The 72,089-nt window shown below is 34.2% G+C and overlaps 1 protein-coding gene and 2 pseudogenes across 1 annotated transcript; 1 reads left to right on the forward strand and 2 right to left on the reverse strand.

The window, feature by feature from the left end:
* Window positions 1-2,296: 2,296 nt before the first annotated feature.
* LOC141416937 (olfactory receptor 8H1-like) lies at window positions 2,297-12,604 on the reverse strand. The gene is made up of 3 exons (XM_074055287.1): window positions 12,553-12,604; window positions 10,365-10,513; window positions 2,297-3,238 (listed from the first exon to the last, which is right to left on the reverse strand). The coding sequence occupies exons 1-3, from the start codon at window positions 12,602-12,604 to the stop codon at window positions 2,297-2,299; spliced, it is 1,143 nt and encodes a 380-aa protein (XP_073911388.1).
* Window positions 12,605-25,125: 12,521 nt separating this feature from the next.
* Window positions 25,126-34,233, forward strand: LOC141416952 (olfactory receptor 5T17-like; annotated as a pseudogene).
* A 13,651-nt stretch (window positions 34,234-47,884) lies between these two features.
* LOC109703332 (olfactory receptor 8H1-like) lies at window positions 47,885-51,330 on the reverse strand (annotated as a pseudogene).
* Between the last annotated feature and the right edge of the window lie 20,759 nt (window positions 51,331-72,089).

Consider the following 72,089-nt stretch of genomic DNA (forward strand, 5'->3'; position numbering starts at 1 on the left):
GAACCACAGTATTACAATTTAAATTATTTGAGAAAGCATCTTATACAAAATAGAGCAAGCAGTGATGTAATATTGAAATTATGGGGCAAAACCCATAATTTCTCATACTGCTTTTAGAAGATACCCATTCAAAATACCGCAAAGATACTTATTTGCCTACAAGAAAAAAGAAGATAAAGTAATATTAATTTAATGAATTTAAGAATTTTTTCTACTTAAATGCTGTCTACAACATTACATATTCTAATGAGAATTTTTGCAACACAAACTGACACAATAAATTTTCTAAATTACAGAAATAAGTGAATGGAAGGTAAAGGTGATTGTTATAAAAATCACTAGAAATGTGGAAAGAAGTTATGAATCTGTGAAATGACATAGGCATTTACAATGTCAGAGGTGAATCCAAAAGGTCAAATATAAAATTTTGTTAAATTCTTATTTCTAATTACAATTAAGAACAAATAGTGATATAAACAAATATACATTGCAGACAACAAAAATACAAAAGCCAATAAAATCACAATACTTTCATATGTCATGAGTAATGAAAAAGACAAAATCTTGAAATAAGAAATTGGAGAAATATAACACAATTTAAATATTTAATATATTAGTTGACAGTTAATTTTTGCATAATTTCATTTAACTGTTGAAATAGAGAACTTGTGCTTTCAACATTAAGAAAGCATTTAGAAAAAAATCATGCTTAATTTTATGCAAACAATCTTAATATAAATTTCAAAAATAGTTGACTCATGAAACCATATTGGTTTAATATTGTTATTCAGTATTATAAAAGTTCAAACAACAAAAAACTACTTAGAAAATAAATATTTCTAATATATCCTTTATATCACAGACAAAATTAAAACTTCAATTCCAGATCATGTAGATAAAATTTAAAAATAAACAAATGTTAGAAACTGATTTGGCCAGAAAATATGGGATGCCAAAATATCTTAATTCATTGATAATTATTTATAAATAAAAATTCATCAATAAGAATGAAAATAGATGAGGTAAATATTTAATTCAAGAGTTCATTTTTCAAGAGTATTAGAAAGCCAAAGGGTGAAAGGCAATGAAGCAGCTAACTAGTGTTCTTTTTTTTTGTATTGCTGGAATTTGAACTCAGGGCCTCGGACTTCCTAGACAGCCGCTATATCAATTGAGTCACTCCAAGAGCTCATAGTGCTTGATATTCATGAAAATGTTTGGATTTCAAGCTTCTTAGGAAAACACATAAGAATTCACAGTGCTCAAAGATTTTTTGGTTGGTAAATTCAGTGTCTTTCAGGTCCAAAGCATTGCAAAGATAGGCTTGTGATTTAGTTTAAATACTGAGAGCAAATTCATTTCATAACATTCATGGACAAATAGATGACCAAAATCACAGTTTTTAACAGAATGAAAAAAGTCCACATAGGAAATGACAGAAATTTCATTTACAAAGGTCATGGACAGACATACATTCATGATTATTTACAGAGAATATGCACAAAACTATAAATAACTGTTACAGTGTTGCTCTTCATAAATTTTTGTATTTTCCAGATTGTCTCCAATATTAGAAAACACCATTATACTACAACTCATTTTTACTTCAATGGCTTAATTTACTCTCGGTACAAATAGTGAAACTGCTGACTGTTTTCCTTTATAGCTTTTTTGTGTTCATGAGTTAAGTGAACTGACCTGAATTTGTAAAACAACAGTGCATATTCTGTAAAAGGCATGTTCATTACAATACTGCAGGAACGTAAATCCTGCAGTGATAATGGCCAGCACTCAGGATTATTGCATTATATTCATTTTATCCATCTTCTGATCACATGAATGTGGAATTAGTACTTATGTTGTAGAAAAAACTAAGTTTTAAACCTTGAGTTACTTATAAATGCTTGTATATCTAAGAATGTATTTCTTACTTTAAAGAGAATGACTTCTGAACTGTATCATTTTCTAAAATGGATATGTATTTTTAATTTAAAAATGTAAAATTGGAATATATTAGGAATTTTATAGGTTATACTGCTAAGAATCAGGTCATATTTTCTTATTGTGAATGTGATTTTCCATTAAAAATCTCATACAATTAGCCAATAGATTTACACATACCTTATGACTGCAATCACAGCATGGAAACTTAAATACATCCTCCTGCATAAGTCCAAAACCATGTTTGAATAAATATATGTCAGCTCCACAGAAATATAATTAGGAAGCAAATCAATTGTTTTTTTACACCATGTCCAACAGAAAACAAAGAAAAAATGAGTTGAAATGCTTAATATTATTGTTTTCTTAATACCTTGGAGCCATCTCTCTTCTGCATGACTCTATTGAAAGCATTTTTCACTTCTTTATTTCTAAGACTATAAATAAGGGGATTCAGCATAAGGATCACAATGGTGTAAAAAACAGAAGCCACTTGATCCTTTCCCAAGGAGTAGGACTTAGTTGGTTTTAAGTATGTAAAGATCACAGTGCTATAAAAGATAATGACTCTCAGGAGATGGGATGCACACGTAGAGAAGGCTTTCTGCTTTCCTAGTGTGGAATCAATTTTCAAAATAGTACAGAAAATGGACACATAAGACAAAGATATTGTGATAAGTGACACCATTAAGGTAGAACCCACAAAAATGAATGCCATAATTTCAGTGTAAAACGTATCCTCACAGGACAGGGCTAAAATTGGGGATGTATCACAGAAAAAGTGATGTATTACAATGGAGTGGCAGAAATGTAATCTACTCATGCAAATCATGGTGACAGAGGAATCCATAAAACCAATCATATAGGTTTCAGTGAGGAGGGCAGAGCACAGCCTTGAGGACATAATAACTGGATACTGTAGTGGATTACAGATGGCTACATAGTGATCATAGGCCATGAATGAAAGAAGAAAACATTCAGCACCACCAAACAGGATAAAAAAGTACATCTGTGTGAAGCAGCCTGTGAATGAAATGCTCTTGTTGGAAGTCACTAAGTTACCTAAGGTTTTAGGCATGATGACATTTGAGTAACAGAGGTCAAGAAATGACGGGTGACGGAGAAAAAAATACATAGGAGTGTGAAGCTGGATATCAAGGTGAATTGTCAATACCATCCCTATGTTCCCCAGCATAGTGACCAGGTATATCAGGAGAAAGAGCACAGAGAGCACCAGCTGGATCTCTTCAGAGTCTGTCAGTCCCTTCAGGATGAAGCCATGCACACATGTTTTGTTCTACATATTCTTAGCGTGCTCTTCTAAACTGTCGAGGAATCAAAGTCAAAACTTAGCTTGATGATTTTAAAGGTTTTTTTGTTTATATAAATGGTCTTATAGCAATTTTTATGATTAATTCTATTTTTATAAAAGTTGATAATATAATCTTATTTTACTCAAAAACCAACTGCCAAATATAGTTGTAAGCACAAATTGACTTTAATTATTACATATTTGATACATTATAAGAACTTTTGTTAAAGGTGCAGTGGATCCCCACCTAGCACAACAATAAATCCATCAGTCAGTAAATAAATAAATATGACATAGCAAAAGGTTATATGCTTCATAATTAGAATAGACCTGATGATGGTGTTCCAAATGCATTCTTCCATTAACATATTTAATATACATGAAGTATTACACCATAGTTACTACTATTATTCATGTTTTCCACATGCCGTAAAGTATGCAGAAATTTCCTATAATTTGAGAATAGTGTAAATACATGTTGTTTGTAAGGTTTTATACTTTGATTCTGAGCAACATGGTCACAATAATGTTATCCTGCTGATGATTACTTCTTTAAACCTGAGCAAAATGCTAAAGACATAAACAACAATGGTAGAAAACAACTTTAATGTACCCGTGTATTATTTTATTACTTGCAATATAAGTTAATTATAATTACAAATTTCACTTACAAGGTACTTTAATAGGTAGGGTTCATCATGAATATAGACCACATGAGTCTTAATTTGGAATGCATGATATTTTTGTATCTTGACCAGTTAAAATCAAATATTTTCTACAGTTTTCATAGCATGAAAATTGCTTGTAGACTCTGATTCATCAGCTCTATGTTTCTGTTTCCACAATTGTTAATAATTTTGGGTAAGCACCAAATGATACTTGTTGCAATATTCTATAAAACTGCTGTTTTTTTTACCTTACCTAAAGCCTTTTCATTTTACAATTTTAACAAGAATACTTACTATGAGTCAAAGAGAGTGAAAACAAAAGTATTGTTCCATATCACATACCAAAAGAATTCATCAATTCATAATTTTTCTCCCTCATAGAATATGAAATACACTTAAGCAGTTGAAAAATTCTGTGCTGTAGCTTTTGTTTTCCTTTAAATAGAGTTTTTTTTTTTTTACATTTTTGTACATTCATTTTTTTATTCTGTGGAAAAGTAAATCATTCTCTAAATTTTGTTTAGGTCCACCAAAGGGAAAGTTTAGCAGGAAGTTATGTCTCAAAAGAATCCCAAGGAGCTACTGTGAATAAATCAGAGCAGTGTGTGCCTTTCTTCTCAGCTGGAAAAGTCCTGGGCACCTCATTTAATAGTCATGAGAATCCTGCAACAGTTTGTCAATCTCAGGGACCAATTTTCAAGCAAAGTTAGTTAGCATATTTTCAAGGACAAAGTTCAAGAACAAAATGAGAAAAGGATTTTCCTTTTCACATAGAACTTCCACAATGAAGGATATGATCACTTAAGCATCTGTTTTTGATGGCCTAATTTTTAACAAATTATTTTTGAAACCTCACACCTAAAGAATTATAAGTTTATGAAGTATAATATTGATGTGGTATACTTAACAAATAAGTAATTTTAAACTAGTTTGGGAAAGAAATTTTAGAGAAATAATTGCTTTAAGACTGACATTATAAAGAATTAAACTATAAATTTTTCAAATGAAAATTTTTACATTCAAAAGTGTGATTCTATGAGTAAAATGTGTTCATTAAAAAATGATGGACTTCCAAAAATTCAGTGAAAGCAAATATTGATAGCAGTTTCTGTCAATCATTTCACTTTGTGAACATATTTGTTTGGACATATACATAAAGATTGATAATTATTTTTATACTGCATATTCAATATCTCATGCTCATTTTGCAGCTTTAATTTTTAGAATACACTATACCCCCTGTTCAGTTAACATCTTGTAGGCATTACAAGTTCACTTGTGTGGTGTTGGCTGGTGTCCCATCATTCAGTACATAAAGTGAGAGTTCACTAAGTGATAAATTCATCTTTTGAGGCATCACAGCAAATGATGGATTTTTTTTTCTATTTTGGTAGTGTTACATGGTTCATTGCATAAAATATTTGTACAATATGGTTTACTCTTTTATTATATTTGATTTTTTATTAAAGAAAATGACAACAAAATGACAAAATCAACCTTGAGACTGGTAATCATTTTGTAATTAATTTAGTGACTAAAACCTCACTTCCTGTGAATATTAATAGTTCAAAATTTTCTTTAAAAGGCTAAAATGGTTTTACATATAATAATAAACCTAAAATATTTTAGTTTTATTTATTATTATTCTCTCAAGATAAGGAAGCAAAAACAAAATCTGAACAGGTACACACTGAGAATAATGAAAAGTTTTTCAGAGTTTTGCATTAAGTGATTGTAAGATATATTTTTCCACAGATACGTCTGCTCATACCCCAGAATTTCAGGAAAAAACTTCTTTAAGTGGATAAAGAGGCTACTTTTATATGAATTAGTTTGTTGGTGAACTTTTAGAAGAACAGTATTTTTTTCTCACAATTTTATCTGTTGCTGTGACAGTATAATCTATAGCTTATAAATTCAACATCAAACTATGAGACAAAATGTAATCTTGAGGTTTAGGACAAATGAGCAGTTACGTGTGATTATCTTGGTTATAAGACAAGGTGTGGTAAGTCACCTTGAACAAGGTTTTCCTCACATTGAAATCAACATTGATTAAATATACAGAAGTTTATGGCATCAAGACAATTCTCATATCAGCATTGTATCATCGCATAAATCAAAGAGTGATAAGGGATTTTTAAATGTTCTTCAATTTAAATGAAAGTGTAGTTTAATTCCTAGATCACCACATTGTAAACCATAATTATCTTTCTTTTCTCACTTTCTGTCTACTTCCATTTGCTCTTCCCTATGTTCCTATTTGCCCAGTTACTTTTACTATTATCTTACATTTTCTTCTACCTTTGTCTCACTAGATAAAGAAAAGTTTAATTTTTGAAAGTTTATTTCACTCATGTTGAATAGCATGTATTCACTGTAATAAAAAATGTGTTTCATTAATACATTTTCAAGCAAGTAGATAATGTACATTGATCATAGTCAACTCATCTCTCACTGGTTGTCTTCATTTTTCTAAATAATCCTTTTCAACTCAAGGTCCTTCTAGATTTTTCATATGAAAGAAAATGTGCAATATTTGTTTTTCTGAGTCTATCCTATTTTGTTAACCTGATGATCTAAGGGACCACCATTTCCTGTAAACCACATGATTCTATTCTTTGTAATTCTCCATTGTGTACGTATGCCATATTTCATTTACCCACTCTCGTCTAGATGGGCACCTAGGCTGATTCCATGACTTAGCTACTGTGAATAGTATTGATACAACATGGGTAAGCAGGTATAAATAGATGCTGACCTTGATTCCTTGAGGAATTTACCATCCAACATACACAATGTGGTCTTGTGGCTGCCTCTGCTCCTCCTACACGAGGAGCAGTTGAAGGGGAGAAAAACTGTTGGAGACCAGGCAGTGTAATGAACATCAGAAGTTCATGAATTTAGGGCCCAGTTACTTGGAAGACCAGGTTTCTGGTTATGGGATGTGATACTGAAGACAGTGTCCTGCCAGTATTCTTCTAAGAACCATGAATTCCTTGCACACGTTATGTTCCTACATTCAATAGTGTTACCTGCTATTTTTCAGAGTATAGAAATTTAAAATTATACCTTATTTTGCCCAGAAATTAACTATAAAACCACATATGGTTCATGATCAGTAGCTATACACAGCAACTCAATAAATACTGAGTGAGATGAGCACTCTGGGTCTGAGTGCTATCTCAGAATCCCAGCTTCCGCCTTGCTTTCAAATTTCACCTTGACTTTGAGTCCCTCTTTTTACAGTGCACACGATCCCTCTTCTCTCTAGGTCTGCCAACATGAGGCTTGAGCAGCATGGGCCACGAAGACATGGACCTAAAGAGATTTGGGGTAATCATAAGCAATCAAGTGTGCAAACTCCACCTGATAGGAGTTGTGACTATAGGTGTGAGGATAATGTAGTGTAGATATTAAAGGCTGGGTAACAATGGGGCAGATTTTGTCTAGTATTGATCATTATGTTTTCCCTTCCTCTGTAAGAACTTTCCTCTTTAAGTTCTGATCAAGTAAAAGAGGCTATTGATTGGGTTCTCAAATATTGTCCCTGGCTTCTGGAGGAGGGAATATTGCATGTTGAAGTTTGAGATCACGTTAGTAAAATAATACGAAATGAGCACCGACAGGGCCCTCTTATTCCACTGCAGATATATTTTATGTGGTCACTGGTAAAAACAGTGCTTGAGCCGTTTCAGGAAAATGAAAGTAAAAAGCAAACTGTGCCTCAGTGTGAGTGTCCTATGCCTAAAGCTGCAGCACCTACTCCTCCATAAGAATGGAAAGAATGGAAAGCCCCTTTAAAAAAACAAATACTGATACATATTTAGTGAAAAAACCTAAAACAGAAGAGTTGATTCTTGTCCAAAAGTCTTGAAATAAATATAATGACACATTTGATTTCACAGATCCAGATGATTTAATGCTATTTCTAATTATAGAACAAGCTGACAAACAGGGAGGAATTCAAAGAATTCATCAGATATTTGATTTAAGAACTCTTTGTGCCCTCAGAGATACTGTGAGGGAGAACTGGGGTTCAGGCTCTGCTTACATTAGCTATTTTGTATGCTTTAAATAATTTGTGGTTACCTCCTTCGGATTGGCATCAGACAGCCAAAGTGGCTTTATTGGGAGGTCTCTATTTGCAATGGAAAACACCTTTTGGAGATTTTGAGCAGAAAACTCCCAGGCTTATTGCTCAGAACAATGTGGCCATCACCTTTGAAATTTTAATGGGGACTTGTGCTTTCTCAACCTTGCAGGCACAATCGACACAACCCTCAGGCTTATGAGCAGCTCTTCCTATGTGCGTGTGTGCATGGCAAACTTTACCAAAACCTGGAGAGCCTAAAAATCTTTTCTAATATGCATTCAAGGACATTCTGAGGCTTATGCTGCTTTTTTAGATAGCTTGACTAAAGCTGTACGCTGACAGGTTGTTCAGCATAAGTGACTGATGTGCTCATTTAACAGCCTAAACCATTTTTCCTCCTCTCATCTGGAGTCACTCAAACTACAAATGGTTTTGCAGTCTCACCAATAATACTGCAGATCCTTAGATACCCCCTTGGGTTTGGATTCCTATGTCCTGCCAGGGCCAATCTTTGCCCCTTCTCAGCAGGAAGTAACTAAAGACTGAATCTCGATGCCACATCTCCCTAAAGGCATTTAGGGGCTCCAACCCACAGGGGTCCCCATGGGGTAATACCTTGGTGAGATCACAGCCTCTATGCATGACATGACAAAGAGAGCAGCAAATCCTCTCAGGGTAATCATCAGAAGAAAACACCTTCCATAGTGGGAAACCATAGAATTTACCTTTAGTAAGAACCATGGCTAGAAGAGAGTGACTAAGAGGATTGCCACCTGTATTTTAAGACTTAACTTGCTGCTTGCTGGCTCAAAAGACACACCAAGGATTTGGAAATAATGCCCCAATGCAAGGAGAAAACAACAGAGATAATCATGAAACCAAGTATGTGGGGCAATCCAAGTGCTCTTTTGCATCCTTTTTATACTTTTATTGTTGTCATTTTCAGTTGATGAATTATAATTGCATTCATTCATGTGGTTTATTGTGATGTTTGGATGTACCTATACACAGTAGTGTGATTAAGTCATGTTATTTCACATATTTATCACCTCAAAAAGACAAACCCCACTGGATTCCACTTATATAGAATATGAAAAAAACTAACTATAAGAAGAGAGTACAATGATGTTTACAAGAGTCCAGGGGTAGCAGAAATGGAGACGGAAGTTATAGGGAATGGTTGGTAAAAAGGAACAAAATTTCAAACCTAGAGTTCTCCAAGATTCACCCTTTAGCAGGGAAACCATAATCAAGATTAGTGTTCTATATAGGTCATAGTCACTATGATTACTTTTCATGTCTCCCTGCATTTTAAGTGGACAGTGAGAGAACCCTTGACTTTATTATGACTTTCATGATGTGCATGATAGGCCAGGTATGAACTCAAACATCTTCAGGAGGGAGCCATGCAGGATGTTCACACTGAGTGTGACCAGCAAACACATCACAGAAGAATGTCCAGCACTGGAGGAAGGAATACTCTTGGGCTACTCCACACAGTATTCTAGTTTTAAGGGGATCTGGAAACAGGCTGGCTTTCCAAAGAATTCTGTATAGAGAGAAGTTTAACTGAAAAGATCCAAAGCTGTTTGGTGACAAGAGGCTTTTTGAATCCCCTGTGGGGGAAGTGTCACGGACTATTTTTCCTGGGAAACTTCCACCTGCTCTGCTCTTTTCTGTATTTTCTCTTACACTTCTGGAGATGGTCCTTAATAAATTTCTATTTCTCACAAATCTTATAATAAAACAGTTTCTCTTGTAAGATGGTCATAAGTATTCTGCTGTCTCACACAGAATCAAAATTCATTTGAACAGAAAGTAGTGAAGTAGTACTGGGAGTTAATCAAAATGCATAAGGGAAAGTTGACTTTAGAGACTTACCAAGCAATACATGGTTAAAAGTACTTCAGAAGGGAAAAGACTCTGAGCTTCCTTCAGGGCAGAAATTAAAGACTGTGTGTGAACTTCAGACAGTGATGTTACCTGGCTACCATTTTCAGAAGGACCAAACAAAGTGTTAGGTGCTACCAAACCTGTCCTAATTCTGACCATAAATCTAATTATCCATACTCAAGTCTTGTGAACCAGATTGTGATGGGTGTCACTGAAGTGGCCTGGGTGTAGTTCCAGAGCAGACAAGTGAGAACTTGTCTATGTTACTGATTTCCTCTGCTAAACTGTGCAAGGAGTTTGCTCTTTCCATGGCAACATTTTCTCCTTTTTAGAGCAGAAGTATAAATTTAATATGAAAGATCAGTCTTAATTATTTAACTTAATGTTTAATGTGAAAATTTCACTCTGTCCATATACCACTGTTCCAAAATAGTTTTTTCATTTGCTCTTTTACATCTTTGTTTCTCAAGTTGTAGACAATGGGATTCAGCATGGGAATCACAATGGTGTTAAATGTTGACACTATCATGTCATGCTCCAAAGCATAGCTAGTGCTTGGTCTCAGATACATGAAGAGGATTGTCCCAGGACAAACTGGCAATCCTGTTAAGTGAGAACCACACATAGAGAAAACTTTTGCCGTCCTTCAGCTGAATGGATCCTCAGAATGGCCAACAGGATGAAGCCATAGGAGATGAGGACAGTTAGGATACGGACAATCTCAATGGAGCTCATGAAGATGAATAGTAAAATCTGATTTACATGAGTGTCAGAACAGGAAATAGCAAGGAGAGGAGGAATATCACAAAAGAAATGTGTGATTTCATCGGATTCACAGAAAAATGTGTTAAAAGTGGCCACTGTGTATACAATGGCATTCAGAGTCCCACCAACATAGGATAAGTGTCACACAGGCCCTGGGTGACATGCTCACTGAATAGAGAACAGGGTTGTAGATGCTACATAGGGGTGATAAACCATTGCAGCCAATAGAAAGCACTCTGTGGTCCCAAAAGTGACAGCAAGAAACATCTGTACTACACATCCAAGGAATGAAATGACTTTCTTCTTTGACATAAAATCAATTAGCATTTTGGGGGTAATAACTGCAGAAAAGCAAGCATCAGAGAATGATAGAAAACTCCGGAAACAGTACATAGGGTTGTGGAGCCTGGAGTCCCCAATGAACAATACAATCACTCCTACATTTCCCATGACAGTAAAAAGGTAAGTTGCTAGAAAAAGGAAGAAGAGAATAACTCATAGCTGAGTATTATCTCAGCTCATACCCTTGGGTATGACTATGGTAACTGCAGTGAAATTCATCATTTTGAAATTGTTAGGACAGACTTGAAGATATTCAGAAATTTACTTTTCATATAGCTAAGAAAATAATAAACAATGTATTTTATTTATCTCTTAGAAATATGTAATATTCAAGCAGTGGACTAGTAGACAATGACAAGATGGTAGGAAAGTACTGATGCCTCTCATGAGATATCTAATGGAAGAAACAGGTGTGCATTCACTGGTTGAACTCAGGCCATTATTTAATCCCTCAGGCCCGTTATTTCATTTTTCTCTGTATTCTGTTTACTTCCAAAGTAAATTATATTAAAACACAAAATGGATAGGTAATAAATTCCTTTGAAAATTCAGATATATGAGATAATATGTCAGTGGACAGATCACAGGATAGAAATGTCAGAATTCTAGATATTTCAGTAATGGTGTAAAATGATATGCTTTAATCTTCTCTCCTATAGAATAAAAATAATACCTATTTTACAAAATAAGTATAAATATTGAAGGGCAAGACAGGTTAATAAAGTTGAATGTTTAAAACAACATTTTACAAAAACTATGCTGCATTATTATAGAAAGCAGTAGCTTTCTGTACTATAATATTTTATGTGAAAATTTCTAAAATATTCATATCTCCATTAGGTCTAATTGGAAATATATTTGTAGAATTGATAATTATTTGAGGGATATATAAGATGGACCATGATAATAATATGACAGCATGTTTCCTCAGTATCTTTTTTTTTTGAATTCTTGGTATTCTATTATATTTTTTCAGCCAAATCATTGGTCATTTTCTTTTCTTCTTAAAATATGAATTCTTGTTAGTTTTTCAAGTTTTTTGCACTGCTTCAAATCTTTGTTGCAAATTGTTATATTGTTCTTAAAATATAGAGTATATAAGATTTTTCTTTCAAGTTTTTATGTTTGTGTATTGTTCATAGATCAATGAAATAACAAAGTAACTACATTAAGTCACAAATGTTTCATAACTAACACTAACTAAAGTTAAAATAACAAATAAAATCTTCATAACTGCATGAAAAATTAAACTTTAAGAGTAATAAAGTAGGAAGAGAAGCAAGATGGAATAAAGGAAATCTTTGCTCATTAGCTTTATGTTTAAGCAAAGAAGATATCAAATGGTAACCTATGTGTAAGTTCAGTTTCTACTATTGGTCTACACTACAGCACTACCTAGAGGATAGAGTTATTGCCTTCACATATTGATTAATCTTTTGTGTTCCACAAACCATAGGGAATGTGGATCGGTCTTGAGGGCACATGACATGCTGCCAAGGATAATTTGTACACTACTTCAATTCATCAGCACTCACCAAGCTCCTTATAAAAGACCAGCATTAATTCCTTCAGTGAGAGGACCAGCATTTGGATTTGCGACAGAGTCAGAACAGAAAGAGAAGGAAGTCACATTCCAATAGTCTTCTGGGGAACATGGAAAGAATTTTGTTGAAGAATTGTCAAAATCAAATATTTTCATAAATGTTTAGAAAGAATAAAGGCAGAGAAACACAAAAATTGCTCTCAAATAAGGTACCATATTTATGCCTTGAACTTTCTGCATTTTCTTTCTTCTTTGGTTTATTTTTATTAAATTTTTAAGTTATACCTTTGTGAAAGTCATTCTCTTTCTCAAGGGATGTCATTATCAATATTTTCAACAAGACAATAATTTTTGAAGTCCTGATATATTTGAAAGTTATTTTCTTAAATTAGATTTAAAAGTTTCAATAATACCTCATGAATCAAATACATAGCACCTCTTTTCACAGTATATTGCTTACACTATATCTTGTGTTTCTTTTCTTCTCTCTCTCTCTGTCTCTCATAGTACAGGGCTATTAGGATTTGAACTCAGGCCCTACACCTTGATCCACTCTATCAGCCGTTTTTCATAATGGGTTTTTTTTCAAAACAGGGATTCAGGAGTTATTTCCCAGGTTTGGCTTTGAACCTTGATCCTCCTCATCTCTGCCTCCTGAATAGCTAGGATTACATGTTTGAGTCACTGGTGCTCTGCTTGTTTCCTGCTCTTGGGATGGCTCTCTTTTCTGCTATTCATATGGTTCCATCCTTCAACTGTTAAAGCATGACGGTAATGATATATTGAATTGCCTATATCTAACAATATAAATGAACATTGTGTGTCTGATTAATTATGGAAGAGACCCCTAAACACAACTCAGTCACAAAGGCTAGTTAACTTTAGTATTTTTAATCTTAAATTCCTGCAAAATAAAACTGATCAAAATTAAGTAAAAGAATACACCACGACTTGGAGACAATATATATAATTATGTATTGTAGAAATGATACACTAAAGTCCATAGAAATATGGATTAAACATATATATAGTCCTTTCACCAAAAAGGAAACCTCTCAGAGGCAATGCTTATTATTAACTTCATTGAATATCTGAAAAAGGCAAGTGTAAAAAGATGTAAAATTCCCCTATACACTTAAGAAAAGTAAACACTCAAAATTCTGTAACTACAAAATGATGATGTGATGGTGAAGTACAGCCATTTTGAGAAAAAAATTTTGAATTTCTAATAAATTTATGCAAATACAAATTCTGGAAAAAACATGTAGTTAGTAAGGATGAGTCCAAAAGCATACCTATGAATGACAAGAAACATTAAAGAATAAGGCAGCACTGTATTACATTAATGAGTTAACATAATTACAAAATTAGAGTAGATTTTCTGAATGAGTAAATGGATAAATACCTAAGTAACAACTTGCATGTGAATTGCAAATTATAGATAGGCTTATCTCTCAGAAAAGAGATGGCTTGATGGGTCCTGACTAATGTTTAACAAGAAAAGAAAGGTGGATAAAGAGTTTCAATTATATATAGTTTGAATTTCTATGGTAAAAATGAATCAAATATGGGATGAGTACCAAAATCAGTTTTATTCCTGTATTATATTCTTTATGAAAACAAAAATTAAAAGAAAATAAACTTTGCTGAACATAATTGAAATGTATCTAATATTTCATGTGCTTAGCATTCAGAAGAAAAAGGTCAAGTTCAATATAATTCTTGCCATTAGTTCAATGATATTTCTGAGTCAAGGCAAGAAACAAATGACTTGGAATGTGAAAGTACATGAAACATCATGCAGTTTCATGATTAAAAACCATCTGTGATATTAGGCTTTCTCTTCAAAGAATTTTTCTCATTGAAATAACAATATATTTAAATGAACCAGCACCCAAAGACCTATAACAAAGTATGTCAATTATGTTTAAAGAAATACCCAAACAATGTATGCACATGTGAATAAATGAATTGAAAAAAAGAAAGAAAGACACAGCCTAGGGAAGTTGTTCATGTAATAGAGCACCTGCCTAGCAAACTCAAGTTCCTGAGTTCAAGTCCCAGTACCACCAAAAATAAAGAAAAAACTATATAAAAGAATTTAATATGTTCATTTGGGTTATAAATTTAGGGTGGGAACATAGTTTAATGTGTTTCATCAAACTTTTATTTAATTAGTACTCATTTGGTCACAAAATATATATTATAACCAAATCCTACAAAATATATGTGACAAGAATTCTGAGTCATATATATCATTCCTTATTTTTATCTAATTTAATGTATTTTTTCTGTGTTTAGGAATCCAATCAACTACCCTTGTATGCACAGCTATACCAGCTATTTTATTCTTTAGCTACAAGAAATACATTTGCTTTGGAACACACATCAAAACATTATTGTATCAAAATCTAACTCAATTAATTCTGGATTTAATATTTTGATTATGGCTATTTCCTCTGCCTACTCTTTATTTCTATGGATTGTTCTTTAAAGAACAAAGAAATTTTACAAGCAAACAACTCATACTCCTGTCCCCTCCTCCATATATGCATAGATATAATTTGAGTAGAAAGCAGAGAAAAACAAATATCGTGGGTTGATGTCGGTGTACTAAGTTTGCAAAGGAGGAGAGAAACATAGCCATGTTTGAGCTTTCCTGACAGACAAGGACTTTTGTAATTTTTTTTCACTTTTGTAGCTACTCTCAAAGCTAAGGGTAAATTGCAAAATCCAGTCCCACTTCTCCCAAAAATTGCCTGTACGTTTCAGTGCTTTGCATTTTCTCCTCTTAGAACATAGCTACTGTCTAAATGTGACATCCTTAGCATCCTCCAACTGGAGTGAAATAGAACAAAATATGATTTTAAAAAAGTCTGATGAGGGAAACATTAGAAGTCAATATTACTACAGAGTTGCTTTAAAATATATACCTAGCAGAACAAGTTAACCTGAACGATGAATTGCTTTTCTTATTTTATCAAAATGGAAGCACTGTGAAAGTGAAGTGGGGCAGTTGTAGTTTGTCCCTCTGTATGTAGATGTGGATTGTTCGTACTTCAAAGTGGTCTATCATCCTCCACTGAGAATATAAAAGCATACACTTTATTAACAATGTTCTTATTTATCTCTACAAACATAAATTCAATATTTTTCTGTTTTCACTGTTGCTGTCCAACATGTGCTAATTTTAAGTTTTTAGAAAGAACTTTGCATAAATTAGAGTTTGGTAAATACATTCTGTGTCATCTATCCAATAGCAGAAATTAAAATCTTTTATCACATGTATTTAATGGTTGAAGACTTTAATACAAAATAACATTTAATATAAAATTTTAGGTCTCCTGAAATATTCTGCAAGTGTGAAATTCTTATACCCATGGAACAGCACATGCACTTTTAGTTCAATTATGAACATTATTCACTGAGATTGTTTATATTCACTCACTTCCCCATTTATGAAGCCTTTGGGAGCTCTTCCAGGGGACTGCACTCCTATTACCTTGCTCAGAAAGCAAAACGATGATTTACTAAGTGAAGGAAATATATATGGCTCCGGAGAAACACATTACAGAAATACATGAATAGAATGAATCATGTTCTCTGGTATAAATGATGAGTTACAAAAAACTTAAAGTATTTTAATATGAAATGAGAAATTTTACAATATGAGACATAAGCTTACTACAAAATAATAAGACAAATACAAAAATACCACATATATGGATGAGAAAAATATAAACTTTTCTAAGATTTTATTAAGCATGTAATTTTATGAATGTAAGTACTTATCTATTGATTATTCATTTGACACACACATACATATCTATATATTTGTATAAGCACATTGAGAAGCAACAATATGAAATAAATATGCTTGCACTCACAACACATAAAACCACATACATGTGCTCACTGGACCACCATAAGATATGTTTAGCATTAGTAGACTAGGAAGACACAAAGTACATTTGCCTTTTTATCAACTTTTCTGTTGCTACCAAGTTAGGAACAACAGATAGTAATAGTTTCTCATTTTACAGAAAAGAAAATTGAACTCTACAAAAGGAAATTATTTGCACAGTCATTTATGTACTTATAATGACAAATGCATTTGAAGGTTTACAGTGTGGGATAAAAATTGAAAAATAACATTAGAGACTATAAACACCACAAAGAGACAAAAATATGAAAGTGGGGTGAATATAATGTGTTGAGTTGAACATATTTTAGAGAGAATGTAGGGTGAACTTCTATAAAGACAAAACATCTAAGCGAAAAGATAATGACTGATTAAACATGGGACAAAAATTCTTTTATTTTTTAAATTTTTATTGTATTATTATTTTACTTGGGGTAAATTGTGATATTTACAAAGGTGTTTATATCTTAAATTCATCCCCTCCATCAGTCTCCTTCATCCATCCCTACCCCTATTCTTAGAATGGTTTCAACAAGTCTCATTTTTCCATTTGCATACATGAGTACATAATATTTCCATCTCTGGATCCTCCTGCCTCAGCCTCCTGAGAGTTGTGACTTTATAAATGTACCACAAACACAGGTTCATGTGCTGTTTTATCCTTTGCACATCTAATGAGATGGTGGTTAAAATCTTCTATTATCTTTTTTTTAATAAATTTTTATTAGGATATATTCATTTTATGGGGGGATTCATAGTGACAATTCTGATTAAACTTATATTGCACATTATTTACATTGCCCCATCATCTCTCCCCCTCAACTCGCCTCCCCACCGCACTTAAAGTAACAGCAAATGGTTTCTTAGTTCTGTTTTGTATAGGTTTATGAAATCCATGGACCATATACTATCACTTTAATCTCCTTCCTTCCCCCTCCCTCTTCCTACTAGTACCACCACCCTCCTCACACACTGTTTTTCAGTCCTGATTTTCATTAATATTTAAGTAGACTTTCAAAGGGGTGTTTCAATATATGCCTTCTATGAGTGTGCTTTACTTTGGTCTGTTCAATACCTTCAAATACTCTCCCTTACCCATTTACTTCCCTTCCCCCATTTTTCAACAGTTTTCAATACATGTCTGTATATCCTTACCTTCACATCTTATGGTGTGAGATATTACTGATGCTCTATCATTCTCTTTTCCTTTCCCTCTTTCCCTGACTTCCATGCAGTGGTTCCACTGTTACAAGCATGTTCTACATTTGAGTGTGTATATGATCATGACTGTTTTTGTATATATGTTTATCTTTGGATCTATCTTCCCCATAAGAGGGAAAGCACATGTCTTTTGCGTTTCTGATCTTGGATAACTTCATTTAACATGATTTCTTCCAATTGCATCCATTGACCATCAAACCCATGTCATTATTCCTTGTGGCAGAGTAATACCCCGTTGTGTATATGTACCACAATTTCATGATCCATTCATCAGTTGTAGGTCATTGTATTGTTTCCAGAGCTTGGTTATCATGAATAGAACCATAATGAACATCACTGTACAAGTGTCTCTATTCTATTCTGTCTTATATTCTTTTGGGTAGATGCCCAGGAGTGGTATCACTGCATCATATGGAGGACCAGACATGAAGCCTGGACTGGAAAATAATGGAGATTACATAGTTTCTCCATGGTAGGAGCTTGCACAGTCTCTTCTGCTCTCATTCTTCCCAGCACCTGGTGTCTTGACCTTTGTTCTCACATCTTAAAGAAAACAACCTGCTGTATCCATATACCAGCTCCATGATACAAAACTAGATAATGTACCAGAACTGTTTGGAGATTCTCTGATGCCAGATTAATCAATACCTTAGATAAGGTGTCTTGCGTGCCTTGATGATCCAAGAACAAATGTATAGTAATTAAGCTTCTCTAGCCTTAGGAAAATTAGCTCACCAGACCCCTTTCCTTTTACCTTGGATCAAAGAATTATTGAAGCTTGATTTTTACCTAAGCCTTTTCTTTGTACTGACCTATAAAATAAACACTCTGGCTCAGGTAGGTGCTCACATATCTCATCAGGAACATATAGACCTCCCATCCCCAGCTTCTCTGCTTTATGTCTGTATGTCTGTGTGTGTCTTATTTCTCATTCCCTGCCATTCTTAGTCAAGTTCACACAGCATACTCACGCAGGTAGCAGGCAGATTACTAACTTGAATTCCCACCAGCAGTGTATAAGTGTTCCTGTTTCATTCCATCCTCATCAGTATTTGTTGTTGTAAATAACCTTATTTATGGCCATTTGAACTGGGGTGAGATGAAATCTAAGTACTGTTTTGATTTGCATCTCTTTTACAGCAAGGGAAGTTGAATACTTCTTCATGCATTTACTGGTCATTTTTACCTCTTTCTTTGAGAATTCCCTGATTGATTAATGTGCCCATTTCTTCCTTGGGGTGTTCATTCTTTAGGGGCCATGTTGTTTGAGTTCCCTATAGATTCAGGATATTACTCCCGTATCAGATGGGTAGTTTGCAAAGATTTTCTCATATTCTGTGGGCTGTATCTTGAGTCTTGTGACTGTTTCCTTTGTTGTATGAAATATTTTTAGTTTGATCTACTCCCACTTGTTCCTTGTTTCTCTAATATTGCTGGAACTTTTGAATTCTGTTTAGAAAACTATTCCTTATACTATCTATTCCAGTGTTTTTCCTACTGCCTCTTGGAGTTGTTTCAGAGTTTTAGGCCTTATATCAAGATCTTTTATCCACTTTGAGTTGATTTTGGTACAGGGTTAAAGACAGGGATCTAGTTTTAGTCATCTACATGTGGATATCCAGTTTTCCCAGCAGCAGCATTTGTTGAAGATGCTGTCTTTTCTCCATTGTGTGTTTTGTGCTCCTTTGTTGAAGATAAGTTGTCTATAGTTGCATGGGTTTGTATCTTGATGTTCTATTCTGTCTTAACTATTTGAGGTCTTTTGTGTTTGGATATGTATTTCAAGATTGATTTTTCTGTATCTTTGCAGAATGTCATTGGAATTTTGATAGGGATTGAATTGAACATGTAGATTGCTTTTGGTAGTATGGCCATTTTCACAATGTTGATTCTACCAATCCAAGAGCATGGAAGCTCTTTTCCTCTTCTCATGTGTTCATCAGTTTCTCTCTTCAGTGGGTCATTGTTTTCATTTAAAAGTTCTTTGGTTTCTTTTGTTAAATTTACTCCAAGTTACTTTGTTGTATTTGAGGATATTGTAAATTGGATTGCTTCCCTGATTCCTTTCTCAGCCTTTTCCTTGTTGGTATGTAGGAAGGTTACTAATTTCTGTACATAAATTTTGTATCCTGCTGCATTGCTGAAAGAGTTTTTAGGGTCTCTTAGACATAAGATCATTTCATCTGTGAGTAGGGATAGTTTGACTTCTTCCTTTCCTACTTAAATATTTTTTATTTCTATCTCTTGTCTTATTGCTCTGGCTAGTAAATCCAAAACTATATTGAATAAGAATGGAGGAAGTGATCAGCCCTATCTGATTCTTAACTTTAATGGGAAGTTTTAGTTGTTTTCCATTTAGTATGGTGTTGGCTCTAAGTTTGTCATATGTAGCCTTTATTATGTTGATGAGCACTCCTTCTATACCTAGTTTTTTCAAAACTTTTATCATAAAAGGGTGTTGGATCTTGTCAAAGGCTTTTCTGGGGTCTATTTTGAGGATCATATGGTTTTTGTATATATTGTATTATATTTATGGATTTACATATGTTGATCCATCCTTGCATCCCTGGAATGAAACCAACTTGGTAATGGGGTATGACCTTTTTGACAAATTGTTGAATTCTGTTTGCCAATATTTTGTTGAGAATCTTTGCATGTGTATTCATTAAGGGTATTTATCTATAATTCTCTTTCCTGCTTGTGTCTTTGTTGGGTTTTGAAATGACTGTAACGGCTTCATAGAATGAGTTTTGTAGTGTTCCTTCCCATTCTATTTCCTAGAAAAGTTTGAGAAGTATTGCTATTAGTTTTTCTTTAAAGGTTTGGTAAAATTTGGCCATGAATTTGGCAGGTCCTGGGCTTTTCTTTGTAGGAAGATGCTTTATTACTGCTTCAATTTCATTTTAAGTAATAGGACTATTTAGGTGTTTAATATCTTCTTGATTCAATTTTGGTTGCTTACATACATCTAGGAATTTATCCATTTCATCTCAATTTTTAAGCTTACTTGAGATTATAAATTTTGTCAAAAGTCATATTTTGTATTATTTCTTTATATGCATGTATATATGTAAATATAGATTTGTTTGTGTATATACGTGTGTGTGTGTATGTGTGCTTGTGGATACATATATAGATGTAGAATCCATACTGAATGAATGATTTCTTCAAGAGGAGGAAACTAGATTTCAGAGAACTTATGAATTCAATAGCACAGAATTAGTAGAAGAGCAGGAACTATGTTTAAACTTCTTAAGTCTATTCTCCAGTCCTTAACATATATGCTTTTTGCCTTGAGTAATAATTTGATACTCGGGAATAAAGGACATGCCTACAATCATTTTTGTCATTTATTAAGTAATTCATTGCTTTAAATCCTTCATGTGTTTTCTATGAGCAAAATTTTCCTGGAAATTTTATGTCCCAGAAGAGAATATGTGTGTTTTCTCCCTGGCATATCTCTGAGGAATTCCAGAAGACCTCAAGGGTCTGATACAGGGATTAGAGTGTGTAATATTCATGGTGTGCCTTAATTGGCACAACAGTTCATTTCTGAATGTAAGAAGAAAAACTTCTTACATTAGGGTTTTTTTTTGCATTATAAATGGAAATGCATGACTTAATATTTAATCTAACACAGGGAATTAAACCTAACTGAAAGTTATCCTACAAAAGGAATCATAACCCTTCCATGCTATGCAGAGCAACTGGTAAAGATTCCTTAAGTATTTTGATCATTTGAGATTATATTAGTTTTCTAGAGACAAGATAAGAGAATAGGACCCATTGAAATAAGGAATTGCATTCATAATTGAGAAAAATTACCAAGTGTACTAAAATATTTATGCTTGGTTACACTACATTTTGGGATTTTTTTTCTTATCAAGGGAAGTAAATGAAGTTTAACTTAAGTTTCTTGTTAGGAAATTAATCTACAAATAAATTAGCTTTATTTTTCTTATTTCATGGTCTACTGATTGCAATATGAAAGTTAAAATATATAAGCATGTGATTTCGCATTATTTGTACCAGATAATAATTCCTGAATGGTTGCATATCATAATGTCCACAATGTGGTCCAGTGGAAAAGCATAAATATGGAAATAGAGAAACCTCTACTACTAAATGGGTATTACTTGTGTGCCTTGGTTGTTTTCTAGCTGGGCCTTCAGTTTTCTCTTCAATAAAAGAATGCTGAAGCAATTATTTAGCAGGTTGTTATGAAGATTACATAAGAAAATCTACACAGGCTGAAGGTATGGTTCATGTGGTAAGAAATCTTGCCTAGCACTCAAGGCCCTGAATTCAGTATACTCCAAAGAAATGTACACAAAGCAGTATTGTTAAAAATGTGGCAGATGCTGTTGTACCTTTCCTTCCTCTTGAGCTCAGAATAAGCAATACTGTTTCCTTGGATTCCTGGTGATTTTTATTTCATGACTGTGAGAAGTGAGGACCTAATTTTGCTTTGGTCTTCAAGATTAATCAGGTTTTGCTAATATTTCTGTAGTTTAGTTTTTCTAACTTCTTTCAAAATGAAATCAGATAGATGTGAGTACAATCAGTTCTAATTTCCTACAATATTAACTCACAGAGAGGTCTGTGTGCTTGGCACTTTGGATAAAGTATCTAAACTTCACACTTCTTGTCCATCATGCCTCCTGTTCCTTATCGTAAGTTTTATAATTGTTCTAATGTGACTTGATTGAGAACAAGATAAAGTTCAATTCATAAACCACTTTGTTGTTTTAAAGTCAAATTAGAAATATCAAAGTACAAGAAACATTTTATCCACAAAAAAGTAATAGGGGTTGGTAATTATGCATAGTAAATAATTGTCTGGTTTTCAATTGGACAGGATGCAGTGACATGGGTGCATTTTTAAGGTCAAATACACTAGAGAATAGCAGGCTTAAATAAGTATAACCTCATTAAATTTCACTGTATTATTAACTATCATATAAAACTATATTTGTAACTTAAAAATGAATACTTAGCTTTTTGTGGAGTATTAATTGTTGAAGGTAAGATGAAAAGTTGATATTACATACTCTTATTTACTTAGGTTGTAGCATAGTAAAATTGGATGTTATGTGTCATGTGTTTTCAACCTTCAAAAATATTTAAAATATTAATTTTAATATATATTTAATATATTTCATGAGTAAGAGCTTTTGGCAATGATACCTTGTTCAAGTAACTTGTACATCACTGAGAATTTTATTCAATCTTAGTTATTTTTTCACTTTAAAAGATAAATACTTTTTCCAAGCTCACACTCTCATTAAATGCTAAATCTGAGATTTTAATTACAAGAGTTTATAGTCTCAATACAATTTTATTGATCTCCCATAATTTCTTTTGTCAAATTCATTAAAGAATCAAAAATTAGAGGTTTAAGAAGAATTTTTCCTACATTTGTTCACCAATATTTTCATATGCATTTTAAGAAGAAATCCATCAGTGGATCACCTACCAGTGTTTTTGGAAAAAATGCCTGCACTTTTTCTGTTTCATTTATTTGTATCTGCCTAATTCCTGTCCTGTTCTTGGCTATAGAAAATATATATGAATATAAGAAGGAGAAGGAAGAAAGAGAATGAGGAATTTTTCAAACATGTATATTATTTGTGATAATCAATCAATAAATCAATACATAGAGGTAGATATATAAATATACTATTAATTGATGGCTCATAGATTATTTTATCAATCCACCACTCAAACTGATACAGAAATTACTTTTGTGTGTGTTGATGAGTAAGAACTACATTTTCTCAATGTAGAAAAGAAGTAGAACTTATTTACTTTAATTTAATTCTCTAGAATTCTAGCGTTTTGTTTGTTTGATTGTAAATCCCACACTTTTGAAGCTATTGGTCTTATCCACTAGAAAAATCATCCACAAGGAACTTGGGGAAAAAAATGTGCTCCTCTCTGCTAAGAACAGTTTTTAACTGCCTCTCTCTCTATCCTCTTGACAGATGGAAGTTTCAATATGACAAACCTGTTGTTAGTATGTTTCACATCTAATATTAATCATTTGTTCACATATGCCTGCAGGCCAGCTCATTGAACTGCAGATAGTTCTATCCTTTAAATATAGTTTGCTGTATGATATGATGAAGGAAAAATAAAAGGTACAATTATGAAATTTGTTATTTTCTTTGGTGGGAGGGGTTCAGTGTTTCAGACTGAACATATGTCTTCACAAATACTATGCAAGTACTCTAATATTGACCTACAAACCAAGCCCTCATGCTCAAACCTTGTTGCACATTATGGTGGATCTTACGTTTATATTTCAATCATAAAAAACATTCTGTGCTTACATTGATTATTCTTCAACTTTTTTGTTGTTGCAAATTTGTGGCTTATATCATGGTTTTGTTTGTTTAGCAATAGCTTCTATGAAAATTGTATTAGCTCTTCTTGAGTGATATTTTATTTCTACAAGTTTTGAAAACTTAATGAGATTGATAATATTTTAACAGATTGACAATTGTTTATCACATAAATGCGTAAAATATACTCAAGGGTCTTGCATGCATAATCAGAATATTAATGTCTGACCTCAGGCATTAATATTAAATTAAAATTGAAAAATACCAGTAAAAATATCCACCCAAGGCCAGAAATGAACAACTGGTGATATTTGTTTCAAGAATAAAAAGTGAAAAGCAGGAACAAAAACTCCAGAGAATTAAAAAGTAACATTGACTTATTTCTTTTTAAAGTTCACCTATATGAAGATCATCTTTTCACCCCGGTCCTTTTAAAAGTATTACTGGAATGGGATAATTGTCCCATGAAAGAACTTTGGACACTTTGGAGAGAAAGCATTGTGTAATGAGAAATTGAAAAGTAAGTATACTCTATATCAATTTGAGTTAACAAGTAATATTTACATAATAACTTTCTCAGTGATTTCCACTTTTAAACTCAAACCAATATGACAATGATAAATATGTTTGCTGTCATTTTTAAAATGGAGACATTGCAGAAAATTATTCATTATTTTATATGAAACCTGGCATGAGTCCCCACTCTTTATAAATATGAAAATGTGGCTGGGGTTGTAACTCAGTGGTACAAGGCTTATTTTACATGTTGAAGACCTGAGGTATACCTCCAGCATGATAAAAAATTGAAACACAATTTTTTTAGGTTAATTAGGATATTAACCTAATTTAATTGACAGATTGTTTTAACCTGATAAATTTAGCTAACAACCGAGTGACATTTTTTTTCACTTCATTTAAAGAGAATAATGCATCAGTTGGACTGAACTTCCTCATCACAGTCAAGCCTATCAATGGCAATGATTTCATTATGCCTTTCCAACCATGAACATGAGGATATAAATGTGTCGATGCTATATTCATAGGGCATTTCCTTTAAAACATATAAATAACAGCTGAAATGCCAAGAATATCATCAGATATGGATTTATACAGAACTGATATTATTAATGTGACTGAAGTCAACATGTTTATACTGAGGGGCTTCACAGATGATTTTTAAATTACAAGTCATCTTATTTTTACTATTTCTAGGAATCTATCTTCTCACTCTGATAGGGAATTTAGGACTGGTTTTACTGGTAATAGTGAATTCTCAACTCCACAACCCCATGTACTATGTCCTCAGTGTTTTGTCATTCTTAGATGCCTGCTATTCTACAGTTGTTACCCCAAAAATGTTGGCCAATTTCCTGGAAACAATTAAGTCTATTCCATATGCTGGATGTGTAACACAAATGCTTCTCTTTGTGACATTTGGGACCACATAATGCTTTCTTTTGGCTGCAATGGCTTATGACTGCTATGTAGCCATCTACAACCCACTTCTCTATTCAGTGAGCATGTCACCCAGAGTCTATGTGCCACTCATTATTGCTTCTTATGTTGGTGGCTTTTTACATGCTGTTATACACACAGTATCCACATTTAGCCTGTCCTTCTGTGGATCAAATAAAATTAGACATGTATTCTGTGATAAAACTCCACTACTTATTATTTCTTGTTCTGAAACTAGCATAAACCAGCTTCTACTCTTCTATTGTGTGGGCTCTATTGAAATAGCCACTATCCTCATTGTCTTAGTCTCCTATGGTTTCATTCTTTTGGCCATTCTGAATATGAATTCTGCTGAAGGGAGGCAAAAAGTGTTCTCTATTTGTGGTTCTCACATAAGCGGAGTGTCCATTTATCATGGAACAATCCTCTTCATATATGTGAGGCCAAGTTCCAGTTATTCCTTGGAACATGACATGGTAGTGTCAAAATTTTACACTATTGTGATTCCCATGCTAAATCCTATCATATACAGTTTGAGGAACAAAGATGTAAAAGAGGCAATGAAAAAATTATTTCAGAGAAATTGCCTTAAAAATAAAGTACAGTTTTAAATTTGAGTACACCTGTAAAATATATTGATAATAAACTTGTTCTGTCAGAAAGCAGAGAAAATCTTCATTCTGCATAATGGGGCTTATATTCCAAAAATATTTCCAAATAAATCATTGTTTTACTTCCAATATAACATGTTAGAAATGTCATCATATTTCTTTCCTTCACAGGTCTATGACTATATTTAAGTTCATCTATATTATTTAATCATTGGTATACATGGAATGTTGTTGGTGGTGTTTCTATAACATCTTTTTCATGGACTAAACTGAAATGATTTCCTCAAGATACTATGGACTGAAGTGTCCCCCATCGGTTATGTTCCAGGATGAATTTAATTCCTCATTCTTTAATTCCTCTCCTATGAAATGTTGCTGAAATCACCCAATTTATCTTCATATAGTTAATCAAATTAGTTGCTTGTACATTATTTTGACCTCTTTGACTTGAAACTATAGATTGTCCTCCCATTATTAAAGCATTTGCTTTCCACTGTCAAATCACAGAAATTAATTAGCTTCATTCTGAAACTTTAAAATTTTAATTGATAGTACATAATAATGTTTATTGAATGTATATTCAAGTATCACCAAAACAAAAATATAGCATAGATTATTATCTATGGAACAACCTAATGCCGCTCCAACATTTGAATGGAGAACCGACTTTTATGCTATGATCATTGCTCATATGTTACAAGTCCTTACTGAGTTCGGATTCTGTCTTTGTAGTCTTTGTATGAGAAATGACCTTGCACTTTTTATCATTGCACAAAGTGTATGCTCATTGAAAAAGACCCAGGAAATAGAAACAATCACATTTTGCTTAAGCTTAAACATCTTTTTGGTTTATTTATTTTCTGTATTTATTTTCATTCCAAAATTTCTTTACATGAAGAGATATTAAGATGAGACTAAAAAGAATTAACCTAGAAGGTAACACACACACACAGGAAATCAATATGAGTCAATGCCCTGTATAGCTATCCTTATCTCAACCAGCAAAAACCCTTGTTCCTTCCTATTATTGCTTATACTCTCTCTACAACAAAATTAGAAATAAGGACAAAATAGTTTCTGCTGGGTATTAAGGGGGTGGGGGGTAGAGGGAGGGGGCGGAGTGGGTGGTAAGGGAGGGGGTGGGGGCAGGGGGGAGAAATGACCCAAGCCTTTTATGCACATATGAATAACAAAATTTAAAAAAAAAAAAAAGATGAGACTTGTTTATTGATGGAAATATATCTCTGAAAGGGTGATATTTTTGTATCTGTATAGGGAAAATTACATCAAACATATCAATCAAATTGACTTCCTTTAAGAGTTAATTTAACAACTGTGTGATTAATATTCAGAATAATTTCCAGTAGTTCAGTTTCTAAATTCTTTGGATTCATTATGCAGTAGCCACAAAACTCTATTTGAAAAAGTAAATATTTATCAAAAGAACCTACCCTCAAATTTCCTTAAAAACTGAGCTAAGCCAGGAGTGGTGGAATATGTCTGTAATCCAAGATACTCGGGGGGACAGATATAAAAGGATTATGGTTAAAGGCCATCCCAGGTAAAAAAGTTAATAAGACCGTATATCAAAAAATTAGCTTGACATTGTGGCTCATGACTGGTATACCAACTGTGCTGGGGGGGGGGCAGTATGTGATCATAGCCCAAGCCAAAGCTGGAGCTTCTATCAGAAAATAATTAAAGCAAAAGATTTGAGGAATGGCTCACATGGTAGAACACTTGCCTAGCAACCTTGAAGTCTTGAGTACAAATAGCAGTGGTAACTCCCGTGAAAAGTCCAATTTCCAGAGACAAAATACTTTCATTGGAGGCAAGATTTTATCTTATTTAATCAAGCCCTTCAAAGCCACAACATCTTAAAATGTATGTATAATTTATATAATATTTTAGGGAGTGTTTTATGGAAGAAAGGAATTATCTACTTAAAAACATTTTGAATATTTTTCTTATGAAAAAAATTATGCAACTTTCTAAGATTATGTTTTAGGTTTTCAAATTTGCTTAGGAAATATATTAGCTAATCTTATTCAGTTAATCATGGGTTTTTAAAAAAAAATTCTTCAAATTATCAAAAATAATCATTATCTTAGAAAGGAGAATGTGGGCAAAGGGAACTAAGATAATTTAATTTACATGTATAATTGTCCGTTTAATATGTTTAAACAAATTCAAAAGGAATCCATGTCCTGGTAATCTGTAATAACATTCCAGTATTCCCCTTTTAATGCCAGCATCACTGAAACCAAATAATGGGGGTTGTCAGTCTGAATCATGTGCTACTTGTCCATGTCAACATAAAATAATGGAACTATTAAATAATAAGGTTGATAACATGTGATTCTACATATCTTAGCTCAATTTTACTTTCCTTGGAAATAATTCTTCCTGGCGCTGATGGCTCACACCTGTAATCCTGGCTACTCAAGAGGCAGAGATCAGGAGGATTACGGTTCAATGCCAGACCAATCACATAGTTTTTCAAGACCTTATCTTATAAAAACGAAACACAAAAAATATCTGGTTGAGTGGCTCAAATGATAGGAGCTCTTACCTAACAACTATGAGGTTCTGAGTTCAAACCCCAAATCCACCAATAAATAAAATAATAATTCTTTAACTTCTATTGTCCTCATGTGACCTCTTTTTCTTATCACTTGACCATTGGTATTATTTTTTTGAGTACTTGATTTCCATTTAGACCTACCACAGTACTGACACTATAATGTATCCCTGTATCCTCATAATTTTATGCGTAGGGTGTGAAATTTACCTGGAACATATGATTTACTGAAGAAAATATTTACTAAAAAAATGAAGAGCCCATGATTGAGTTGCTTAGTTGCTTAAATTGTTCAATGTGCTTAAAAGTTTCAATGGGCCTAGAAGGATTTTTTTCTGTTCATTCAATATTCTTTTTGTTTTCTGCTTTTATTTATTTATCATTTATTTTGGAGGGATGTAGGTTTGAAACTCAGGGCTTCACATTCGCAAAGCAGGTACTCTACCACTTTAGCCACAACACCACTCCTCAATATACTTTTAAAGTTGTTCTCACTCTTGCAGATTATTTTTCACTCATCTGCTAACTCAACTCCCTTTTCCACAGTCACCAGTTCAGCTTTAATCTTTTTTTACAACAGCTAAATGTTCAGAGGGAGAATTTGAGGGGTTAGGAACACAATACAAGGTCTGTGACCTTGGCTTGCTGAATATATTTACATTAAGCACTTCAGAGCAAAGTCTCTCTGATCTTCTCCAATGTTCATTTTTTTCTGCTCCTTTCTCCTCCATGGAAGGTAAGAGATTAGAATTTGTCTTTTCCAAGTGGGGTCATCAAAATGAGGAGGCTTCTTCACCAAACCAAGTCAGAAAACACACAAAAACATCATTATGAATTTCTACCAATATTCTGTATACAAGCTAACCATTAATGAATTCTCTGACCCATCTTGTCTGAAAGTAAATAATCTGATGCTCATTACAGAAATGCCCTGACTTATACAAAAGGAAAGAAAGAAAAAAGGAAGGAAGGAAAGGAGGGAGGGAGGGCGGATGGGAGGGAGGTAAGGAAAAAGAAAGAAGAAAGGGAGAGAGACAGAGAAAGAACAAAAGAAAAGAATGAATAAGTGAAAGAGAGAGAGAAAGAGAGAAAGGAACAGGAAGGTAGAAACAGAGAAAAGAGAACAAGAAAAAGAATGAATGAAATAAAGAGAATCAGAAAGAAAGAATAGAGAAATAGAAAGAAAGTAAGAAAGAAAGAAAGAAAAAGAAAAGAAAGAAGTGAAAGAGAGGCAAGAGGAACCTGACAGACATACCCTCTGTAGGTCATATCTACATCTTTATGAAACATAAAGATGAAAACAGGCAACATTCCCTGGGTCATTAGGTCTTCATTCTTACAAGTACTTGTATAACATAAAACTTTTGTGAAGTACATTTGAATGCTTTCTCAACTAAACTGTTTAGCCAGTTTTATCCTTAGACCTATCTAGAAACTCTAGGCAAACAATTGTATAAATTCTTTAAATAGATTATTTTGTGTGATCTTCATAGCAACTACCATGGCAGGTTTTTGTTTTCTCTTTTTATCACAGATGAGATAAACATGAACAAATATTTTAATTGGCTCAAAGTTCCAGAGCTGTTAAGAGTGATGTCAGTATCAAAAGTAAGCTGTTTTGTTACATTGTTGCTGCCTTTAAGCTTGTTACACATAGTATGAAATGATTCACTGATCTCACTTTGTAATTTACTTGCAACTAAAAAAAAAAAAAGAATGGCTGAAAGTCTTCATTCAGTCAAGGGCAGAAGTAAAACAAAAAGGAATGCATTAAAAACTTTTGGATCAGTGACTTTAGATAGCATAAGCCTTACCATTCTGCATAGAATTTACAGTTTCTGAGCTTGGGTGATGAAGGATGGATATAATCAATGTACATTACATGTATGTATGAAAACAGCATAATGAAATCTACCAAAAAAGTTAAATAAAGGAAAGAGATGGGAATGAGTGAAAAGAACATATAATAGAGGGGGTAATCTGACCAAACACAATATATGCACATATGGAAATATGACATTGAAATCCCTTTTACAATTAATATATGCTAATAACTTTTAAATGAAGCAAAGAATTTAGATGAATAAGAGCAGAAAAGATGAGATTAGGAAGATCTATCTTCATTTTCAGGTTTCATTACCTTTCAAAAGTAAAGAATAGAGATAATTCACTGTTAAGAATGATGCAAATATTTAAAATTATAGCAAAGAATAAGATTTAAGGGATTATAGAACATGCATTTCTACACATGATAGAAACTGAATCTCATTTTATCCATGCACTATTTCAAAAAATCATAAAATCTAAAATGTAGCAGTTTTCTGTGAGCCTAATCCAGTGTTGACCATGCATGCACCCAAATAATCTGAAATTCAAGGAAAGAGAAGAGGTTTTCAAAAAGAAATAGAGGACACAAATTATTTCATTTTAGAAAATAGAAAATGTTAGAATGGGTGGCCATCATACAGGTATGTAAAAACGACTCAGATACATTTTAAAGAATTGTTAAAGTCAACTATAGGTACTTGAAAAGTTAAGACTCCTGAAATAAAAGAGACATTTCCATTCTTTATGGTAATGATTAAGAAACTAAAATTGTATCAATACACATGGTCCTGATAGTTTTAAAATAAAATCATTAACAATTACTTGAAGAAAGTTCTAGGAGAGATGGTAAACAACATGCAAGAATATGCCAGAAATATCATGGATTCTATAACTACATCCATTTAAATCCTGGAAATAAACATGAATATACACAAACACATTCATAAAAAAGAAACAATGAAATCTTTCAATGGGCTCATCAGTAGAGTTAATTCAGATTAGGAAAGAATATGTGAACTTGAAATAAGGCAGATTTAGGCAAGTATATTTTCTTTTCTCAATAAGTGGAATCTTATAAAACAAGATGACATGAAAGTGGAAGGAAACCTTTAGAAAATCTGAAGTATATGAATGGGACAATAGGAAAAGGTAATGAGAGAGGATGTGAACCAAATGTATGCACGTATAAAAATATCACAATGAAATTAATTATTCTGTATTAAAATTATTTCTCTATATAATATATCAAGTTCATATTTAATAAAAAGAACTTACTATGTTTATTTATGAATAAAGAATATGATAGAGTAGCATGTGACTGTAGTTTCATGATTTGGATTTCTCTTGATCTCAAGAATTTAATACAGACCAGGGAAACAAGGCAACACCAAATCTTAGAAATAAAATATTAGAATATATTATTCAAAAAAAATTATGAAACTGGAAAATATTTAAGATCAACTGATAAATCTCAATGCTGATAAATTAAGTTAGGTAGAAAACTGTGAAGGCATTTAGAGGAAAAGACAAAGTATATGGAAAAGAAAATGGCAAAAGATTATAGCAGATGCAATAAGAAACTGTCTATTACTGGAATTATTGGTGATTAATATTTATAGTAGTGAAAGACGAGTATTAACACAGATTATAATATCCATTTAAATGAAATATCTTGAAAATAGATCAAAAAAGATAAAGTCTTTTTCAGGAAAATTAATTATGCACACAAACACAAAATCATGCATATGAGAACTTATGTCAAGAGAGCTTATAACCATCATGGCTGGGATTCAATTATTTTCCAAGAATAAGAAGTATGGTAGTGGAAGGAAACAGGTTTATAAAAAGAAAGAGCAAGGAAAATGTGAACATGAAGATAAATATAACAAATTTTAGAAATTTTAATTTCCTTGACACAAATACCTAAAGAAAAACTATATAAAAGCATTTGAGATTCACCATATGCCAACACATAAAATTTATGACAGGTATAGCACAAATATTGGAAAAATAGCATTGGATTTTCACCACCAAGTCTTTACTAAAAGTTACACTAAATATGTAAACTTTAATATGTTAAACCTCCATTTTATAGTCCAAGTAAACCAAAGAGAAGAGAAACTCCAAGAGTTAGTAATATCAGCAATGAATGAAGGAATGCCAGTACGGGTACCACAAACATTAAAAGAAAATATATTATAACAATACTTTCCTTAAAAATTTGTAATTATTACCTGCAAACAGGACTAATTTGAAATCTTTCTTTTCCTATTTCTATCACTAAAAATTTCTCTTCCTTGCCTTACTGCTCTAGCTAAGAACTCAAGCACTATATTGAATAAGACTGGAAAAAGTGGGCACACTTTTTGCATTAATAATTCATAGAAAATGATTTTCATGTTTTCTGCATTTGGTATAATGTTGGCTATTGGTTTGACATAGATAGCTTATATTTAGCTTATATTGGTTTAGGTGTGCTGTTTTTGTTGCTAATATCCTCAGGACTTTCATCATGTGGGTTGTTGAAGCAAAACAAACTTTGTCAAAAGCTTCTTCATCATCTATTGAAATAATCATATGATCTTTATCCTTCATTCAATTTATGTACAGCAATACTTTTGTTGACTTTTATATGCTAAAACATCTTGGAATCCCTCGAATCCAGCAAATTTGATTATGGATTATAATCATTCTAGTAGTTTGTTTAATTGATTTTGCAAGTAATTTATTGAGTTCTTGGGTACCTATGTTTGTCATGGATATTGGTCTATAGGGTTTTGTGGTTGTCATGATAACTGTGTTACTTACTTTATCCACTTTTGGTATTAGGGTAATACTGGCTTCATAGAAAGAGTTTGGAAATACACTTCCCTTTCTACATTATGCAATCATTTTTGACGTATTGCTCTTAAATCTTACGTAAAAGTGTTTTAGAATTTAGCTGTGAAGCTGTCTTATCCTGAGATTTTCATTGTGGGGAGATTCCTTATTACTATTATAAACTCACTGCTCATTATATGTCTGTTTAAGGTTTATATCTTCAGTTTAATTTAGTAAGTCAAATGTGCTTGAAATTATTCATTTCTTTTAAGGTGTTTTGAATGAAAATTTTCAAAATATTCCCAAACAATCATTTTGATTTTATTGATAAAAGTTGAAATATCCTTTTTTGTCTCTCAAGTTATACATATATTAAAACAATATGATTCTCTATTTAAGGGACAGTAAAAGCTCTAGCAGAAGTTCTTACAGCTGCTCAACATTTTCAGCAAAGTGGAGGAAACAAAATTAAATATGAAAATCACTAAGTTTTCTACATATTGATAATGAACATATTACAAAAGAAATTAGGACAGTCATCCCCACCACCATATCCTGAAAAAGTACCTAGGAATCAACCTATCTGAGGAGGAAACCTAACTATACAATAAAAACTATTAATCACTGTAGAAAAAAAACTGAAGAAGAAATTAGAAAATGGTAAGACCTCCTGTGTTCATGGATTATCAGAATTGCTATTGTGAAAATGGTTACATTACTGAAAGCAATCTACAAAGTCAATGGAAAACCCACCAAAATCCCCATATTCCTCACCAAAGCAGGAAAAAATCCAAAAATTCACTTGGAAGCACAAACCCTCCCCCCATCATCCAAAGCATTCCTGTGCACTACAGCTGGAGGTATAGTGAAAGCTGAATTAAAATTATACTAGAGTCCAATAAGGTAAACAGCATGGTCCTGGCAGAAAAACTGATATGTAGAACAAAAGAAAATAAGAGGGGACCCAGAAATAGGCCCATGCAGTTACATCTGATTCTCTTATGTTTTTATTCACATGTGCATACATTATTTGGGTCATTTCTCCCCCCTGCCCCCTCCCCTACCCTCTCCCCTCTTCTCCCCTCATTTCAAGGCAGGTCATGTTCTGCCTTTATCACTAGTTTTGTTGAAGAAAAGAGACAAGGAAGACAAAGTGTTTGACACAAGTTCTAAAATCTATGTTGTAGAAAAGACAGCTTCTTCAACAACTGGTGTTTGGGAAACTGGATACCCATATTTACTGTACTCAATTTAGTTCTCTACCTCTCATCCTATACAAAATCCAAGTATAAATGAAGCAAAACCTTAATATAACAAGACCTTTAAAATACTATAAGAAAACTTTAGATAAAATAACTCAAGATGTAGGCATGAGCAATGACTTTCTGAATGGGAATTTAATAGCTTAGGAAACAAAGCAATAACTAAAAACTAAAAAGCTTCTGCATGGCAAAAGCAACAATTAGAGTTCAGAGACAGATAAAAAACACAAAGATTGCACATTTTATCTTATATGCAGAATATAGACCTAAAAAATAATGTGACATAATTTTTAAAGGAAGACTGGAGGGAGGCACCATCAGGATGGCAATTGGGAAAGATGAGTGTGATGGGGGATGAATATGATTGAAGTACATTGTATATGTATGAAAAGAGCTTAATGAAAAACAGCATAACATAAAAAAACTGCTTTTAAATGGGGGTAGGAAAAATGGGAATTAAGGAGTAATAGAGAGGTAAATTCTATGAAAGTACACTACATTCATGTATGGAAATATCATTCTGAAATAACATAGCACTGTTATTTTACACTAAGAAAAAGAAAAACAAGAGACAGTGTATGGATTGAGAGAAAGATCTTTGCCAGTTAATTATATGTTGAGGAATTAATGTGGAGAACATATAAAGAACTCCAAAAATAAACTAAAAGACCAAATAATTCAATCAATAAATGCCCAAATGAAGTCAACAGACAGTTCTCAAAAAATTCATGAACTATCAAATGATAGTTCTATTTTTAGTTGTTTTAAGGCCCTCCATGTTGCTTTCCATAGCACTTGTGCTAATTTACATTTTAAAAAGTTAACAGTCTTAGCCATCATGGAAATGAGAACCAAAAGCATTGATAGTCTCTCACACAAAAGTCAGAACATCTATCATCAAGAAAACAAAGAATAAAATGCTGGAGATGATACAGACATAAAGAAACACTTTATTTTTATCAGAATATACTGGTTGTACAGGAGGATACATTGGAATATTTACATATGCACTAACAAAATGTCTTAGTTAGCCCTACCCCCTAGGTTATTTTCCCTTTACCTCCCTTTCCCTAGTTAGAACAATTTCAACAGGTTTTATTTTTCTGTTTTCATGTATGAATGCAAAATACATACACTATAAGACTTGTTCTGCCTTTCCTTATGTCCACCCCTCCCACTGGTACCCACTCCTGAAAAAAGACAGGATTTACACTCCGGTTCTTCAATTTTTTTGTAAAGTGTATGTGGGTAGACTAAGGGAGTTTCACCTTGGTATTATAACATGCTTTAATCATATAACCCCATCATTACTCACTCTTTCTCTATCACCATGCTCCCCTAATATGCAGTAGTTTATGGAAAATTATGTTAGTGTATATTCATATACTCACATATAGATGAGCTGTTTCAATGTTTTTCATTCTCTGACATTTTGGCCCCCCTCATCCTTCCTGTTACACCCTAAGACAAATACACTAAAACAATCTGGTTTTGTCTCTCAATATATATGTATGTTAATAACTTAGAGGTCTAGCTCCCACATTTGAGGGAAAACCTGTGATCGTTCATTTCTTCATTGTGATTGTTCTGGGTTGGGTACACTGTAGCATTTACAAAGTCTCTTACAATGTATCATATACATCACTTGAATTTACCCCTCCACTGCTCTCCTTCATCCCTCATCCCCCCTTTTTGAGCATTGCTCACTTCACTTAACATGATCTTCTCCAGTTTTATTGATTTACCTGCAAATAACATTAATTTCATTTTTGTGCCTGAATAAATTCCATTGTGTATATATACCACATTTTCTTAGTCCATTCATCAGTCATGGGGCACCTGGGTTGTTTCCCTAGCTTGACTCTTATGAATAGTCTGCAATAAACACAGACATGCAAGTGGCTCTACTATATTCTGCAGCACATTCCTTCAGATATATGCTCATGAAGGGTATCACTGGATCAAATGATAGTTCTATTTTTTAGTTGTTTGAAGGACCTCCATGTTGCTTTCCATAGCAGTTGTGCTAATTTACATTCCACCAACAGTGTAGGAGTATTTTTTGGTTTTGTTGTTTATGATAACCATTTTGATGGTGTGGTGAAATCTCGGTATTGTTCTGATTTGTATTTCCATTAGAGCTAAGGTGTTGAGCACACATCTCACAAACTGTTATTTCCTTTACACCACATTCTTCTTCATTCTCTATGTAATACATTTTCTATGTATTTGAGAAAATTTAGCCAAAATCACAATCTTATATCAGCAGCTCTAGATAATATTTACAATATACATTTATGGATAATAGCTATATTTCTTTATTCTGTGCTTTCTTTAGCACAAAAAGTAAGCATATTTGATTATAGGAGAATAATATTATGCAAAATGAATTATAACAGTATGGCAATGAGTAGTGGGCTCTAGGATAAATTCTCTGTTTTCAAATGTAAGTTCATTGTAACACTAGGGGAAATATCATGAAAAAGTTCTTTGATTTCTCTCCATTCCAGTTTAATCATGTAGAAAACATAGCTACAAAATACACTTAAAGAGGAAGGGTTGAGGTAGATTCCAAATTTATTTTTTGAATACAGTACCTTATCCTGATTGAATTGATTAAAATCTGTATGATATAAATAAAATTCAAGGACAATTCTTATGCCTTTGCTGAAACATAAAAAAAAATGGCTTTCAATGGCATAAGACTAAAATTAAGCAAAATAGTCTTTGAGGGCTATAACATATATAATAGATGCATATATCAAAAGGAAAGACACTGTGTAGCTACCTTTATCCCAAACAAGCTAATATGTTATGTTTTTTATTTTCTCTTTTCTCTTTTTTGTTCTACAAAATTGGAGAACTAGAGGGCAGAACAAGTCCACCCAGGGAGGGATAACTAGCAACAATGGGAGAGGGGAGGTGTTGGGAAAAAGGGGTAGGATGGTAAATATAGTGCAAAAAATGTGTACACCTATAAGTAAATATTAAAAAAAGATACTGTTGAAACTACTTCAGGAATTGGGGTAGGGAGGGATGAAGGAGAATGGTTGAGGAGATGAATTCATGTATGATATGTTTGATACATTGTAATAATTTGTGTAAATGCCACAAAGTACCCTCACCCAGAAGAACCATAAAAGAAAAAAAAAATTTGTACGTATAATTCCCACGTGCCAGGAAACTTGTTAAACATCAAATATGAAACCTTAAAGTGACAGAGATTAACATGAGAACGGGATCAGGAACCAGTGTAAAGAGCAATTAGAGATGAATCAACATAGGTTGTAACACATGGGTACATGAAAACAGTGCTAGGAATCTTTCTGCATAGCTATCCTTAATTCCACTAGCAAAAACCCTTTGTCTTCCTTATTATGCTTATGTCTTCTCTTCAACAAAATTAGAGATAAGGGCAGAAAAGTTTCTACCTGGGGGGGGGGAATGGTGAGAGAAGGGGCAGGGGGGAGAAATGACCCAAACAATGTACGCACATGTGAATAAATGAAAACTAATGAAAAAAAATCAAATATGGAAAAGACCTAAAAGCATATATTAAAGCGAACACAGTGGTTGTGGGAGACTTTAACACCCCATTATCATCAATAGATAGGTCATCCAAACAAAAAATCAATAAAGAAATCCAAGATCTAAAATATACAATAGATCAAATGGACCTAGTTGATGTCTACAGAACATTTCATCAAACTTCTACACAATATACATCCTTCTCAGCAGCCCATAGAACCTTCACCAAAACAGATCATATCCTAGGGCACAAAGCAAGCTTCAGCAAATATAAGAAAATAGAAATTATACCGTGCATACTATCTGATCACAATGCAGTAAAAGTAGAACTCAACAACAAATGTAAAGACAAAAACCATGCAAACAGCTGGAAACTAAATAACTCATTACTTAATGAACAATGGATCATCGATGAACTAAAAGAGGAAATTAAAAAGTTCCTGGAAGTCAATGAAAATGAACACACAACCTACCGGGACCTATGGGACACAGCTAAGGCAGTCATGACAGGAAAGTTTATAGCCATGAGTGCATATATTAAAAAGACTGAAAGATCACAAATCAATGACCTAATGATACACTTCAAACACCTAGAAAAATAAGAACAAACAAATCCTAAAACAAATAGAAGTAGAGAAATAATAAAAATAATAGCTGAAATCAATGAAATAGAAACGAAAAATACCATACAAAGAATTAATGAAACAAAAAGTTGGTGCATTGAAAAAATAAACAAGATAGATAGACGGCTAGCAAACCTGACTAAAACAAGGAGAGAAAAAACCCAAATTAGTAGAATCAGGAATGCAAGAGAGGAGAAAACAACAAACACCATGGAAGTCCAGGAAATCATCAGAGACTACTTCAAGAACCTATATTCAAATAAATTTGAAAATCTTAAAGAAATGGACAGATTTCTAGATATATATGATCATCCAAAACTGAACTAAGAGGAAATTAATCACCTGAATAGATCTATAACACAAAATGAAATTGAAGCAGCAATCAAGAGTCTTCCCCAAAAGAAAAGTACAGGACCTGATGGATTCTCTGCTGAATTCTATCAGACCTTTAAAGAAGAACTGATACCAACCCTCCTTAAACTGTTCCACGAAATAGAAAGGGAAGGAAAACTGCCAAACACCTTTTATGAAGCCAGTATTACACTTATCCCAAAACCAGGCAAAGACACCTCAAAAAAGGAGAACTATAGGCCAATCTCCTTAATGAACATTGAGGCAAAAATCCTCAACAAAATAATGGCAAACCGAATTCAACAACACATCAAAAAGATTATTCACCACGACCAAGTAGGCTTCATCCCAGGGATGCAGGGGTGGTTCAACATATGAAAATCAATAAACGTAATAAACCACATTAACAGAAGCAAAGACAAAAACCACTTGATCATCTCAATAGATGCAGAAAAAGCCTTTGATAAGATCCAACACCATTTCATGATAAGAGCTCTAAGAAAACTAGGAATAGAAGGAAAGTACCTCAACAATATAAAAGCTATATATGACAAACCTACAGCCAGCATCATACTAATGGAGAAAATCTGAAACCATTCCCTCTAAAATGAGGAACCAGACAAGGATGCCCACTATCTCCACTCCTATTCAACATAGTATTGGAATTTCTAGCCAGAGCAATTAGGCAAGAAGAAGGAATAAAAGGAATACAAATAGGTAAAGAAACTGTCAAAATACCCCTATTTGCAGACGACATGATCCTATATTTGAAGACCCAAAAAACTCTACTCAGAAGCTTCTAGACATCATCAATAGCTATAGCAAGGTAGCAGGATATAAAATCAACATCGAAAAATCATAAGCATTTCTATACACTAACAATGAGCAAACTGAAAAAGAATGTATGAAAACAATTCCATTTACAATAGCCTCAAAAAAAATCAAATACCTAGGTGTAAACCTAACAAAAGATGTGAATGACCTCTACAAGGAAAACTACAAACTTCTGAAAAAAAGAGATTGAGGAAGACTATAGATAGTGAAGAGATCACCCGTGCTCATGGATTGATAGAATCAACAAAGCAAAAATGTCTATGCTCCCAAAGTAATCTACATGTTTAATGCAATTCCCATCAAAATTCCAATGACATTCATTAAAGAGATTGAAAAATCTACCGTGAAATTTATATGGAAACACAAGAGGCCACAAATAGCCAAGGCAATACTCAGTCAAAAGAAAATGCTGGCGGTATCACAATACATGACTTCAAACTATATTACAAGGCAATAACAATAAAAACAGCATGGTACTGGCACAGAAACAGACATGAAGACCAGTGGAACAGAATAGAGGACCCAGAAATGAAGCCAGACACCTATAAGCAATTTGTCTTTGACAAAGGAGCTAAAAATATACGATGGAGAAATAGCAGTCTCTTCAACAAAAACTGCTGGGAAAACTGGTTAGCAGTCTGTAAAAAACTGAAACTCGATCCATGTATATCACTCTATACCAAGATTAACTCAAAATGAATCAAGGATCTTAATATCAGACCCCAAACTCTAAAGTTGATACAGGAAAGAGTAGTAAATACTCTGGAGTTAGTTGGTATAGGTAAGAACTTTCTCAACGAAACCCCAGCAGCACAGCAACTAAGAGATAGCATAGATAAATGGGACCTCATAAAACTAAAAAGCTTCTGTTCATCAAAGGAAATGCTCTCTAAACTGAAGAGAACACCCACAGAGTGGGAGAAAATATTTGCCAGCTACACATCAGACAAAGGACTGATAACCAAAATATATAGGGAACTTAAAAAACTAAATTCTACCAAAACTAATGAACCAATAAAGAAATGGGCAAGTGAACTAAACAGAACTTTCTCAAAAGGAGAAATTCAAATGGCCAAAAAACACATGAAAAAATGCTCACCATCTCTAGCAATAAAGGAAATGCAAATTAAAACCACACCAAGATTCCACCTCACCCCTGTTGTAACAGCCATCATTAGCAACACCACCAACAACAGGTGTTGGCGAGGATGCGGGGAAAAAGGAACCCTCTTACACTGTTGGTGGGAATGTAAACTAGTACAACCACTCTGGAAAAAAATTTGGAGGCTACTTAAAAAGCTAAACATTGATCTACCATTTGACCCAGCAATACCACTCTTGGGGATATACCCAAGAGACTATGACAAAGGTGACTACAGAGGCACCTGCACAACCATGTTTATTGCGGCACTATTCACAATAGCCAAGTTATGGAAATAGCCAAGATGCCCCACCACTGATGAATGGATTAAGAAAATGTGGTATCTATACACAATGGAATTTTATGCTGCCATGAAGAACAAAATGTTATCATTTGCTGGTAAATGGATTTAATTGGAGAACATCATTCTGAGTGAGGTTAGCCTGTCCCAAAAGACCAAAAATCATAAGTTCTCCCTCATATGTGGACATTAGATCAAGGGCAAACACAACAATGGGATTGGACTTTGAGCACATGATAAAAGCCTTAGCACACAAGGGAGGGGTGAGGATAGGTAATACACCTAAAAAATTAGGTAGCATTTGTTGCCCGTAACACAGAGAAACTAAAGCAGATACCTTGAAAGCAACTGAGGCCAATAGGAAAAGGGGACCAGAAACTAGAGAAAAGGTTAGATCAAAAAGAATTAACCTAGAAGGTAACATACATGCACAGGAAATTAATGAGTCAACTCCCTGTATAGCTATTCTTATTCAACCAGCAAAAACCCTTGTTCCTTCATTCTATTGCTTACACACGCTCTACAACAAAATTAGAAATAAGGGCAAAATAGTTTCTGCTGGATATTGAGTGGGTGGGTTGGAGAGGGAAGGGGTGGAGTGGGTAGTAAGGGAGGAGGTGGGGGCAGGGAAGAGAAATGATCCAAGCCTTGTGTGCACATATAAATAATAAAATACTTAAAAAAACCTTTTTCTTTATAAAATAATAAATAAAATACAGTTATTTCTTTGTAAAAAAAAAGTGCTAAAAAGAGAAGTTGTGCTTTTGAAACTCAGGAAGCATTTTGAAAAAAAATTACCATACTTTTATGCAAAAAATCTTAATATCAAATGGTCTCAGAAAATGTGGCACTTATACACAATGGAATTTTATTTAGTGGCAAAGAAGAATGAAATTTTGTCATTTGCAGGAAAATGGATGGAAGTGGAGAACATCATCTTAAGCAAAGTTAGTGCTGCTCAGAAGTCCAAGAATCACATGTTCTCGCTCATATGTGGATTATAGACCTAAAACAAATGCCGTAATACTACTGGACAATGATCACACACTAAGTGGAGAATGCACGTGGGAGGCATAGGGAAAGGGAACAAATAAAAAACTTGAATGTGGTTGATGTACAGGAGTGAACATAGTAATCTCACCACACTGAATTCTTAATATTCATGGAAATATTTTTTTTTCAAATTTCACAGGTACACACATAAAAAATGAAGACATTTAAGTTTGTAAATTTGTTGTATTTCAGGTGCAAGCATTGCAAAGTGAGACCCACAATTTTTCCCTACCTCAGAGAGCAAATGCATCTCACAGCTTTTACTGATGAACAGATCGTCAAATATTACAGTTTAAACTGAATGAAGAAAGTTTTACACAGAAAATGATAGAAATTCCATTCTTTTCATGACATGAATAATTTAATCAATAATGTCCAAAGGAATTCAATGAACAGTTCTTAAAAAAGTGTGAATGTTAACCTATTGTACAAGTCATACAGCTATGCCCACGTTCAGATTAATCCATGTTATTATTATAGATGCACAAATGTGATTTTAGTGTCTTTGTATATTGATTTTCATGAACTATGGTTCCAAATATTATAGCCAATATCCTATGGTTTGAAATTTCCAATATTAATTATATTTCAGTGTGAATTTAAATCCTCATTCTTCAGTTCCTCTGTAAAACTTATCCTCACACTCTCAAAACAAGCTAGGCATTTTTACATTCATTTGTTCTGCACTACTTAATACTATAAACTATTTTTAAAGCCATTGGTTTTCAGTCTCCAATCACATAAATCTATTTGGAAATTCCAAAAATTGAATGTAAACTACTGTTTATTGAAAGAATAACTAATGATCAACAAAATAAGTAAAAACATGACTTAGAAAATAACCTAAAATTGTCTACTATGCAAGCCTACTCCAGGATCTGAATAACTACTCAACTTTAATGCTGTGATTCTTCCTCATTTGTTACAAGTACTTCCACATTCCACAGTCCTGTCTTTCTCTTCTATTAGGCATGGCTTTGTATTTTTTATTGTTACAAAATCTGTATCCCAATAAAAGCTTATGAAAATAGAAAAAACCTAACTTCACTTAAACCTAAACTTCTGTTTTATTTGTTTTCTTCATATCTTTTTGTTCCATAGTGTATTTATTTTTGCTTACCTGAAGGAACATTAAGTAGCACATTTATTTTTCTATGGTGGAATTCAGTCTGCTCCCAAGGAGATGATTCTATCATCTGAACCTGAAGAGTTGCATCAAACACAATAATCCAGATGAGCAGTGAAAGGACTAAAGATGAGCCAATTGGATTGTAATATATATATGTATGCATGGAAACAGCACAAGGAAATTCCCTGTGTAGCTATCTTTATCTCAAGCATGACATAGCTTTGTTTTTGTGTTTTATCTTTTTTCTTCTAAAAATCAGAGAAGAGGCAGGTGGAGCAGGTTCTTCAGGGGGTCACCAGTATGATGGGGGGATGGTGGGGAAAGGAGGTAGAAGGATGAATACAGTGTACACACGTATGTAAATGCAAAAATGATACCTGTTGAAATTACTGCGGGAATCAGGGGAAGGGGGCTGAAGGATGGTGGTGGAGGGATGAATTGAATTACTATATATCTGATATGCTGCAAGAGCCTTTGTAAATATAAATGCCACAATGTACCCCCACTATGAATAACAAAAAAGTAAAAATAGAGGTAATGATGAAGAAAACATTTGAGTGGGTACTGGTGGCTTACGCCTGTAATCTTATTCAGGAGGAAGAGAGTAAAGGAATCACTGTTTAAGGCCAGCCTTGAGTTCAAACCTCAGTACTGACCAAAAGAAAAGAAAAGAAAAGAAAACATTTACTAGTGAATGAGTTAGATTTGTTCTTTTATACTTGGACCATTCAAGGTGCTTTAATTTATTTTCTCCTGTTTATTAATTCTTATTCTCATTAGGTTATTTTCTTCCTTTGCAAATCATTTACAATTTATCTACTAATCCAAATCTCCTCTCCACAGCTATGAGCTCAACTTGTCATAATTTTTTGAAGTTTCAGATGGAAACATATGATAGATACATGATATGTCATGACACTCAAAATATATCACCATTTTATACAGAGTACTTTGAAATTAAGTAGATTGAAAGTGTCTCAGAGCAAAGTCTGTCTGAATTTTTTCAGTCCTGTTTCTCCTGCTTCTTTATCCCTCAAGGAAGTCCATAAAGTAAAATTTTTATTTCCCAAGTTAGGTCATCAAACAAGAAGTTCACTCACCCATCCTAGAAACATCACTCTGATATTCTACCATTGTTCAGGTCAGAAGTGGCCTTAAATAAATGTTCTGGCCCACCTTGTCAGAAAGAATATTATCTGAACCTCATTGCAAATGGATTTTAATCTATATCCAAGGAAAAAACTGCTGCACAAAGAAGCTCAGAAAAATATGGAAAAGTTTTGTAAGGTTCTCTCTTTCAATCTGATTCCATTAAATCATATCCTTATGTTTAATTACATTCCTACAGGTTTTCTATTCTCAATGGAACCTAGAGATAAATATAGATGACTTTTCCTAGTTCCTTGGGTCTTCATTTCTGCTGGTAATATTAAACTTTTATGAAATTGAGTTACAATTTTATCTCTAACTAAACTGTTTTTCCAGTTTTTATTCAAAATCTAAAGAAAGCTCCAGAAAAATTCTTAAGATTTTGCTCCAAAAATTCAAAGGATGACTTTCTATTTCATTATATTAAAATGTGATTATTGTTAATACCCACCTGCCTCTAATCTTATGAACACAAAATATGTAAATTATATACTTAAAGTACTTTGGATACATACTGAACAAATATCAAATCACTCTTGTTTACGCATCAATTTTTTGAAAGCAAAAACAGCTATTAAATATTTTGCCATGCTGCTTATATTGTATAGCATTTTGATATGGTACCATGAAGTATCCTATATCAAAATAGTTGAAGACAGCATCTTTTATGAAATACAATGTGCAGATATAAATTTAACTTATACAACAAATGCAAACAGTTCAACTCTTTCATAGTGCCTAGAGATTATAATTATTTGATATCATTCTACAAATACTTTTTGGTATATTTCATAATGAAGATGAAATAGTCTCAATTTGAGAAGCTTCCCAACTTAAATACTGTCTATAAACTTATAGCTACTATTGAACATTTTTACCAACATAAAATGACATTGTAAGCATTCTAAGTCATAGAAAAAATGAATGAAATCAAGAAAAAATTTTATAAAAATGACTACAACAGTGGAAAAACCCCATGAATATATGAAGTGACATAAGGTACTATTACAGGATCAGAAAGGAGACAAAGCAGTGTACTAGTAAACAGAAAATTTTTACTAAATTCTTTATTTATTTGTTTATTTGATGATTTGACCCCTTAGACTCCCACTTGCTAGGCAAACACTATACTACTTGAGCATGCCCTCAGCCCTTTTCCCTTTACTGTCTTTTCATTAGGGTATAATGGTTTTTGCCTTTATCTGGCCTTGCTGACCTACACTCTCTTTAGCTGTAATTATAGGCCGAAGCCACTATGTTTTGTGGCGGAAACTTGCTAACATTTCCCCAGGCTGGTCTCCAACCATGACCTTCCCACTTTACTGCCTGTGTAGCCATGATTAAGGTGTGCAACAATGCACCCAGTCCTCTAATGTCTGATTTCTGAATGCAAACAAAAATACCATCAAATATAAATTACATGCAGCACAGATATCAAAGGAAAAATAAGTCAAAGTAGTTTTATATGGCACTGACATAGGACAGGGAAAAATTTTGAAATAAATTATAAAAATAGCAGTGTATATTTAGAAAGTTTTAATAAATAGGTTAAGAGTTCTTAAAGTGTGATATTAAATTACATTTATCATCATTTAAATTTTTAAAAATTAAAAATTTTAACTCCTAAAATAAGAGGATTGTATTTTAAATACACATAAAACACTTAAGGAAACTGAAAGATATTGTACATAAAACCTTAATATAATTTTCAAATGTTAATAATTGTTAAAATCATATTGTATCTAACAATCCATGTAACAATTGGTACAAAATAAACTGCTCTGAAAATGGAACTATACTTCTTCAAATAACTTTTCAGTAGCAGAGAAAATTAAAACAGAATTTCAAAAAATACACAAAAAAGTTTAAAATGAAAGAAATCTTAAAACTCTAATATTAACCAAAGTTTATGGTGTAGCACAAACTCTAAATTCCTTGTCAAGTCTTTGTTTTACAACATTTTTACTATCAAAAGTGTAATGATGAATCAAGCATTTAACTGGAGGATTTATTTTTGTAGGATGCTACAAACTCAAAGGAATCAGGTAAAAGCATTAATTACCCAAAGCATGACATGTCACAGAAAGGTATGATTTTCAAATCATTACCAGGAACACACTCAAGAGATCTCACTGCATGAAGATTTTTAACTTGGTAAATCCACAGTATTTCAGATGCAAAGCTCTGCTGAATGTGCCTTGATTTTGCTTATTACTGAGACCACATTCATCCCACAGCTCTCACTGACAAAGACTTTGTCAAATGATGCATTTTTAAGTGAAATCTAAACATTGCTAATGGGTAAATAGGAAACATCAAAATTTTATGGGTATGTCATGTCTCATCATAAAATCACAAGTACTTATCTAGAAATACACAAAAGTATCAACAATAGTTACAGTGTCCCCTTAATAAACTAAATTTTTTCAAGTTGACTGCAATGTTAGTATATACTATTTTTCTAAAACTTCATTATATTTTATTAGGTTTGCTTTATTATAAATACAAATTTAGGACCTGATTTTTTTTTCATTCAGATCTTTTTTGCTTGTGAATTAAATTAGCTAAAGTAATTGGCAATAAACCAGTGAGTAATCTTCAAGAAAAAGTATTGCACATTAAAATATTTCAGGAATATAAATCTTGCATTGATAATGGCTAGCAGTATCCCTTAAGTGACTTCATCCATCATGTGAGCACATGGAACTGTAATATGATTCCTCTTGTGCTGCTGAGGAAACTGAGGTCTCTAGTTTTAGTGAATTACTAAGGGTTTTACAACTGAGACAGCACTGTATATTATAAAAGTAATTCTTTATGAAACTATTATGGTGCCTATATATATATATATATATATATATGATACATAACATTTTCATAACAAATATCCTTAAAATTGAAGTATGTATGGAATATTGTATGACATAGTATAAAGAACTGCACCTTTTCTTAGTTTGTACATTAGTTTTCCTTAAAAGACATAAATTTAAACAATACACGTATGTTACAACATGTTACCATAATGACATATTACTAGCAATTTCCAAGACTTTGTTTGAATAAATAAAGTATAGCACCACAGAAATGTGAACTAACTTCAATTGTTTTTGGAAAAGACCAAGGACATGTTTGGCAGGAGAGAAATTATTACTTTAAATGCTTAGCATCACCCTCATTTTATTTGTCTGGAGCCCCCGCTGTTCGGCATGACTCTAATGAAATCACTTTTCACTTCTTTGTTTCTAAGACTGTAAATGAGAGGATTCGCCATGGGGATCACAATGGTATTAAAAACAAAAGTAGGACTTACTTAGTTTTTTTTTTTTTTTTCATTTTTCTTTTATTATTCATATGTGCATACAAGGCTTGGTTCATTTCTCCCCCCTGCCCCCACCCCCTCCCTTACCACCCACTCCACCCCCTCCCGCTCCCCCCCCTCAATACCCAGCAGAAACTATTTTGCCCTTATCTCTAATTTTGTTGTAGAGAGAGTATAAGCAATAATAGGAAGGAACAAGGGGTTTTGCTGGTTGAGATAAGGATAGCTATACAGCGCATTGACTCACATTGATTTCCTGTGCGTGGGTGTTACCTTCTAGGTTAATTCTTTTTGATCTAACATTTTCTCTAGTTCCTGGTCCCCTTTTCCTATTGGCCTCAGTTGCTTTAAGGTATCTGCTTTAGTTTCTCTGCATTAAGGGCAACAAATGCTAGCTAGTTTTTTAGGTGTCTTACCTATCCTCACCCCTTCCTTGTGTGCTCTCGCTTTTATCATGTGCTCATAGTCCAATCCCCTTGTTGTGTTTGCCCTTGATCTAATGTCCACATATGAGGGAGAACATACGATTTTTGGTCTTTTGGGCCATGCTCACCTCACTCAGAATGATGTTCTCCAATTCCATCCATTTACCAGCGAATGATAACATTTTGTTCTTCTTCATGGCTGCATAAAATTCCATTGTGTATAGATACCACATTTTCTTAATCCATTCGTCAGTGCTGGGGCATCTTGGCTGTTTCCATAACTTGGCTATTGTGAATAGTGCCGCAATAAACATGGATGTGCAGGTGCCTCTGGAGTAACAGTCTTTTGGGTATATCCCCAAGAGTGGTATTGCTGGATCAAATGGTAGATCGATGTCCAGCTTTTTAAGTAGCCTCCAAATTTTTTTCCAGAGTGGTTGTACTAGTCTACATTCCCACCAACAGTGTAAGAGGGTTCCTTTTTCCCCGCATCCTCGCCAACACCTGTTGTTGGTGGTGTTGCTGATGATGGCTATTCTAATAGGGGTGAGGTGGAATCCTAGCGTGGTTTTAATTTGCATTTCCTTTATTGCTAGAGATGGTGAGCATTTTTTCATGTGTTTTCTGGCCATTTGAATTTCTTCTTTTGAGAAAGTTCTGTTTAGTTCACATGCCCATTTCTTTATTGGTTCATTAGTTTTGGGAGAATTTAGTTTTTTAAGTTCCCTGTATATTCTGGTTATCAGTCCTTTGTCTGATGTATAATTGGCAAATATTTTCTCCCACTCTGTGGGTGTTCTCTTCAGTTTAGAGACCATTTCTTTTGATGAACAGAAGCTTTTTAGTTTTATGAGGTCCCATTTATCTATTCTATCTCTAGTTGCTGTGCTGCTGGGGTTTCATTGAGAAAGTTCTTACCTATACCTACTAACTCCAGAGTATTTACTACTTTTTCTTGTATCAACTTAAGAGTTTGGGGTCTGATATTAAGATCCTTGATCCATTTTGAGTTAATCTTGGTATAGGGTGATATACATGGATCTAGTTTCAGTTTTTTGCAGACTGCTAACCAGTTTTCCCAGCAGTTTTTGTTGAAGAGGCTGCTATTTCTCCATCGTATATTTTTAGCTCCTTTGTCAAAGATAAGTTGCTCATAGTTGTGTGGCTTCATATCTGGATCCTCTATTCTGTTCCACTGGTCTTCATGTCTGTTTTTGTGCCAGTACCAATTTAAATAAGTAAAGATCACAGTGCCATAAAAGGTGGTGACTCCCAGGAGATTGGAGGCACAGGTAGAAAAGGTTTTTTTCTTTCCTGAAGAGGAAGTAATTCTTAGAATAGTATAGAGAACAGACATACAGGACACAGATATTGTGATAATGGACATGACTAGTATAGAACCTACAAAAATGAATATCACAATTCCATGTTAAATGTGTCCTCACAGGACAGGGCTAAAATTGGGGATGTGTCACCAAAATAGTGATGGATTATATCATTAAATCGGAGTTGCAAAAAGGCAATTTAATCATGTAAATCACCATGACAGAGGAATCCATAAAGCCAGTCATATAGGACCCAGTGAGGAGGACACAGCACAGCCTCATGGACATAATAACTGGACAATGTAGAGGATTGCAGATGGCTATGTAGCGATCATAGGCCACTGAGGAGAGAAGAACACATTCAGCAGCACCAAACCAAACAAAAAAGTACATCTGTGTGAAGCAGCCCATAAAAGAAATATTCTTGTTGGAAGTCACTGAGTTCCCTAAGGTTTTAGAAGTGATGACATTTGAGTAACAGAGGTCAAGAAATGACAGGTGACTGAGAAAAAAATACATAGGAGTGTGATGCTGGAGATCCTAGAGAATGATCAGTATCATCCCTATGTTCCCCAGCACAGTGACCAGGTATATCAGGAGAAAGAGCACAGAGAGCACCAGCTGGATCTCTTCAGAGTCTGTCAACCCCATCAGGATGAAGTCAGGCACGTTTGTGTTATTACAGGTACTTATACTGTACTGCCCTAAATTGTTGAGAAGTTTAAGTCAAAACTTAGTTTAAGTGACTTCAAACTTGTTTTAGTTTGTATAACTGGTCAAACATTTTTATATTTAGTTTACACTTTCTTAAAATTGATCATAAATTTACAAAATGAGATATAAAAATTGAATACCAACTGTATAGTTATAAAATGACTTTTAGTTATGATATAAGTAAATGTAACTTTCTTCATAATTACAATAATCTAATACTGTTCAAAATGCTTTTTATTAACACATTTAATCTATATGAAATGTTACAAAATAGGTACTAACATTATCCACTTATTTTAGATAAAAGGAAGGTTGAGAATGTTCATATAACCTATCCGAAAGCAGTACAGATCATCTGGACTCTGATTTTATCTCTGTACTTTGACTCTGAAGAGCATGTTTATTCTACTGTGTTTCTGTGTGGTATTTATAAAAACCTGAACAAAAAACTAGGTATAAGTTATACAATGACATCATACAATGTACATGTACCATTAAGGTCTTCTTTGCAATATGGCTTAACACTATCTATACACTAACCACTTTTTCATTTAGTTTTTAGGGTGAATTAAGATCATAGATTACATTTAAGTGTTATTTCACAGAAAATATATTGTTTTCCTTACTTGACCAGTTTCAACTAAAATTTCAAGTAAAGTTTTATTGTCAAAATATGAACATTGCTTGTAGCCTCTAATTCAATGAACTCTACATTTGTTTCTACAGATCCTGACATCACTCATGGTACATGAATATTCTTCTAACGAAGCCCCTGTTTCTTTTAATCTGACCTGACAAGATTTGAATTTTATGAACCATACTTACTTGGAACCATAGTTGTGGAGAAACAGTAAACACTTTATCCAATTTCATTTGCCAAAGAAAGTTGTTATTTCCTCAATTTTCTCTCAAAAAGATTATGAAATGCATTTGAGTAGCTGAGCATATATATTGAACTTTTTTTTCTTGAGAGGTTTATTTTCGTATTTTACTCCATTCCCTATTTTTATCCTGATATAAATTAAGTCACCTAACAAAATTCCGTCACGTTACCCACATGGAGAGTCTGAAAAGACATCCCAAGTTGCTGCTGTGAAGATGAATAGAGCAATGGGTGTCCTAATTCCCCACCATATAAGACCAGAACGCCCTGCTTAAAAGGCATGGGGATGATGCAATAGTTTGTCATCCTCAGTGACAAGTTTCCAAGGAGGATGATTTGCTGTGCTTTCAAGAAAAAAATTTCAAGGACCAAGTGTAAAAACGATTCGCCTTTTTACACAAAAGCTCCATAATGAAGAATATAATAAATAGATCTTCTTTTTTGGTGCAATAGTTCTTGAAAATGCTAATTTGTTTCTTAACAACATAAATATATGAAGTATACAGTGTTACTCAGCTGAGACAGGCTAACTAGTATATTACAAAACCAACATCAATTAAGGGACAAAATGTAACCTTGAGATTTCAAACAAATTAAAGTATAATGGTTCTGCCTGGAAGCAGGGGGCAGGAGGAGGGAGAAATGACACAAACAATGTATACACACGTGAATAAATGAATTTTTAAAAAAACATTAAAAATATACATTTAAAAAAAAGTGTAACGGTGATTTCCTATGTCGATATCTCCTGAATAGTTGTGGTGATTACCAAATCACCTTGAATGTGTTTTTCTCATGCAATGTTCCCCAACACTGAAATCAACATTGATCAATATAAACCTGTTTATGGTAACCAGGCAATTCTTATATGAATACTATGTCATAACAGATGTCAAAATGTGATCGGACACTTAAAATATTTTCCAATTTAAATAGTAATCCAGATAAATTCTTAGCTCATCACATTTTAGTCTTTGCTCTTTACCTATTTCTTTCCTTGTTTTTCTATAACGTTTGCCTCATTAGGGAGTGATTTTTCATTACTTCTATTGACATTTCACTCATGTACCAGTTATGTATATATACATAACTTATAGTGTACAAAATAGTAAGTTTCATTGTAACACTTAGTGAATGTATATGATGTATTTTGGTCTTGATTATGTCTCCAATTAAACACTCTTGCCTGCCCTTCTGCTAGTTGCTGTCTTCTTCCAAAATAGTCCCCCCTCTGAATTAATGTTGTATTTTATAATGTAGAACCCACATAGAAGAGAAAAATTTGCAGTTTTTTTCTGAGTCTGACTTAATTTACTTTACATGATTTCCATATCCATACATTTTGTAATGGTTTTATTCATCATAATGTATGAACAATACTCTGTTATGTATAGTGCCACATTTTCCTTATCCATTCATCCATGGAATGACCCCAAGTCAGGCAGGTAACCTGACTTGGCTCTGTGAATAGTGCAGCAATAAACATGGGCATGTGATATCTCCATTACACACTGACATTGTGTCATTCAGGTATACACCTAGGAGTGGTATAGCTGGATGGTATGATAGTGCTGAGTTATTTGAGAAAATTCCATACTACTTCAATAGTGGCTGGACTAATTTACCTTTACACCAAGAGTATATATGGGTTCATTTTTTGACATATCTTGGCAAGCATTTGGTTTTTTCTTTATGAAAACCATTCTGACTAGGGTGGAATGGAATATCTGTATAGCTTTGTCTAGCATTTCCCTGATGGCTAAAAGATTTTAACTTTTTTTTATGTGTTGGTCATTATTATTTCTTTCTTTTAAAGTATATCTGTTCTGATGATTTGCCAATTTATTGAAAGGATAATTTGTTTTGAGTATTTTTCTGTTCTTTATAAGTTGAGATTATAACCCCTTGTAAAATATCAGTTGGAAAAGATTTTTTTACCATACTATAGGCACTCTACTTATGATTATTTCCTTTGATGTGAAGAAGCATTTTAATGAGATAAAACTCAATATGTCAATTTTGAATAATATTTTTGCATTTGTTGGAGTCCTATTCAGAAATAATTTCTGAGATATTGAAGTGTTTCCCTTATATATTTCTACAGTAGTTTCAAAGTTTACATTAAGGTCATTGTCCATTTTGAATTGATTTTTGGATAAGGTGAGACATAGAATTCTGGTGTCAGTTTTCTATGTGTGGATGTCAAATTTCCCTAGCAAAATTTGTTGAAAAGACAGTCTTCTCTCTAATTTATGCTTTTGGAAATGTTGCTGAGAAACATGACTGTAGCTGCATAGATTTTTTTTTGTGAGTCCTCTGTTGTATTCCATTGGTGTACAAGTTAATTTCTGTGCCAGTCCCATGTTTGTTGTTGTTGTTTTACTGTGGCTCTTTAGCATACTCTAAAACTAGGTATGATGTTTCCCTTGACATTAATATTTTTCTTCAGAATGGGATGTGAATTTGTGTGACTTTTCTGTTTCCATATTAGTTTTAGGTTTTCCTTTTCTAGTTCTGTGAAAAATATCATAGGAAATTTTTATTAGGATTGCAATATAGATCAATTTTGGAAATTGACCATTTAACACTATTAAATCTGCTTGTCCCAAGAACATGGGAAATTTATATGTCTCATTGCTTTAAATCTATTTCATTTTATAGTTTCCATTATACAATACTTTTCCATACACGATTGTATATATTCTTAACTTTCACATATAGAGACTGTTGTAAAGAGGATTTCATTCATGATTTCTTTCTCAGCATAATTGTTATTGGTTTATATAAAAGCTACTGATTTTTGTTTATTGATTTTGTTTCCTGCTACTATGCTCAAAAGTGTTTATCATAACTAAGAGATTTCTGGTAGAGTCTGTAGAGTCTTTTCTGTATAGGATCCTGTCATTTAAGTAGAGGTCATCTGATTTCTTCCTTTCCCATTTATATCCCTTTTATTTCTTTCTTCTGCCTTCCCACTCTGGCTAAGAATCAAAGCAATATATGAAATAATGGTGGAAGGAGTGGACAACCTTTTCTCATTTCTGATTTTACATGAAAGGCTTTAAATTTTTCCCGTTCAGTGTAATACTGGCTTTGTGTTTGTCATATATAGCTCATGTGATGCTGAGTTTCCCTAAATTACTAGTTTCTTCAAGCTTTTGTCATGAAGGGACACTGGAATTTGGCAATGGCTTTTTCCACATCTACTGATGTGATCATGTGATGCTTTTCTTTTTTCTCTTTAGGGTTATATGCTCAAAGAACCTTGTACCACTGAAATGAATGAAATCTCATGATGGTGTGTGATGTTTTCAATATGTTCTTGAATTTGCTTTACAAATATTTAGTTAAGGATTTTTGTGCCTAAGTTCTTATAGTGATGCATAATTTTCTTCTTTTTTCATTATTCAGTTTTAGTATTAGCGTAATGGTGACTTCATATCCATTTTGGATGTGTTTCTTCACTTTCTATTTCATATAATAGCTGAGGAGCATTAATTTTGTTTTTTTCTTTAAAGGTGTGGTCTTTAGGTTTTTCTTATATCTTTCTGATTAAATTTTAGTATGTTGTATGTTTCTAGAAATTTATCCTTGTTTTTCTAAATTTTTTAATTTATTGGAATGCAATATTTTGAAATACTTTTTCAGTTTTTTTTTCAAAATGTTTCTTAATGATCCTCTGCATTTTGGTGGCAAATTGTGTAATGTTCCCCTTTGAATATCTTAGTTATATTAACTTAAGTTTTCTCTGTTTTTCTTTTGATTGGTTTGAGTAAAGTTTGGTAAACTTATTTTCCTTTACAAATCATCAATTCTTTGTCCCATTGATTCTTTCCACTGAACTTTAACTTCCCATTTTGTTAATTTCCACCCTGATTTTTATTATTTCTTTCTTTCCATTTTCTAGCTTTTACTTATTTTTCTAATACTTGAAGTTCACCAACAGTTTATTTGAGATCTCTCTGATTTTTCTGATGTACACATGCATAGCTATAAAATTCAGTTTTAGAACTTTGCTGTGCTCCAAATATTCTGGTAAATTGTGATTTCATGCTCAACTGATCCTAGCAAATATTAGTTACCTTTTGATTTCTTCAATGACCAACTTATTATTTACTTATACTTTTCAGTGTTGTAGATATTTTTAGAAGATTTTTTTCTTCTTTTTTTTTTTTTTTTTGGTATTGAGGTTTGAACTCAGGGCTTATTTCTTGAGCCACTCAACCAGCCCTTTTAGTGTTGGGTTTTCCAAGATAGGGTCTCATGAACTATTTGCTCTGGCTGGCTTTGAAACATGATCCTTCTGACCTCTGCCTCCTGAGTAGCTATGATTTCAGCCTTCAGCCACTGACACATGGCTGAGATATTTATGCTTCCTTGCAATTTATTTCTAGTTATATACCATTATGATCTAATAAGATAAAAGAAATTATTTCATTTTTCTTGTATTTCTCAAAGACTTACACTATGATCTATGATCTATTTTGGAGAAAATTCCATCAGCTGGTAAGAAGAAAGTGTATTCTGCAGCTCTTTACCTGGAATAAATTGCAGATACCTGTTAAGTTATTTAAGCTATTGCAGGTTACCTTTGAACTTGTTTCTTTTGTTTGAATGATCTGTGTACTGATGAGTGTGTTATTTAAGTCCCTCACTATATTGTTTTAGCTCTATCTGTCCCTTTGTGTCTAGTGGTGATGTTTTATGTTATTGGGTGCACAAAAGTTTGCTGCATATGTAATTACCATCATTATATTTTCTTGATGGGTTGTTACTTTAATAATCTGTAGTGACCTTTTTATATCTGAATAATTTTGACTTGAAGCCTGCTTGTCAGATACAAGTATAGCCACCCTTGTTTGCTTTAGGATTCTGTTTACTTGAAGTATCATTTTATCTCCTTTCACTTTCAGGGGATTATGTATCTTTGCCAGTGGGCTGAGTGTCTTGCAGACAACAAAGAGTTTGGTCTTGTTTCTTCTTTCATTCGGTTGGTCTGTGTTTTGGTTTGATTATATTTGGCAGTATTAGGGTTTAAACTTAGGGTGTTGTACTTGTTAAGCAAATACTCCATTTCCCAGCCCTTTTTTAAACATTATAATTTCTTTCAAGGAAAAAATGTACACATACAACATGCACACATACACACACATACACTGAATTTTTCACTTTAGTATAGGATAGTTAAAATAATTTATTGGATTTGAAACTGTGAGAAAAAACTTTTGTAAATATACCATATCACTTCCTTATAACTAAAATATATTTTGGTACCCAAAAAAGGGCATAATATTTTTTTCATCATATGGTTGGAATTTTGAGAAAATAAATCCTTGGAAGTATTGGGTTGTTACCTGAAGTCTCCTCTTTCCCTCCATTCTCTTATTTATTCATTCAATACTCATTGATTTTACAGCCATAGAACAATAGTCACAGGCTTTATGTGAGACTATAAAAATGAAAACAAGATGCGATTTTCACAATACTTAGAGATCATTGCATCTCTCAACATGTAAGTTTAGTTTGCTTATTTAATATGCTGATATTTGGTGAACTAACAGGTATAGGGCCCTCCACAAGGTAAGAAATTTGGCATAGTGTCAATGGTTGACTTCATTATTGGATTAACATGTATTATAAAACTGCCTTCTTGGTTGAATTCATATTTGTATATATACTCAATTTGACTTGCCAATCAAATGTTTTAACTTTTATTTTTTAGATATTTATAACTTACAGAGTTTCCACATGGTTCATCCAACTTCATTAAGTTAAATGCCTTCAATAATTTTTTTTTTTGGCAGTACTGATGCTTGAATTTAGGGCTTCAGGCTTACTAGTAAGGTGCTCTACTGCTTAAGCCACTATATCACCCTCATAATATTACTACAATTACAAGGATGATATACTTTTGTAAATGCTGCAATATATCCCCTACCCAGAACAGCAATAAAGAAAACAAACATGAAAAAGAGAAAATTACATAATATTATTTCAAATTACAGACTTAGATTGATTTCTTCACTTTTTTCACTAAGCTTTGTTTTTCTCCCTCCTTCCTGCCTCTTAGTGCCATGCCTCTTATCCCCCTTCAACTCTGTTTCACAGTCCTTCATTTTCTTTCATAACTGTGCTTCTTTTTCAGAGTACTATTCATGATGTTTTGTAAAATGTTCCTCCCCTGATATTTTCCTAATGATTTATGATTAAATTGAGATTTTTCATTACTTTGGAGCGTTCCATATGTGTAACTTGTTCATCATGTAACAGGGTGTATATTAACAACATATTAAAACTGGTCATATAAAGTACTGTATGAAACATTTCTTCACTATAAAGTTATAATCCTTTCCTCTGTAATTAAAACATTTGTTTAAGGGAAGGTAATTTAGTCTCTGAAGATATTCTATTACAGTTTTGTGGTAATCATCAATAACTGTCACCTGTTACAAGTTTTATAATGTTCAGAGAACAGGGCTATTACAAAATATTAATTAGAATAATCATCCAGGAAATAATTGTTTGCCCCCTATATACTTATTTATTCAACTGTTTATCCATACTAATGTGCACTGTGATATATTGTGTTTTATTATCCAAAGTTGCCATCATTTGTTTTGTTTCTCAATTTGTTGTAACTTTGCAATTAGAACCTCCATCAAATCATCTATAAGAATATTCAATGATAGTGAATTAGAGACAACCACATATTTCCTACATTTTCCACAAATGTGAAAAAAAAAATCAGCTGTGCAACTACAGAGAGAAGTGGGAAGAGTTGAAATAAAAGTGAAGGCAACTGGAAAGAACACACAGAGACCAGATGAAATCCAGAAATACTGAACTTTACATTTATGAAATAAATATACAGTACTAAGCAAAAGAGGAAAAATCCATCTAATGTATATGCACTAAGAAGATATCCTACTTGCCCACATGTGCAGCTGCTGAAACTATGCAAAAAAAATGTTTTTTTTTCTTTTAAATTGATGTTCTGTGTACAATACATCAAGCAAAAGGAGCCCCGTGAGCATCTTAACTCCCTTGCAGGTACCATGGAGTGGTGTCATCTAGAGAGAATTTGTATACAAACCTCTCACTCTGTAAGAGCAGAAACTCTGTGTTTTCGTATCTCCAAATCCTAATGACCACCCCCAATTATCTCAGCAACCAATCAGCCAAGAATCAGTGTAGATCCAGAAAAATGATTGTGACTTGGACTCAGATGTACAGATGCAGAACTACTTTGGCATTAAGTGCAAGCTACAAGTCAGGAGACATCAAACTAGGGTGAAACTACTGGATGCACCACCCCACAGAAATAACCATGGGCCACACATGCCATAGAAGAGAACTATGAGTACACATTGAGGGAGCAGAAGACTAAATGCAGAGGTAGTTACCTACTACATTGAATGGACTCAGCTGGCAAATAGCTCCGCATGGCTTAACCTATTTGTACTTTTATACGGTAAAAACAACTGTTCTGACCACAAAGGAAATTATAAAAGACAAGCCTGGAGAAGGAATCTCTATCTTTTACCTAACTGATTTTTTGTTGTTGTTCATTTATTCACATATGCGTACATTATTTGGGTCATTTCTCCACCTTGCCCTCCTTCCCAAACTTTCTCCCCCCCCCTCTCAGTTCCAGGCAGGTCCCATTCTGCCCTTATCACAAATTTTGTTGAAGAAAAGACATAAGTATAATAAGGAAGACAAAGTGTTTTTGTTATTTGAGTTAAGGATAGGTATATAGAAAGATTCCTTCTCTTGCTTTCATGTACCATGTGTTACCACCCATGTTGATTCAACTCTAACTGATCTTTACAGTGGTTCCTCATCCCCTGCTCATGATAACCTGTAATTTTAAGGTTTCTGTGTTAGTTCCTCTGGAGTGGGGATATCAAATGCTTTCATGTTTTGGGTTTTCTATCTATTCCTATATCTCTCACATATACTCTCCCCTTGTCATGTGATCCAAGTCCAACCACATTGCTGTATTTGCCGAGGATCTAAAGTCTGCATATGAGGGAGAACATATGATTTTTGGTCTTCTGAGCCTGGCTACCCTCACTCAGAATGATGTTCTCCAGTTCCATACATTTACTTACAAATGGTAAGATTTCATTCTTCTTCATAGCTGAGTAAAATTCCATTGTGTACAAATACCACATTTTCTTGATCCATCTTGGTTTTTTCCATAACTTGGCTATTGTGAATATTGCTGCAATAAACATGGGTGTGCATGTGCCTCTGGAATAACCTGTGTTGTATTCCTTTGGGTATATCCCCAAGAGTGGAATTGCTGGATCATATGGCAGGTCTATGTTTAGATTTTTAAGAACTCTACAAATGTTTTTCCAGAGTGGTTGCACCAGCTTGCATTCCCACCAGCAGTGGATTGGAGTTCCTTTTTTCCCACATCCTAGGCAGCACTTGTTGTTGATAGTGTTTTGGTGATGGCGATTCTAACAGGGATGAGGTGGAATCTTAGTGTGGTTTTGATTTGCATTTCCTTTATGGTCAGAGATGGTGAGCATTTTTTCATGAGCTTTTTGGCCATTTGAATTTCTTCTTTTGAAAAAGTTCTGTTTAGTTCAGTTGCCCATTACCTAATTGGTTCATTGATTTTAGGAGAGTTTAGTTTCTTAAGTTCCCTATATATTCTGGTTATCAGTCCCTTGTCTGATGTACAGTTGGCAAATACTGTCTCCCACTCTGTGGGTGATCTTTTTAGTTTAGAGACCATTTCTTTTGTTGATCAGAAGCCTTTTAATTTTATGAAGTCCCATTTATTCATCCTTTCTCTTAATTGCTGGGATGCTGGGGTTCTATTGAGGAAGTCTTCACATATACCTATTTGTTCCAGAGTGTTTCCTGGCCGTTCCTGTAGTAATTTCAGAGTTTCAGATCTGATATTTAGGTCCTTGATCCATTTTGAGTTGATACTAGTACAGGGTAATAGACATGGATCTAGTTTCAGTTTCTTGAAGATAGGTAACCACTTTTCCCATCAACACTTGTTGAAGAGGCTGTTTTTTCTCCATTGTATATTTTTGGTACCTTTGTCAAAAATGAAGTGGGTATAGTTGTATGGATTCATATCTGGTCCTCTATTCTGTCCCACTGTTCTTCATGTCTGTTTTTGTGCCAGTACCATGCTGTTTTTATTGTTATTGCTATGTAATATAGTTTGAAGTCATGTATTGTGATACTGCCAACATTGCTCTTTATTGTGAGTATTGCCTTGGATATTCACAGTCTCTTTTGTTTCCAAATGACTTTTAGGGTAGATTTTTCAATCTCTGTGGTGAAAGTCATTTGGATTTTGATGGGAATTGCATTAAACATGTAGATTGCTTTTGGTAGTATAGCCATTTTTACTATGTTGATTCTACCAATCCATGAGCATGGGAGATCTTTCCATCTTCTGCAGTCTTTCTCAATCTCTTTCATTCACATCCTTTTTAAAATTTACTCCTAGGTATTTGATTTTATTTTGAGGCTATTGTGGATGGAATTGTTTCCATGTATTCCTTCTCAGTTTGTTCACTGTTGGAGTATAAAAATGTTGTTGTGTGTTGAAGTATATTTTTCCCTTCTTCCCTGTTTTGTCTTTTTCTGTATTCCCTTTATTCTGTTTTGTCTCACTGTTCTTTCTTATGCCTTTACCACATATTCTTCTAACCGATTCCTTACCATGATTCTTCTTTCTCCTCATATCTCCTACTTTTCATTACTTAATCATTAATACCTAAAACTTTAATTATTTTTCAACTGTTTGTTAATTCAATAAGTATCCTAATTTTATCTTTTCTAAACTTATAGTGGTAATTGATTTTTTTCTCTAACACAGTTAAATATCTGGTTTGTTATTGCTTTATTGTTTTTGTTATTGCCACCTGATTTCTCTCCTCTAAGTTCTAGGGGAGATCACAACTAAAATAGTAATCTTCCAGTAAGAGGAACCCCCCAAGCCAGGTGCCAGTGGCGCACACCTATAATCCTAGCTACTTAGGAGTCAGAAATCAGGAATATCACAGTTTGAAGACAACCCGGGGAAATAGTTCACAACACCCTATCTTAAAAAAACCCATCACAAAAAAAGGGCTGGTGGAGTGACTCAAGGTGTTGGACCTAGTACCATAAATAAATAAATAAAATAAAATATTAAAACAATTGGAAGAAATATCCATCCCAATAGATGAAAAATTTACAATTTAGAAACACAAGAAATATGAAATTATGAAAGGCATTAAGATTCTTTCAATAGCTCATAAGTTACCAAGCCCTGTAAGAACAAATATTGAAATTTTCAATCACCTCATACCTTCATAGAGGATTCAAGCAAAAAGAGGAATGAAGTAACAAAGTTAATTTTTGACATGGATGAGAAAGTCAGCAACATGGGTGAGAATTTTTTCAAGTGAAAAACTAAAGCCACTGAACAAAGTAAGTCAGTAGGGAGCAACCTAATATACTAGATCAAACAGAAGAATTTCAGAGACTGAACACAAGGTCAGGTAACTATAACATACAGACAGAAAGGAGAAAGAGAAAATAAACAAGGATAATGAGAAATTTCAAGAATTCTGGGACATGATCAAGTCCAAACAACAAGAATCTACAAGATTGAAGAAGGAACTGAGATACATGCTGAAGGCATACAAAATCTATTTCATGAAATTATAGCACAAAATGTCCAAAATGTAGGGAAAGATATGGACATTTAAATAAATGAGTCACTGAGAACTCCAAGAGTACATGACCAGAAAAGAACATCTCCATGGAAATTATTGTTAAAATGCCAACAGTTCTAAATAAAGAAGAATTTTGAAAGCTGCCACCTTATTTATAAACTCATGAGAATCTGATCAGGATTCTCAGCAGAAACCCCAAATGTAGAAAAACATAGATATAGATATAAATAGATATAGATTTAGATATAGACATAGATATAGATATAAATATAGATATATAGATACAGATATATATGTTGCAATCTCTGAAATTTGAAAATAAACCCACCAACCAAGATTATTCTATCCAGCAAAGCTACCCTTTAAAATAAATGGAGACATACAGGCTTTTCAAGATAAGCACAATATAAAGCCATTCCTAAACATTTGTCCAGATTCTTATCTTACTGAGGAAGAGAGATGTTGAGAAACATGACAGTTCAGGAAAAAGTAAATTTCACGAGCAGAATAGATGAACAAATGAGGATTAGGAATAACTCAAACATTTCCAATTCAGAAGATTGCTAGAATATGCAGACTAGATGATTGTATTAACATAATTCAACTGTTTTTTGTATACAAGAAACGTGCGAAACTGGCATACACTCACACACACTCACACACACACACACACACACACTTACACACACATGATGAAAGGTACATGATGTAAACCTTGTTCCAAACAAGTGGAAGATGAAAACAAGCAGAAGTAACCACACTTATATCTGTCAAAGTAGACTTCAAGTCAAAACTGTTCAGAAGAGATAAGAAGGGTACTGTATATTAATGAAATGCAGGACTGGCAGAGTAGCTAAATTGGTAGAGCATCTGTTTAGCAAGCAGGAGGCCCTGAGTTCAAAGCACAGTTCTATAAGAAAAAAAAAACAATGAAAATAGATCAATAAAATAGAATGATTGTAATTTTGTTTGTTAAAAAAATATTTTTTTTAACTTTATGTATTTACTTGTTAGCAGGTGACTCACAAATTTTTACTGGAATGATCCAGTACAAACCAGCTCTGATACCACTGTCCCATTTCATTAGCAAAAAACCCCACACAACCACATATGGCCACTCCTATCATTAAGGGGTAGGAAAGCAAATTATACATTGTAGGTAGAATGATTACTTTAGGGTCCATGGAAGCTGGATAACTGAGTTTTTTTGGTATACGTTTTTCATTAGTGAAAGTGTATGCACCAAATGTTGCTACACCCAATTGCATGAAACAAATATTACTGGACAAAAAGTGGTGACTTCGATACAGCACTAAATTAACAAATATATCATCCAGACAAAGAATCAAAAAAGAGATTCCAGTGATAAACTTTAGCTTCTGCAGTCCCACTGTATCACTTGACTATTCTTGAAAAAATTCACCTTAGGTCATATGGAATCAACATATTTCTATAGCATATTGCATCCAACACATGCAGAATATAATTCTTCACTGCAGCTTATGGAACCTTCTCCAAAACAAGTCACATAGTATGCCATATAAAATTCTTATAAAATATAAACAAATTAGAACAGTCCCTTGTACCTTACAAGATCATTGCTACATTGCTGAATGTGTTTATGAGATCAAAGAGATTTTTGGTAGAGTTTTTAGCCAATGACAGAAACAAGATCCCATTGTCTTACCTTGTACTAATATCAATCTAAAGTGGATCAAAGATCTCACTGGAAAGACCAAAAACTGGAAATTTATACCAGGAAAGAATAAGGAACGCACTTGGCCATATAGACATAGGCAATATCTTTATGAATTGAGCTCTAATAGCTCAGCAATTAAGAGAAAGACTGACGTGTAAGACTGCATCAAACTAAAAGTATCTGCATAGCAAAAGAAACAGTCATTAGACTCAAGAGACAGCCTATAGAATGTAAGAAAATCATTGCCAGGTATAATCTTACAGGGAATTAATAACAAGAATATTCAGGGAGTTCAAAACCTACCCCCAAAGAAACAACAATCCATTGAATAAACAGGCAAATGAATGAACAGATAATTCCCCTAAATTACAAAAATTTCAATAATTACATGAGGAAATGTGCAACATACTTGGCTGTAAAAACAATGCAAATCAGAACAACAATCAGAATGGCTAACATCAATATCACAAATAATAATAAATGCTGGAAATAATGCAGGAAAAAATGAACGTTATAAACTGTTAGTGGATACGGGAATCAGTAGAATCATTATGGAAAGAAGTATAGAGTTTCCTTAGAAAACTAAAACTGTAGCTACCATACAATCCAGCAACACCACTTCTGCTTATACATCCAAAGCAATGTAAGCCAGGATACACTAAAACCATTTGCACACCCATGTTTATTACAGCACTATTCACAATAGCCAAGGTTAGAAACCAACAAGATGCCCCACAACTGAAGAATGTATTAAGAAAATATGGTATATATAAAAAATGAAGTATTATTCAGCCATAAAGGATGAAATTATATTGTTTGCAGGCAAATGTATGGAACTGGACAACAATAGGTTATGATAAGTAAACCAGGTTCAAAAGTTAAAGATCCTGTTTTCCCTCATACATGCAAACTGGAACTACAAGATAAGTGTGCATATAAATATGAATATAATATAATGTTAATATATGTGTGTGTGGTGAGAGAGAGAGAGAGAGAGAGACTAGCATTTGCAGGGCAGTTATGAGTTCATGCAGTAACAAACTGATCATGACAGATCTATGGAATGAACTCATAGATACAAGGATGCAGAAAAATATTTTCTACTAGTAGCATTTATAAAAAAATGTTGGCTTTTTCTTGTGATAAGGTCTCATAGTTTTTTAGGGAAATTATCCATGTACTATTTAGCATTGTCACTCAAAAATTTAATCCTCATTCTTCTTGAGCCTAATTTCAGTATTTTTCAGGAGGAGAATAAGGTTAAACGTTAGACAAAGAGCAAAGTGACTGTAAAAATAATTTAAAAGCTGAAGTGATAGTTACTTGGATTAGTATTACAATAGAGAAAATGTTGATGTAGACTCCAAATTTACTCTGTACAGAATCAACTCCAAATTTACTCTATGTATATAATCAACTCACACAGATGGAATGGTTGTGACATCTGTAAAATAGAAAATTCTGAGAAAGTTAATCAGCTTTTACTTCAACAAAGAATGGCTTTGTATTACATGATTGTAAAATTTGTTAATTGCTATACTGGAGCCTGCCTAAAGTCTTGTAAAAATAAAATATGTTTATTATACATCTAAAGATCTTTAGATACTGTCTGAACATGGTAAGTGCTGAGCAAATATATTATTCCTATTACTTTCTTCCAATTAATTTTGTAAGCAAAGCAGATATTCATATTTTGCAATTATCATACACATTTTTATAAATCATGCATATATTATACAGCATTTTGACATGGCATCATGATCCAAATAATTGTATTTTAAATTATTTGTGAGAATATCTTACGAAAAATCCACATTGATATAATACTGAAATTATAGGGCAAATGTAGTTAGTTTATATCTTTAATATTACCTACATACTAGATGTAAGGAAATATAGGCCCCAAAATGACCATGTGGAGAGGAGTGATCTGGCCAAGAGATTCTTTTTTGCTGGGTGGGAGAGGGAGAGAGCAGAGAGAGCCAAGAGAGAGAGGGAGAGAGGGCAGGGGCTTAAATACCCCTCAGTGGGACTCAGCATGTTCTGATTGGTTAGGATCTTATGGTTCATGCTGATTGGAGGTCAGGGCAGAAGGTGGGTTCAAGCTAGACTTGAGGCTGGACTGTGACCCTGGGAGGCAGGACCGTGACCCTGGAAAACAGGAGCTTAAGGGTGCAGTAAGAACTGAAACCTATCGATACCATTATTGCCAACATTCCTCCCTTTTTTGTTTGTTAAGGAAGGGGGGCGTTGTGTTCATTCTGGCTTCTTTGAGCTGGCAAGGGGCGGCATAGGGGAAGGGAGGGTTAGTTGCAAACAATGCTGGGGTGCTGAGCCTCATAATGGCATACACCCAGGCTCCAAAAATGAAGATTTCCTCTTCCCTGAAGTTGATGAAGGTCCGTTGTAGCCACAGGTCATAAAGAGTCTTGGGCCAATCCTCCGACCTCTGCATGGTGGGTATCAGCCAACTATCCTCGCAATTTGGAGAGGTTGGTATCCCTGGAGGTACAACTGGTTAAATTTTTGATTAGCAAGAGCAGACATGTAATATGATACAAGGGAGGAAGCTTAAGAATAGAACAGCAAGAACATACGCATTAGGATGGGCATTGGCCAGGAGAACCACTGTGAAATGTTGTTCCCTAGACAATTTCAAGAGTCCTCCAACTCCCTTCTCCATTTTCTAATTGTTTCTTGAGAGGTGTCACCATTGAGGAACCCATTGAGCTTGACAGCCGTGGGTGTCATGAGAATGACCAGATGAGGGCTGGTCCATCGAAGTCCCAATGGAGAGGGTAGAAGATCCTTTTGGAGAACAAAATGCCCTGGTTTAACAGAAATTGTTATAGGGTGGGGCAGGATCTGGTCTGCATGCTCTCTGAGAAGTTCCCTGAAAAGGCAGGTAGTCAGCCAGAGGAGCAGAGTCTGTTGGAGGCAAGTTTTCTAAGTGAAATGGGTGGCCATACATTATCTAAGACCCAAAGGAATATTACGAGGAGCATAAAAAGGTGTCTGCTCAGGGACTACATATCTAGGAATCTAAATTCTGCAAAATCCTATAACTGCCAGGAAAGCTGAAAGCTGTCTTATGGTATGGGGGTTTGGAAATGGAAGATTGGGTTGATGCATTTAAGACTCAGGGAGTGAGTCTGTCCCTTTAAGGCCACACCTAGGTCGGTGACCTGTGGAAGGCAGGGGCTGTCAGGATTTAAATGTAACACTCTTGGATAAAAGAGAGCTTTAGCTCATTATTTTATATAAATTGACACTTTTAACCCTTTAAATGTTTATAGCATATTTAGATAAAGTATAACATAACACTGTTACAAGGTGGTTATTTAAGACACAAACAAATATGTAAATGAACTCTGATTTAGTAGTACTTAAAGCTTGACAAGATCAGCAGAAAACACAAATAATTTCTTTGATAAAATCTTTCTCTGTAATGGTTTTTTGTAGATGTTACTCAGAGCAGAACAATATTAAGATAACCTTGTTATTTCATAGACAGAGGATTTGATTTAGTTTGACATGATCCTAAAAATCTTTTAGGCAACTCTTAGATTATATTCAACTTTAACTTTATCACACACTGAAGTTTCTTATTATGCACTTTTAAACTTACTCAGACCTTCATACAACATACTAAACCCTTTGATGGTTTGTCCTCATCTTTCCAATTGGAAACAATCTTTAGGATAAACCCAGTTTTTACAAAATCCTTTCTTATCCAAAGACATTTATTTTTCCTTTAACTTTTCAAAAAATGCATTTGTTACCTACCTATATCCTTTCCAGTTGTTTACTTTGTAACTTGTATTTTAAAAGTAACTTTTATAAGAATTTTAAATTTATTATAGGGGCTGGAGCAACTAATTAGTAGCCATTGTTGTTTTAAGGAATTTATGATAGGCCTAAGGCCTCATCATCCCTCAGGCTTGAGGGGATATTGTATTAGGAATGGAAACTGTGAGGGATTTTTGAGTTTTATTTGAATAGGGAGGGCTGTCCTGGCTCACCCTACACTCATCTCATCAGTCCACACTGTGGAATCTTCTTTGTTCCTGAAGGAGGGGACAGCAGAGATAGCTGTCTGGGGGGAGGAGAATTTGAGCTTTTAATTGAGATAGTAAATCCCATCCCAGCAGGGGCACTGGGGTTTCAGGTACTATGGGGAAAGAGTGACAGAGGAGGAGGTCTCTCTAATAGCTGGCCAGAGGCCAGGTAAACTAGCGTTCTAGGGGCTGGCCAGATTTGCCCCGAACAATAACTTTTGTCATTGGACCAGGGACCAGGAGAAAAAGGTAAAACAGAGAAACAGGCTCCACTGTCTAGGAGGAAAATGGCCTTTTTTTCCTGCCATTATGGCTCCTCAACACTGATGCCGAGAAGTGGAATGTGGACAGGAGGCTTGGACCCATCAATCCATAGAAGGTGACACCTCGACTTCCATCAGGTGACAGGGGCACTTAGACCTTCAGTGGTTACCCTTGCAGAGGGCAGGGTCCTGGTATTACTTGGTCCAATGACTTTTCCCTTCAGCCACAGTCTGAGTTTTTTATGAATATCTGGGACTGACTGTTAAATTTATCTTTGAGGAGAACCTCTCTCACCTGTGACTCTGAGTCCACCATGGTATGCTTTCTGATAGGTTGTTGCTGTAAAGTAAAGTTGTTATTTTACATTGACACCTGACACTCTGGAGAGCAAGTCTCTGAACTGTTCTGGGCCTCAGTTTCCTCGCTTAAAGAATGAGGGATCTGGTCTAGGTTAAACTATGTTTTTCCACTATGAGATGGCTGAAGTGACATTAATGCCACTTATCTTCTTTACCATTTTTTTTCAGTAATGCTGGGGAATTGAACCCAGGGCTTTGCACATGCTGGGCAGACATTCTCCCATTGAGCTACTTCCATATCCCCAAATATTATTATTTCTTACTTTGGCTGTACTGGGCTTAAACTCAGGACTTTATGTTTGTAAAGCTGCACTCTACTGCTTGAGCCATATAATCATTTCCAACCTGAGTGGCCTGGGCCTGAACCCATTCCTTTTCTAATGAGATAAGAGTCTGGTCTAGTAGAAGCAAAATATCCTTTCATGTCAGTTGAAAGGTTTGGATCACAGAGTTAAAGGCTTGAATGTATTTGTCTGGGCATCAGTACAGATGTTTTTAAATTTCCTTTAGATCTGATAACTGGAAGGGACATATGATTTGTACTCTTCCTACCATTGCCTGTTGGAGAGGAAAGCACTCATTAAGAGGTTCTGAGTACTGGGGTGGCTTAGAAGGTAGAAATTTTATAGGGGACCTCAGTTTACTTTTTTACTTTTATAGAAAAGGTCTAATTGGAGTATGGTATTGTAATTTAAGGAACCCTGTGAAGGCCACTTCTCTTGGTCACCCAAGGCATACTGAGGCCAGACCTCAGTACAAAGCTTCCAACATCTACCAGCCAGAACTGGAAGATGCAGGTCCCATCTAGAAAGAACAAAACGTTAGGATCCTGTCTTTTAGCTAACAGCAGGCAGCCTCTTTAATAAAGGCTACCTTTTTAACAAAGAAATCATTTGTAAAGTTAGAGAAGGGCATTCAGAGGGCATTTCAGGCCAATAACAGTGCCATACAGGACTAGTTTTAATATCTGGAGGGGAAAATTTATGCTGAGGCCAAAGGTATAGAAGATTCTAAATGAGAAATTTAGAGACCACAGTATTGTCTATATAGTTATTTCTGGAACTATAACCTTGAGCTAACAATTGGCTTACAAGGGCTGGGTCTGATGCCCTGAGGTGTGAGGTGGGGCTAGGAGCAGGACTTTTGCAAGGCCACTCCCTCCACACACACCTGGGACAAATGACCCTGACTGCCTAGGCCTGATCCTGTGGCCTGTCACCCCTCCCCCCTTCCTGTGTACTCTGCGCACGTTTATTCTAGGGGAAGTGGCGGCAGGCCACAGCCATCACCATGTGTGGCTGGCTGTCCAGGATTTGCTGGGTCTTCTCTATGGATTTTTCTAGCTATGGCAGGGATTTTTGCTGTGTCCAGGAGCCGGCATCCTGTGCACAGGTGCGCCTGTTTGCTTTCCCTCCTCCCCTTGTGGGGGGCGGAGTTAGAGCAAAAGCGTGGCAGCTGCAGGTTTTTGCAAGTGCTTTTGTAAAGCAGCTGATTTAAAGTTACTTTAGACTGAGAGGCCTGGCAAACTAGTTGGAATAACTTAAGTCATAAGGTACCATGCTACAGGTTTTTCCTGGGAGGCAGGGTCCCAGTAAGCCCAGGGAGGAGAAGGCAGACAGAGACAGAGGACAAGTGGTGAGACCATAGAGGAGGCAGAAAGGTGCACTGACATCTTAGGTAAGGGAAGGGAAGGCAGAGCCTCGAGGCATGACACACATTTAAGGGATTAGCCATCACCTTTGTCTCGAGGTTGCTCCCATTGATTGGTACTGGCAGGCTTTCAGGAAGCAAAACCTCCATTCTCCAGTCACCAAATAAAGCATGAGCTCTCTCAGAGCTGGAATCGCCTGGAGGTCAGAATTTGCAAGGAGTGGCTTGCTTAACTCCATGATGGGGAAAGTTTTTCAGGAAGTTAGGAGGAGATAGCTATGGTAAGAACTGCAAGAAGTCTGCTTATGTGGGGAAGGAGGAGGTTTGGAGAGGAATTGGCTGATTTAGAAACTGGTTTACAGGCTGATAGAATCTGCACAGGGGAACAGAAAGTACAGAGGGAGGATTTGAAGTCAGAGAGCCGGATTTAGATGGAGGTATGAAAAGGCTTGGACATAATGGAATCTCTTCCCATCGTCCTGATTGCTCACAGTAGTTATATGTCCCATAAAAGGTTGGGATTTAAAGACCCAAAAAGGGGCCAGTGATTTTGGTTGTCTAAAGGTTAAGTGGGCCAGATTTGAGTGCAAAAGTGGGTTAAATTTTTGGTTTTATATCTGGGGTCAAACCCAAGGTGTCTAAATTATTGAGGAGGCATCTCAGTGGGGAGTCAGATGGCAGAGAAAACATAGAGGCACCCATTATGAGGGACCCGGTCCCGGAATGGGAGAGGAAGATATTATGTACTGTGAAGTGTCCTTGCACAGCACAAATATCTGAAAAAAAAAAAAAAAACACAAAGTGCACGTGACTCGGCCATTGCTGAGTTCAGGTGGTTTGCAGGCCAGAGGCCGGCAGCTTGGATTACCTAGGCCTAGGTTTTGTAGGTTCCTGGACCCTGTAAAATCCAAACCCTGTGGAGAAGAGGATTCCTCTACCATCCGAGCCACCCAGAGATAGCCCAAAATATGGGAAGTGTTCTAAAACCCAGAGACACTGAAGGGAGAGACCATAAAGGGAGCCCAAGAAGGGTAGGTGGATTCACCAAAGAATGTCCAGTGTTGGATGCAAGTGAGGGCGATCGGGAGGATGGGTCCTGGCCAGTCACGTCCTCAGGGTGGTCGTGGGGTGAGTCGGAATCAGGGTCCCACCAGGATTAGTGGGGAAACCCACACCGAGTCATGGAACCAAATGTAAGGAAATATAGGCCCGAAAATGACCACGTGGAGAGGAGTGATCTGGCCAAGAGATTCTTTATTGCCGGGTGGGAGAGGGAGAGAGCAGAGAGAGCCAAGAGAGAGAGGGAGAGAGGGGCAGGGGCTTAAATACCCCTCAGTGGGACTCAGCATGTTCTGATTGGTTAGGATCTTATGGTTCATGCTGATAGGAGGTCGGGGCAGAAGGAGGGTTCAAGCTAGACTTGAGGCTGGACTGTGACCCTGGGAGGCAGGACCATGACCCTGGAAAGCAGGAACTTAAGGGTGCAGTAAGAACTGAAACCTATCGGTGCCATTATTGCTAACACTAGAATTATTTAGTAACAATGCACAAATTATTTTTGCCTATAGTATAAGGAATATAAGAGAGTCTTAATTTAGTTAAAACAGAAAATTTTTCTCAACTTAAAAGCTTTCTACAAAGTACAAAGGTACTTTGGAGAATTTATACAACATAAATAAATAAGGTAAATACACTAAATAATAGAATATAAATAAACAAATGAAAGGAAAACTATGTTGCAAAAATGTATACAAATGAGAGAATTTATGAATATATGAAATAAAGTAAAAAATTAATAAAATCGGAGTGAGTTAAAACAGTGTAACCATAAAAGTTTAATGTTCACTAAGTATTATTCTTAATTTCAAACAAAATATTTAGGAATACCAACAAATATAATTCTAGAACACAGGGATATCAAAATGAAAATGAGTCATAATTCTTTTTGATATTCTTTGATGTAAGATAGGGCAAAATT

Source organism: Castor canadensis, chromosome 1 (assembly GCF_047511655.1).
Source record: "Castor canadensis chromosome 1, mCasCan1.hap1v2, whole genome shotgun sequence".
NCBI lineage: Eukaryota > Metazoa > Chordata > Mammalia > Rodentia > Castoridae > Castor > Castor canadensis.

Coding starts and splice junctions, on each gene's coding strand:
- LOC141416937 (XM_074055287.1), bottom strand. CDS start 12,604: ATGCTGGTCCTCTCACTGAAGGAATTAATGCTGGTCTTTTATAAGGAG. Junction 10,514..12,552: donor GGTCTTTTATAAGGAGCTTG/GTGAGTGCTGAT, acceptor CTCACTTAACAG/GATTGCCAGTTTGTCCTGGG. Junction 3,239..10,364: donor ACAACTTGAGAAACAAAGAT/GTAAAAGAGCAA, acceptor AAGAATATGTAG/AACAAAACATGTGTGCATGG.